This window comes from Hyperoodon ampullatus (assembly GCF_949752795.1).
Source record: "Hyperoodon ampullatus genome assembly, chromosome: 2".
NCBI lineage: Eukaryota > Metazoa > Chordata > Mammalia > Artiodactyla > Ziphiidae > Hyperoodon > Hyperoodon ampullatus.
In genome coordinates, this window is record NC_136915.1 from 88,989,791 (window position 1) to 89,061,879 (window position 72,089).

The 72,089-nt window shown below is 36.8% G+C and overlaps 1 protein-coding gene across 2 annotated transcripts; it reads left to right on the plus strand.

Annotated features, from left to right (window-relative positions):
- Positions 1–5,129: 5,129 nt before the first annotated feature.
- On the plus strand, positions 5,130–42,087 carry PLPPR4 (phospholipid phosphatase related 4; the record flags this gene model as incomplete). Of its 2 annotated transcripts, XM_079698232.1 has the most annotated exons (7): positions 5,130–5,339; positions 26,266–26,451; positions 32,315–32,444; positions 34,580–34,775; positions 36,417–36,474; positions 37,214–37,387; positions 40,762–42,087. In XM_079698232.1, the coding sequence occupies 7 exons, from the start codon at positions 5,262–5,264 to the stop codon at positions 42,085–42,087; spliced, it is 2,148 nt and encodes a 715-aa protein (XP_079554358.1). The 2 variants fall into 2 exon arrangements, with proteins under 2 accessions (XP_079554358.1, XP_079554357.1); XM_079698231.1 differs by lacking the exon at positions 37,214–37,387 and having other exon boundaries at positions 5,262–5,339.
- Positions 42,088–72,089: the final 30,002 nt, after the last annotated feature.

The window sequence follows — 72,089 nt, forward strand, 5'->3', positions numbered from 1 at the left end:
GTTCCTGGGAATAGAGTCTAGGAACTCCAGAGAGGGCTGAATACCTTCATTACAGGCAGAGCCCTGACTGTGGGCAGTGGGATGGTCCATCAGGAAAATTCAAGAAATTGACTCAAGAAGAAGGAACAATGGGTCTTGGACAAACAGAAACAACAGGTGTCCGCTTCACCATTTTAACTCCATTTTTCGGTGAGAAAACTGAGTCCCTGAGGTAAAATGTTCTTCTCCACATCCTCACAGTTAGCCAAGGATGAGGCCAGAACTGTAACATCATTTTACCATCTTCTGGAACTTTTCTCATTCCAGTACTTTTCCTCCTTCACACATCTGCATATTCAGTTCTTTTAAATCTCTCTCTCTTAGAAAAGTGAAATAAAAGCTTACATTGTCTTCTTGAAATGCTATGAAGTGAGCTGATTTCTGGGAAACACATTACTAAATTAAATACACCTTTTTATGATCTTAAATATAAATGTCAGACAAAAATCCTGAGGATCAATATTTGCCGGGAAGCTGAACAAGAGCTTGTATTTGGCTGTGGGCAACCAAAGCCAATACATAGGAAAATTACTTCTTTCTTATCTCAGGAGTTTGACAGTGTTAATGATGATGTCAAATGCATTTTCAGGCATATTTTTTCCAGGTTATTTGTGCTGTGAAGTACACTGTCTTGTGAAATGTCAGAGTGCTGTTTTTTCAGTGGGTGCCATTTTTCATTTGAATGCACTGGAACAGGATTTCCACGGAAAATATTCAAGTTCTGTGAGACACATTAAATTGTTTTTAATGCCACTATTATTATGAGGACCTGCAGCTAGCATACCTGAAGCAACATTCCACATTCCACATTCCACATACAAGTTCTGTCTTTGGCCTAAAGGTGGATTTACATGGTGAAGGTGGGATGGAGCATATTTTTTACTTCAGGAATGTCCTCTAGGAGCCTCGATGCCATAAGTGGCTTGAATGTCAATTCCTCCCAAGGTCTTCCTTGGTCACCATACTTAAGTTTCTCATGGTAATTACAACTGCATCCTAATGGTTTCTTCAGCAGTATATATCACAAGGTGTAATTATATGTTTTTTAAGAGAGGCAGTATGTGCAGCCTTTAAGATCACAAAGCTGTAGCAACCCACTGGGTTCAAAATCTCAGCTCCAATGATTATAGTAATTATACTTGTTGCACTTGCATAATCATAACTAAACTCTCCAACTCCCAGTTTCTTTTACTGAAGTCATATGACACAGTGGTACCCATTTTTAAGGATGTTGTGAGAATTAAATGAGGTAACATGTGGAAAGCATTTTTAACATTGCCTTGTCAGCAGTGAGCATCATGTGTTTTCTATTGCTATGACTAGTGTATTATTTGTGTCTCTCCCCTCTCCACCTGTATTCGACTGTGAGCTCTCTGAAGGCAGGTACCATATCTATTTTCTCCTGTGAGTATCCAGAAAGAAAAATGCCACTGGCATAGTGGGGAAATCAATCAATATTTGTAGGCTGAATGGATGAATGTATGAATGGATGGACCAATTTGACAACTTACCAACTGCTTTCACATATATTGTCACATTTGAGCTACGGAACATTGCTGTTATTTGGTACCAATACTTTTCTCATTTTATAGATTAGGAAACCGAAGCTGAGAGCTATTAAGTGACTTGCTCAAGAGAAGATTTCAAACATAACAAATAAGGTTTTCTGACTCCAAATCTCATTCTCCTTTGGTTCAACTATTTATTTATTTATTTATTTTCCATCTCTGAATCTTGTCTAGAAGATTTTTCTATAAAATAAGGAAACAATTTGCCCTGTTTACTGCATCGTTTTGAGCATCAAAAGTTTAAGTAGGTAAAACATATCAACCATTACCCCAATGTAAGGCATTATTACTGTGTTTAGCATTTAAGTTATTGCATAAAGTAGCTTGATTGTTTTTTGAAATGATTTTAGATGGGAAAGAGAATGTTTTAAAAGAAGGAAAGAAGAAAGAAAGAGAATCTGGGCAAGGGAGGGATAAAGAATTTGCAATAGCAATTGGTTTTGAATTCGGAAGCATTTCCTGATCCCTGACCATGTGGTCAGGTCAAGCTGGTCAAACTACCTAGAGAGGAAAGGAGAGTACCTTTCTTATGTCTCAATACTTTCTTGAAGTTTGAGGTGTGGTCAGCATGCATCTCTGATATTTTATCACATATTTTCAGCTCCTGGCCAATGAAATTAAGGAGCTATAGTTTTTGCCTTATGTTTCACTTTCCCTTCATATATAAATGCTGAGTTTCCAGGATGATAAATTCAGGAATGTTCTAACTTGTTTTTTACATCTACCAAGAACTGTAAATTCTGTTTGGATACTAAGAAAATGGAAAAAACAATACTCACACACAGTAACTTTGGTAGTAGTGAGAAGTATAGCTGATCGATAACACGATAATAAACAGAATCAGCTAACAATTCTTGAACATTTAGCATGTGGAAGAAGCTATGTTACATGATTTTATATGCATCATGTAATTTAACTGAGTTATTCATTTCTTTAACAAATATTTACTGAACATCTGTAATTTGCCAGGAACAGTTCCAGTAGCCAGACACATAATGATAATGAAATGCTTGACCTTATAGAGTTTACATTCTAGTGGGAGAGGAAAGCAATGAAAAAATTGGCCAATAAATACTTTATAAACTAGTTATAGATAGATAAACTAGATAGTTTAGATAAAATAGATAGCTATAAGTTCTATGAAAAAAAGGGATATAATGTGTAAGAGTAGAGTAACGGAGGCCTGGGGTGATTAATGCTGCTTAGGTGGAGCAAGTGGTCAAACAAACCTTCCCTGAGGAGTTTAAACTTGAGCAAAGGTATGAATGGATCCAGAGCTTAAACCATGTGATGTTGGCAGAACAGCGTTCCTGGGCAAAGGAACTGTAAGTTTAAAGTCCCTGAGGCAGTACAAAGCTAGAGTGGGACTGCCAGACAAATAAGGCAAAAAGCAATATGAATGAAGTCCATGAATCAGGCAGGGTCCTTGGATAGGGCTTTGAGGAAGAGGTGGGGAGTTTGGTTTTCTCCTGAATGTAATGGAAAGCTCTTGGAGGGTTTGGGCAGAATGACACAATTAGATTTACTTGTCAAAAGATCATTCCGGCTGCTGTATAGGGAGTGGTTTGTAGGTTATAGGGGTAGCAAGAGTGGAAGCTGGTAGAACACTTACGAGCCTATTGTGCCAGTCCAGGACAGAGATGATGGTAGGTGTGGAAAGTGGAGGTTGGAGGCCAGTAGTCAGCTTTGGAAGATGGCATAATTCTCTCCTGATTACCTACATTCTCTGAGTGAAATAAAAGTGGAAGTCATTAGCTGAAAATGTCAAGATTTGAAGAGACTGGAGAAGGTATGAGTTAGTTCTCAGAGAGTGAGAACATGAACAGACTATGGAAAAATTACTAGGATTGTGAGGTAGTGGGGACTATTTGAAGTTTGTGGTCATGAGTCCAATGTGACACAAGATGACATGGTCGTGTGTTCTTCTCCATCCACCTTCAGTTATTCTGGTAAAGGCAGAGAACTGGGCTTAACTGGGGCTGGGATTTTGCCAGGTGAGTGTGGTGAACAAGGAGTGGGAACTGAGAGATTATACTGTTGGACTCTGAAACCTAAGCCTGGTAGAAGGTGAGGGCATGAGGTGGTAGTGGCAGTGGTAGATCAGAAATGTGCATATTGGTAGATCAGATTGTCCCGATGCTGCCAAAGATCTACTGGAGTATGCAATGGACTGAGTATTTGTTTCCCTTCAAAATTCGTATGTTGAAACCCTAACCTCCAAAGTGATGGTATTTGGAGGTGGGGGTCTTTGAGAGGTAATTAGATTTAGATGAGGTCATGAGTGTGGTGCCGTCATGATGGGATTAGTGCCCTCATAAGAAGAGACCAGAAAAGTAACTCTCTTTTTCCTCCATGTGAGCATATAGCCAAAAAGAGAGTCTTCACCACAACCTGATCACACTGGCACCCTGAACTGGGACTTCCAGCTTCCAGAATGGTGAGGAAAAAATGTCTGTTTCTTTTGCTACCCAGTCTATGTGTTTGTTTATTTGTTTGTTGGATAGAAGGCCAAGCTAAGGCTGGCAATTGAAGAAGTGAGTCGAAAAGTGAGGTAGGAATTGGCCCTCAGATGCTCGAAGTGGAGACTTTGAAGATACTGGAAATGACCAGGGGCATGTTATCATGGAAGTGGGTTATCTTAATTAGTATAATACAACGTTTTATATTTTCTGGGCTTTTTTCTCCTCTGTATCCTTGGACTCTTCTGGGTTGCCAAAATAATGACAAAGTTGAGACAAGCCAAGAACATCACCAAAAAGTGAAGGACTTAATTTGTATTCTTAATGTCTGAGAAGTGCCTACTTTTACGGTTATGGCTGTAGTACTGACGTGGTTCCGGGGGTGTGATGATGAGGTAACAGCACACCCTGGCTTTTGGGCTCAGTGAGGATGCGCACACATCCGCCTTCATTAATGTCTCACCATTCCCAGATAGGCAATAGTGAATGTTTATCAGTAGGTGAGTCGGCATATCCTAGGGAGCCAGGGAGTCTCCTAGGCAGAGAGTCCTCAGTCGGGGAAGTCATTCCTGGATAGCAGCCAGCTCTCAAAGAGTTCCCACCACGGCCTACTTTTCAGTATGCGATCCAAGTTTTAATTTCGCGCAGATAGAGGTCGGTTTTCGCGCTGTGGGTCAGTGCGCAAGATCCTGGCTTCTGCTCTCCAGCAATCCTGAAGTTAGAGTTCCTGGAGGGATCCAGGAGGCTTCCCAGGGGGGCGTGGGTGCCTTATCTCCTCGGCCTCGCTGCTGCAGAATCCAGGGGTGCGTCCCTCTTTTCCGATTCTTGACGTCAAGCCCCGACCGCCGCGAAGCCTCGCCAGGGAGGTGGAGAACAGAGGGAGGGTGGCGGGGAGGGGAAGCCATTGCAGCAACAGCTTGGAGGAAGGAGCTGGACGTCTCCGCCGAGAAAAACCGGGGGTGGGAACCAGAGTAGGGGAGGCAGAGGACCTGCTGTCTCTAGGAGCCGCTGGGTTGCTGCAAAGAGGGGCGGGGAGAGGCGGGGGCTCTGCCTGCACCGCGCTGGCTCCAGCGGTACCCGCGGGGAATGTGACATCAGCGGCGCCGGGCGCTTGCGGCTGGAGGAGGCATCTCGCCTCGGCTGCGCTGTGCACACCTCGCCCCGGGGAAAACGCAGACCCGGGCAGGCGGCAGGCATGTCGGCGAAGGAGAGGCCAAAGGGCAAAGTGATCAAGGACAGCGTGACCCTCCTGCCCTGCTTTTATTTCGTGGAGGTGAGTTGGCTCAGCGCCTTGGCATAATGCAGATCCTCCGGGTGGCTCCGGAGCCAGTTCGGGTCCCGGACGGTGTTGGAGGCGCGGAACCCGTGCCTGGGTGCGCGTTGCTGCCCCTAAATGCCCCACGCTCCCCCTTCCCCCAGGTTTCTCGGGAGCTTCCCCGAGTGTGCCTGTGAGTGCCCGCCAGCCAGGGGTGATTAGCACTAGCGATGCCACTGCTAGGTGGCCTGCAGCCGGGAGATACCTGTGTGAGTGAGTGTGGGGCTAGTTCCCTGGCCCTCCTGGACCGCCTGGGTGCACAGCGTCGTCAGTGGCCCAGAGGGGCCATGATACCGATATTTCGGGATTTGTGTCCTCAACCTGCGACTACGTATCTAGAACTCTGTGAGCTTTCTATAAGAATTCAAATACACACAGCCATGCCCGGGGTGTATGGGGGCTGGGGATGTTTACATAGGATTAGGAATATTGATTGCTTTATTACACAAAAAACAAAACCAAAATCCCTATCCCTATTAAAATTACTATGGTGCTCACATCAGCTTCTAAAATTGGGTCCACATCTCTAGGCATCAATTGGTTGGCCCTTTTCCATGGTTAACAAAAATTATCTGCATATACACAAATATATGTATATGTATGCATATGTATATGTATGTATGTGTAATATTTTTAAAATAAGTGACATCATCTGATTTTACATGATTTGTACGTGTGCATTTTTCTATGCTGAGCAGTATTACAGATAAGCAGTTAACATGCAGATGTATTCATAAATGAACCGCTAACTTACCAAAATGCAGCATTTAAGAAGGAAAAAATTATGGGAGGGTTATAAAGATTGACAGGTACAGTGATTCCATGCACTGTGGTCCGTTGCATTAGGAAGGCATTTTTAAGCAAGAGGTTTATTAAATCATAGGTAGAGAAGAGATGTATTGGATAGGTTTAGTGAAATTATATGGTTTTAAGCATAAAACTATTCTGTACAATTAGAGCCTGGATTGCATAGAGAATTATAAGACTGATGGTGATTTATAAATATCCTTCTTTGGCTGTCTTTTCAGCCAAATATGGAGGTTTAGCACTTCCAGGTACAGATAGTAGATTCTGTATTTGATGATTTGAGGCTTATCTGTGTTGAGGGATAGTCACTGTCTTGAAACTTGGGAGAATAGACATTGTCAGATTGTTTTTATAGATAGCAGTATACGTGTAAGTTTCTCTTAGGTCTTGCAAATTTTAAAAATGGTTTCAGTGTTAAGAAAGATGTACGTGATTTGCATAAGTCTCAGAGAAATGATGGGTGACTCCTTCATCCATGACCCATAGAAAAGAAGGAAAAAATTTGACCTGTTTATTTAAAGTAATTAATTGATTCATTTATTTTTGCCCTTCCTCTTTTCACAAGGGATTTTGAAGCCATGGTTTAGATAATTTTGTTGAAAGCTAATGAAGAGTTTTATCGAGAAAAAAAATGTGGGCACAGAAGATTCCATGGTGAAAGGGGTAAAGGAATAGAGAGATAGGATCCCTGCCTTGAAGTTAAATCCTGTCAGGCCACTTGTCGCATTGCTAATCCACTGTGGTTTTGTCCAAAAGCACTTTCATTCACGTCTGGATCTATTACATCTGTCTAGGAGACATCAGTTAATTGCTGGCTTCTGCCTCCAGGACGGAGCACCTGAGGTCAGCTAGAAGCTGACCACATTTGGATTGCAGCTGTATGGCTTCGAGGAAAATACTTTCATGAAAGAGGACGCAAACCAGAGAATTAAGGATGTGCCTTAAAAGAATCTATGTGTGCACTTTTGAGGTACCTTTAACAGGAGTACATTATCTTTTAATCTAAAATTTTAAAAGTAAAAATGCCTCATAATGCATTTGAAATGTGTCTGTAGGAACAAACATCTCACAAATGTTAATTCTTTTCCATGAGTGGAAATAGCCCAAAATCATTACCTTCACTTTGACCCATTCAGATACCCGCTACAAATTCCTTAGCAGGGCAAGTTATAGAACAATTACTTGAGGACAGTTCATGGAGTTTCAACGCGCATTTATGACATTGTGTCTTGAGGGTAACAGATTTCAAAGGGAGAGCCACGAAATTGGATTGCAAATGCTCTCTCTGAAATTTAAATGCATGATGAACCTCTAAAGAGCCTCCAGAAAATGGGGGAAGACATTAGTACACCAATTATTTAAGGGATTGACAGAATGCACTACTGAACTCCTTTGGAATGACTCATTTTGAGGCCAGTGAGAATGAGCTTTGTAGCTGCTTTGGAGGATGAATAAATATAGCATGAATTAACATGTCAGTAAAGTGCTCTAGAGTAATGGCACTTTGCTTCCAACATAGTTTCCCCAGACCTTTGTAATTAAAATGGAAAAGTGAAACATGAGTGAATCTTTCATCACATATCAGCCCAAAGAACATATTTCAATAATTTAAGGAACAAAAAGAGGCAAAAAGGACCAGAATTTGAGGAGAAAATAGGACCTAAGAATTAAGTTAGGTTCCTACCATATACCATACAAAAATAAATTCTGGACAGACCAATGATTTAGATTTTTAAGAAACAGTTAAAAAACTAAATAATAATAATAACACAGAAGTATATTTTTAGATTTTACAGTGAGAAAGGCCTTTCTTAACATATTACCAAAGTCAGAAATAATACAGGAAAAGCCTAACACATCTTTCTACCATCCCAAATAAAGTTTCTCTGTAACAGAAGATGCTCTAAAGAAAGTTTAGAAAAGAAAACAGTCTGTGGGTCTCAAGTCAGTGACACCATGGACAGTTTAAACTTTGCCTTTCTTCAAGCAGTTCAGGCTGTTTCAAATTGCTATTCATGATAGACATGAAATATGAAGAAACTAACTAGGAAACTGAGGAGCAACTTTCATTCCAACCAGAGGAGGCTAAAATCAAGTTAGACTGAATTAAGGCAGAAAAACCTGGGCCTTACAGACAGATTGACCTGGTTCATATATCCCCTATGCCACATACTACTTGGATAATTCTGGCCAAGTTACTTCTCTCATCCTCAGTTTCTACATATGTAATAGAAATTATATGAAGTAATATAAATATATGTATTCATATATAATAGAAATTATAATAACCATATATCTCAGACTATATTATGAGGTTAAAGCATGAAAGATACCATATATCATACCTGAGCTAGAGTAGGCACTCAGGATGTATCAGTTTCTTTTGCATGGTGTCAGTGTATAGAGATTATATCCTATATATAGGCCAAGGTGTTCAGTCACTAAAATCAAGTAATCATGTCCCAGCTGACCACCAAACTTGATGTTAAACAAACATTAAGTTAATGGATAGAGCTAATTTTTTCTTACATCTTTGGTTTATGCTGCCAATTGTTTATGCTGATAAAGGGGTTTATGGTTGATAGTAATTAAAAATATCAATATTACATGGTGATTTGAAAACACACTGTGATTTCCAAGATGGTACCTCACTTTATGAACAAGTTTGACAATTCAGTTTTGCATTGTTCGATGTGGGAAAAGAAAAGTCAGATTATGAAAGGAACTCTCAAACAAGCATATCCAAAGCTTTATCAGGTTGAACAGAAAACAAGTTAAAAGGAACATTCCACTGAAGAAAAGGTTTCTCTTGCCTTTAAAGTTCCAAAGCACTCTCCAAGTGATGGCTGTATCACTTACAGTGCAATTGCACCCGGCAGCACACCTAGAAATAGTAAAAGGTCTTTCAGCTTACTAACCCAATATTATACGTGAGAAGGCTGGTTGTCTGTGTGCCTAATGCATTTCCTTTACGCCAAGCGTTACAATGGTCCCACCTGTGCTCAAACTCACGATTTCATTCTCATTAGTCATCCTGTTTCAAGATATGGGTTCACATTAACTCAGTATGTAATACAAACAAATGATAAATTACCCTTTAAACCAAAAAGATACAAGTTCTTAATAAATAAATAGGAAAAAGATTCTTCTCATTTAAACATTCTGCTTTATGGCATACATTTTTATTACTAATCTAATGTTTACTTTATGGAGGTAAAAGAGCAGTGTTTGACCTATATGCAAAGTATTTTTATAAAGCTATAGATGCAGATAGTTTGAAATTTCTTGTTTTTCATACACATACACGCACACGCAAACACACACACACACACAGGCATGCACAAACCCAGAGGGAGTAGGAATAGCCTCTCTCCACTGAGTGTAAAATAACCGTACCTGAAGTATTACAGATTCAAAATATTTTAAACACGACAGACTTGAAATTATACAGAAAGTTTTCACTAATTTGAATATTGTACTTAACAATGGATATGTTTCAGGATTTTGTTCATGCAGGTTAATTACTACAGTTTAGGGTCAGTAAACTAGACATTGTGTTCAGGAGTAAAAGCCATCATTTCTCTGTTACCATCCTGCCTGAAGAAGTTCAAAAAGCCTTTGTTTGAGCAAAGATAACCTAGTTAGTTCAGTCTGAACGTCATGCCTAGACATTATGGTGTCTTGACACACCTTAATATGTTTTTTACTTTTTTCCCACTGGAAAGTGTCCACTGTATCTTAATTGTAGCAAACATTAATTCACAAGATTTCTGTTTTAGCTCAAGATCTATGTGAAAATTATATAACTCTCATGATCTTGCTGGGAAATATAGCTAGCTGATTTCCTTTTACATAAACTTTAGCATCAGTAGGAAGCACAAAATGACAACATTTCTGCATTGCACATACCAAAATAGTAGCTGTAGGTTTTTTCCCTTTTCTAGATGACATAGATAGTCCACTCAAAGAAGTAGTCCAAACCCACCAACAGAGATGAGCTGACAAATCTTTCCTCCTCTTTTAGGGTCACGATGTGCAAAGTCCTTTGGTGAAAAACAAAAATGAAGTGCAGATGATAATAGAGTCCTAAGTTTCACAGAGACTAAATGAGGACATTTCCACAAATACCGAGACCAAGTATTGAACATAGAACCCCCCGTTAGGGAATTCTATACTATTCCTAGGCTCCCCCACTACCTTACTGTGTCTTCATGGACAAATCACTCATAGTAATCTTTGTCCTACTTTCCTCTAGTAGGAAAAAATGGGTGGCTTCTACCAATCTCAAAGGGATATTAATAATAATGATAACAGTAAAAACAAGGAATAGTCAATTTCAAGCTTCCTTTATATGACAGACCCTGTATACATTATCTTTAATCCTGAGAACTGGATTATTTGTATTAAGGTAATATCGAGAAGGCATTATTATCCTTATATTTTTATTTTTATTTATTTATTTTTTTCCTTGCGGTATGTGGGCCTCTCACTGCTGTGGCCTCTCCCATTGCGGAGCACAGGCTCCGGACGCGCAGGCTCAGCGGCCATGGCTCACGGGCCCAGCTGCTCCGCAGCATGTGGGATCTTCTCAGACCGGGGCACGAACCTGTGTCCCCTGCATCGGCAGGCGGACTCTCAACCACTGCGCCCCAGGGAAGCCCTACCCTTATTTTTTTTTAAATCAGCAAATTGTAACTCAAAGAGCTAAATATCTTTCTGGGGATACAGCAATTAAGTGAAGGAGCCACGATTTGGGTGCTTGTCCATCTCCATCTCCTCCTGCATTAGCATTACCCCCACTCCACCTCACACATGACTCTAATGATAATGCTAAACTTAATGAGGGAGTGGGATGAGGAGACCTGTCTCTGCTGTGACTTGGCTAGCTTTGTGGTATCTGAAGGCATGTATGTGGAAGATGCCTGTTGAGGTTCTTTCTGTCTGAGTTGTGGAATATTTTCTCTTCATTCAGCTACTGAACTTGGCTTTGTTAATGCTATCTCTCACCTAGAGTAACTGAATTAATTCTAATATAGCTGTGTAGATGGCACAATGACTGTCTACCTAAAAAGCTGCTTCTGGGCTTCCCTGGTGGCGCAGTGGTTGAGAGTCTGCCTGCCGATTCAGGGGACACAGGTTCGTGCCCCGGTCCGGGAAGATCCCACATGCTGTGGAGCAGCCGGGCCCATGAGCCATGGCCACTGAGCCTGGGCGTCCGGAGCCTGTGCTCCACAACGGGAGAGGCCACAACAGTGAGAGGCCCGTGTACCACAAAAAAAATAAAAAATAAAAAAAATAAAAATAAAAAGCTGCTTCCTTTGGGAAAACACAAATGGTACCCATGAGGCTTCCGCAGAGGAAGATTGAACACGGAGCTCTGGGTAGAGTGAGAGTGAAGAGTTGGAACTGAAAGAAAATTTAGAAAAGTAGACTGTGTATGTCTATGAGAATGACAGAGCATGGAGGAAAGAATTCCTAAGAGAAGAGAAACAGAGAGAGGCCAGGCCAAGGAGGATTAAGAGAAAAAGCATGAGAAAAATAGAAGATAGGAGTGAAGGGCATGCGAGGGTAATGGGCATCTGTGAGCAAGCCATGGAGATTCCTTTAGGCATTTGAGTTGTCTTAAGTTAGCTTGTTAAATAAAAAGCATTTAGGGCACAGTTGTTACTGTTTACTTTAGGAATGTGTTACAAATATTATCACAAGGATTTTCTCCCAGTATGTGTATACTTCACAGGCTATTTCTCATGCAAGCGCTCAACAACAACAACAAAAAGTGAGGAAATGTCTTATTACAGAATTGTCTAATAAAATCATGTACTCCTAGGACATTTGGTTTGATTCTCCTATCACAACATTGGTTTGATTCTCCTATCACAAATGAGAAAACTGTGGCTTGAAAAGGTTAACTGAGTTACCTAAAAACACACTATGGTTAATATCAGACAAGAGAAGAGCCTGTCTCCCAACTTCTAGTGCTCGTTTCTAATTATACTATTTGTAGAATTCCTTACATTAGAGGGTTTTCCCCTGGATTATAACACAATACAGGTCATTCTAATCCTACACGTGAACAAATTGTGCCGGCTGTTTGAACGTTCCATCTAAGTACTTTTATGTATTTCATACTACCACATTGCATTAAGCACGTTAAAGCAATTATGAATGGATCTTCTGCTTTTCTAAATTTTTAGGCTCTTTGAAAAACATGGTTATGGCTAAAAATCATAAAATTGGAAGTGATATTTTTCTTTCTCACTGCCCGACTGTCTACCTATAATTTCATAATTACTTCTCTGGACATGAGGTCTCTGACAGACAGTAAAGGAAAGTGGAAATGTTGGAAGGAGTGTAGGTACAATTTACAACATCAGTAACAAAATAACTGAATTTTCTTTTACAGTTTAATGTAATTTCTTCATATACATTGATTCATTTGATCCTTTAAAGACAACTGAGGAGTAGATATTAACTCTGTTTTACAAATTAAGTAACAGACTCATGAAGGTCCAAGAACTTCCCTAAAACCCAAGCAGTGCTCTTCTCCCCTGTCCACAAGGAGAAAAATGTTTGTATTTAAACTGTGAAATGTCTAATTATGAATCTCTCAGCTTTCTTTGGTTTCTTCTAGAATTAATTAGCTGAGACATGTACTTCCAGATTACTATGGAATAGAGTCATTTCCTCAGAGTGAAGTGGATTTTGGAATGTGAAAGCCTAGGACAGAAATGCTAATTTTGACACAATTAGTGTTGAGTTGTTTTTCCTTTCAGTAATTAGGCACTGAATCAATTGCCTCTTAGGTCCATCACTGTTTGGTTGTTTTTAATCACAAAACATTTACATTAATCAACATAAAGGAGGATAATTGCTTTCTTATTTGCTATCATAAGATGGCTTCCATACATTCTTCTAAAACTGACATTAGACCATTGAGGTATAAATTAAAGAGAAGGGGAAATACAGGTATTTAAAATCAATGTGTGTTCAGGAAAAGGAAAACAAGGTATCAGTACATTTAGTGGACTGTGGTTGGGGAGTGAGAATCATGGAAATATGTGTGGATATGTTGTCTACAACTTAATGTCCTCACCAAAGCCTGTGCTGTAGGATTGCCTTAGTGGTAACATCGCCATTTAATAAAGTTCTAATCATGCTTCAGAAACTGGGCCTTCATGGATAGTCTAAAAGAGAAGAATCTTATATTAAATACACTCCAAAAAGGGGTGCCAAAGTAAAATACCAGGGTGTATTCTGATTGTACTTCCATGAAAATTCATTTAGTCATTGAATAAATATTTATTTATTTCTTATTATGTACCTTTTGGTTAAATTAATGGAAATAATATGGAATCATTACTGGCAAACTTCCTAATCTATAGTAGGATTTCAGTAAAGTTTGTCTGAATGGATGGAGTAAAACAAGACTGATAGTTATAAATTTTTCCTTAACTTTTCTTAAATAGTGGAGACATTTTTATCTATATAATAAGTGGTGATGAAGGTTAAATCAATCTCCGAGGTCTGTGAGCCTCATTTCTTAATAATACTTATGCTCATTTTATGATCTAGAGCATACCTATGGATTAGTTGAGATTTGAGGCATCATTCAAAGGATTTTGACATGCCTTTTCAAAGAGAGGCGTCATTTAAACAAAGGACTTCTAGTTTTAATTTTCATAGAAAATTATCTTAGTTATATAATGTATACATGCCAGCAAAGACCATTTTTTTTTTGTGGTTATGTGGAACAAATGATAACTTTTTTTTTTTTAGTAAAAAATGTGCTTCTTTGTCAGATATAGTTGTGTCCCATATTATATTGTATTTGTTTTATATATTTGTTTATGACTTTTTGATGCATCTCACAATGAAACATAGTACAATTATACTTAATTTAATCACAGCTTTAAGATGTTGGAAAATAAAAGTTCTTAATGTCCCACATTAAGAGCCCCTCTCAATATCTCTTATATTCATCAATCCCTTTCACAGATACATTCAAGTAAATAAGGTCTTAAGCAGCCTTGGAAAAGCATTAATCTTGAAGGTGGGCTCATAATTGCATTTAAGTATGATCTAAGTATGTAGGAGACAAGCTTGGAAAAAGAGAGTGATTCATGATACATTGTTAAATTCTCATCTCTGAAAGTAGATTAGAAATCCTTCTCTGGATAATTTATGGATCAAATGAAATATATCAGGCACATAGTACACACTCAATAAATGTTTGTTAGATAAATTAATTATTACATAAGAGAAAATATAAACTTTTACACTGCTTAAATAAAATGGTTTAAGGATAAACTTGATACCTGAATTTATTAAACAACTCAAAAAAAGTAATTTAAAAATATTTATGTCTTTAATTGACTAATTTATGTGCATATAAGATTATCACATTAGATCTAAAAATCATAAATTTGTTTATCTTATTCCATATCTCAAATACAGAATTTTTGGTTAATTTCATTTCTCTGACATTATTACAATGACAATATTTTTTTTTCCTTAACTCTTATTTCGTTTGGTATTAAGAAATATATGTTGGACCCCAGAGGTACTATGTATTCTTTTATAAGACTGTTCAGGTCAAAATATATTTGCTTTTTCAATATAAATAAAGTAATCCCACTAATAGTGAAAATAGTGAAAGTTGTCAGGTGACATTCACAGTATATAAAGAAAATGTACATTATACTATTTTCTGCTATTTCTCAATGTCTTTGGGAAGGTAAGGTCAGTGTTAAAAATTTTCAGCAAGAGGTAGTAGGTATAATGACTACAAACGTGAACTCAGCTCTTAGATTTCTTGAGTTTATAATCTAGCTAATAAACTGTATGTTCTTTCACAAACCATGTAATTTTTCCATGTTTCAGTTGCTTCTTTTGTAAGATGGGGATAATAAGAGTACCTTTATCGAAGGGGTATTGTGGAGATTGGATGAGTTCAGAAATGTAAAAGTATGAACTTTAAATGGTACCTGGCAAATATTAGTGGCATTAAATTGTGATTCATACCCATGTTCTTAAAAGACAGGTATATGTTCTAAGGGTAAAGAAATTACAGCTGTAAGGAAAGATTTCAAAGCAATTACTTTTTGTGTGTGTGTGTGTGATACGCGGGCCTCTCACTGTTGTGGCCTCTCCTGTTGCGGAGCACAGGCTCCGGACGCGCAGGCTCAGCAGCCATGGCTCACGGGCCCAGCCGCTCCGCAGCATGTGGGATCCTCCCGGACCAGGGCACGAACCCGCGTCCCCTGCATCAGCAGGCGGACTCCCAACCACTGCGCCACCAGGGAAGCCCAAAGCAATTACTTTTAAGAATTGAAATATAAGTCCCCAACCTCAGGTCTTAGTCTCTAATTAGGTGTAAAGAACAAGATGCTTTCCAAGGCAATACACATAGTACTTGTGTCTAATTATGCAAATCAAGACCTGAGGTTAAAGCTGGTGACGGCAGAGCTTACTACTCCAAGCCTAATAATAGATCAATATTCAGGTAATAAAACAGCCACATACCATTATTTTAAACTTTACTGTTAGATCATTGAGTGATTGTAATTAGTCTTTTTAGAGCTGTAAAGATGTAATTTATATTTGGGCATAAAGACATAGAACACATTTTTCCCATATATGTTAGATCTGTTCTCTCTTCCCTATTAATTACCATTGCTATTTGGAGGACTCAATTTGAGCTTTTTGTGTTCTTTAATGTTAAAAAAAAATTATTAGAATTCTAGAAATTCACAGTAGGAGCATTTTCTATGGTGGAAGTAAGCAAGGATCTTTTAACTTGGGGATTTTTCTTTCATCATGTTAACTACACTATGAGAACTGTGTAAAGAGTTCTGTTCAAATCATCATCCATACATGCATTAATCTGGTACATTGAGGGTACCCAGTATGTCAGGTCCTGCCTAATATAAAGCCCTGGGGATAGAGAAGTGAAAGAGACAATTTCCCTGTTCCCAGGGGTCTTTTCATTGAATAAGAGAGAAAGGTGAAGGAGCAACTGTCATTCCATATGACAGTTGCTAAGACAGAGGCATTCATCGGGCCATCTCTGTGCAGTTAGAGAAAGTGATCCAGAGGAAACACGACAGGAAAGCATCTGGAGCTTGAAATGTGCCCAATTCCTGATATTTTATATTAGAAGTCATTCACTAGGGAAAACAGAAGTGAAGATGAAAGCAGACCACATCCAAGATATAATTAAAGTTTCTTGAGATATTACCCCAAAAATTAAAGTGACATTGGAGAAAACTGCACAGGAAAGAACATTCAAGACCTTGGAATACCATAAAATTAAGAACATGGTTTGAGAGTGCCTGCCACCCCTTCGCTCTTGGTGCCATCAAACCCCTTGTACACATGGCTATCTCTCACTTCTGTCCTTTAAATTGGCATTTCCATTGAAGCCTGGGGCTACTTTTTCCTGAAAAGCACCAGACTAGTGCCAGATGACAATGGTGAAATGTACCAAAGTGGCAGCAGGGTGTAGTGGGACTCATGCTTCCAGGAATTTAACAGATCAGGTTCCAATTGCTGTAAGCCAGGCATGCTGTTTACCTTATATGGAGCAGGGTCTTCATGTTAAAATGTATCTTAAAATTCCCAGGGAGGTTGTGAGTATTAAATTAGATAATTTATGGGGAAATGTCTAAATAAAAAGTCAATAAATGTTCTTTTCTTTTTATGTAAGAGATGTTCAATAAATTCTTTCAGTAACAAAGTGAAACGACCTCTAGAAAGGATAGATATTAGATTTGCACAAAAGAAGCAATTTTCACGTTTGAGTGATAGGAAGTCCTCAGAGAAACTGTTTAATAAGAGTATTTAAGAGTTAAGAGCAAGGGAGACTTTTTTCAAACCATGCGCACCCTCTGCAAGCCCTCTTCCCATTTGGGAATTGCAACCATTGTGGCAATGTCGAGAGGGAAACCGTTTTGAGACCCGTGAGCAAAGCAGTTTAGAACATGTTTCCTGGACTTAGGCACCTGGTTAGGAATCTGGGTGCTCTCACTCACCAGCTTTGTGACCACTGGGCCAATTTATGTGACCTATCTCTGTCTCAGTTTTCTCATGTGTAAATTATGGATAGCAATAGACGGTTTATAAGGTGTAGATTGAATGCAGCAATCTATTATATAACTTAGCACTGTCTCTGGCACCTAAGTCCTCAACACTTTCTATGTATTATTAAGAAATTGTCCATGTTTTCTGTTTATTTAATAGTAATGTCCTGATTTCTTTCAATTAAATTCAGCAAATATTTTCTGGACACCCCAAATTTTCAAAGCACTGTGTGAATTACAAAGGCCTCACTTTGCAGTATCAGATCTTAAGGGAAGGGCTGATAATATACAGATAACTACAATTCAAGGCAGACTAACAGGTCTTACAATAAAGATATATATGGAGTCCATGAGGCAGAATCTTCAGTTCTGAGTGGAGAGCATGGGGAAGGTTTCAGGGAGAAAAAATTATGTGATCTTACCTTTTATGAGGACAGTTTTTATGGGAAACAAATGTGAAAATGTAATGTAGAGCAGAGACTAGAACATGTCTGTTTGGAACATCAATGTAATGGGAACATAGGTGTTCATGGGTTGAAAGAGTGGAGAGTAGGTAAAGAGCAAAATTAAACAAGAAAGGCAGATTGAGGCTATAATACAAAAGATCATGCAGAATACAAAAGGTCATTCTAGGAAATTTGTACTTTATTTTGTAATTAGTGGGGCACTATTAAAGGCATGATTAGATGTGAATTCTAGAAAAACTAGCCTGGAAGCATTGTGGAAGATGAAACAAATTGTAAAGAGAACAGTGGTAAAAAATCTAATACATTATATATGGTAGTGAGACTGTCAAAGAAATGTGAGGAATGTTTTTTACATCATGACAGCACATGGAGAATTCTAGAACTAAATGGCAATGTAAAAAGCCCCTCATTTCACTGATGACAAGTAAGACCCAGGAAGGTTAAGTGAATTGCTCCAAATCCCAGAAGCTAGTGGAATAAATGAAGGGAGAAACTGGGTTTTGCTGGTTTTGAGGCCAGCATTGATTTTCCTCAATTACACTGCCCTGTTTTACTTGGTATCTATGCATGTCATATAAGCCACATCCATTCTATTTGTGAAAACTAGATTTTTAGACCTTGAATAATGTAATAGACTCATTCTGACCTACTCTTAATGACCCTACAAGTGTTAGTGTGCTTTTTATAATCTATATAGTTAACCTAAATATGCTACAATTATGCTGAAGTAGTTTTATAAACCACAAAGCCCTATATTATTAATTATTATTTTTGTCCATGTTTAAAGGAAACATTGATCTGTATTAGCTACAAGGCACAAATGCTAAGGAATGTCATTAAAGATTGTACTGTAGGAAATGGAAAATTCTATCATCACTGTGTGTGTTGACCTATGACAACATGCTTATCAGCCACCAGCTTTAATAAAATTACTTTGATCTGCTAATATTTCTTCCTGTTTTAATTTCATTTGAATATAATGTATTTATGTTTTAAAGTTCACATTTTATATGACTTGGGTATACTTATCAGAATTGATTCCAAGCCTCCCATTTAAAATTACTTATTAATAAAAAAACATTCTTTTTCTCTTAGGTTATCTCTTGCATATGAGTAGTATGAAGATACACAATTATATTCTTTGGTTCTTGTGACATTAGTCATATCAAAACCAAGTTAATTTAACTTTGAAGTTTCCTGTGCAAGTGTTGTTCTTCAAAAGTAAAGATGATATTATTTAAATCATCATACATCAATGATGTTATTTAAGTCATCATGTATCAATGACTCTCAACCTGCAGCCTTGGACTCTCTTTAGCCCAAGATTGGTATCTTACTCTCTTTTTGACATTTTGGTAACTAAGAGGCATCTCAGTTTTCCTATTTCCAAAACAAAACCTTAGATTCCTCCTACTTAAGCTTCTCCCAGCCTTCCCCATCCCAGTAAATGACACCCCCAGCCCAAATGCTCAAGCCCCAAATCCTTGAAATCAACCTTTACTGGTTTTTCTTCAATATCCAACTCATCAAGAAGTCTGGTCTTTTTCTCTCCAAAGTTATATCCAGAATCTGGAAATTTCTCTACATCCTAGTAAAACCTGCCATCATCTCTTGCCTGGATTACTGCAATTGCCAAGCATCCACTAGCAGGTAAAGTGCAGGGAGCTTTCTTTTGTTTACCATTATATTCCTCACCCTTAGGGCAGCGCCTAGCACATACCAGGCACTAGATAAGTATTTGTTGGGTTTTGAAGAGGCTTCTAATTTTTACCCTGCTTCTATCTTTGACCCATCACAATCATTCTCAACCCAACTGCCAGAGTGATCTTTGTAAAATATATTTCAAGTCTTACTGCACCTCTGCTTCAACTCTCCAAAGTTACTTCCAAATGTACTTTGAATGAATAAAACACTAATTCTGCCATAGCCTTCAATCCTCTGCCATGGCCTTCAATTCTCTGCAAAGTCTGGTCCCAAATCCATCTCTCTGACTTCATCTTATATCACTGCTCCCCTTTTTTTTTTTTATGACATGTCACTTTAAAATTTTTATTTATTAATTTATTTTTGGCTGTGTTGGGTCTTTGTTTCTGTGCGTGGGCTTTCTCTAGCTGCGGCGAGCAGGGGCCACTCTTCATCGCGGTGTGCGGGCCTGTCACTGTCGCGGCCTCTCTTGTTGCGGAGCACAAGCTCCAGACGCGCAGGCTCAGTAGTTGTGGCTCACGGGCCCAGTTGCTCTGCGGCATGTGGGATCTTCCTCGACCAGGGCTCGAACCCGTGTCCCCTGCATTGGCAGGTACATTCTCAACCACTGCACCACCAGGGAAGCCCAATCACTGCTCCCTTTTGACTATGCCTCTTACCTGGTTTTTATATGGCTAGTTCATTCTTGCGCACTCAAGTCTTTGTTTAAATGATTCCTGTTAAGTAGGCCTTCCTTGATCGAAAATAGCAATCCATGCACTCAATTACCACAGCCCCCTGTTTTATCATCTTTATAATATATGTTCTTTCTAGTATTACAATTTTTAATTTTTTATCTGCCTTCTTCAGCAAGAATGAAATCTTCCTCAGAATAAGGACTTGGAGTTTTATCATAGCTGTATTCCCAGGATGTAGAACAACTCCTAGAACTAGTAGGTTTCAATAGATATTTGTTGATTGAATAAGTAAATGAGCCATAGATATCATATATGGTAATTGACCCTCTGTGACTATGATCCCACCAGTTTATGAGTATCTCAGAGCACTCTGAATTTACCATGGTTATGAAAAAGGAAAAGAATGAAATTGACATGTCTATAGGCTAAGAGCAAGTGAACTACCTGAACGAGAAGTAAAAGTTTGTTATTATCAAGATGCTAAAAGCAAGTAAGCTATATGACTTAGATAAAATGTCATGATAGAGTCCATAAAATGTTTCACTAACATTGATATATACCTTATATGTCTTTTTCAAACTGGCATCAGAAAAATCAATATTATCTAGCAAATGTCATCTTTTGAAACACATTTCATTTGTCCTGTTCTCTAAAATGGTTATACTTTTCTCTTTAAAAATTGCTCTATTATTTTTACTCACAAGTTCCTTAGCAGAAGACAATTATAAGAGTAAATCTTTTCTTTTTGAAACCTGTTTTCCTAATCTTCAGATAATTTCCCTTCTCTGTATTGCTGCATAAAAGTAGCATCGTTCACACTTTTTTCTTGGCTACAACATAACTAGAGAATAAAATTCCTAATGCCTGATTATATAGACCTTTTAAAATCTCTTTTTAAATCTCATTTTAAATGCAATCAAAAGATGATTTTATTACATATATATCAATTCTATATCTATGCCAAAGCTAGCACACACCGTCTGTTAAATTTCTTACATTCAAAAGAAGGTTGTTGGGCTTCCCTGGTGGCACAGTGGTGGAGAGTCCACCTGCCGATGCAGGGGACGTGGGTTCGTGCCCCGGTCCGGGAGGATCCCACGTGCCGCGGAGTGGCTGGGCCCGTGGGCCATGGCCGCTGGGCCTGCGCGTCCGGAGCCTGTGCTCCACAACGGGAGAGGCCGTGGCAGTGAGAGGCCCGCGTACCACAAAAAAAAAAAAAAAAAAGAAGGTTGTTGTGGAGTACCTCAAAAGGTAAAAGATACCTTTGAAAGACAAGGATGTTCGAAGCAAACATTGTCATTTAATCTATCACACTGACCAGTAGTAAAATACAGTATAGGAAAACAATGTCTAAAATTACTTTTTCCTCAAATATTATAAACATTTTGTTCAAATCCCTCTTTCTTAAACACCAAAATTGATGTAAAAGACAAAGAATAAAAGATACTTTTTAAAAAAAAGTCAGAGAAACAAATGTCAAAAGGGAAGAAAAATATGATTCTTATTTTGAAGACAGAAGAAGGTCTTGAAACATGTTTCAATAGAACTATAAAAAATATTAATATATGGATAGAAAAATACATGGATAAAAAACTGGAAAAATTGGCAGTTTCAAGAAGTCTGATGTCTGAAAGGACTAAAATACATAATATTAATGAAGAACATATTTTCTTTCATATGTTAATTTATTATATGTATGCATATATATTTGAAAGACACTATGATATATATTACTAGTTTAAATATTAAAACGAGTAAGCTTAGGTCTCTATCTTAAGGAGATTTTCGTTTGTGAAGCAGGACAAAAGCTATAACTAATCTATACCAGATAACTATAATAAAGAAGAGTGTATAGAAATTTCGTAAAAAGAAGTACTGGGGAATTAAGAAAGAGGAAATTACTCTCAGAAAGGATCACCAAGTAAGGCAAGTGAACAAGGTGACATTTGATGAGTATATTATTGTTAATAGTTATAACAGCAACAATAAAACTAACATTTACAAACTAGTCTTCACTCCAGGTATTGTTGAATATGACTTGTAATACTTCATTTAATCCTTTAAACTGCCTGTGATGATGGGTACTAGCAATGTACCTGTTTCATAGATAAGAAAACAGGTTTAAGAAAACCATTTCCAAGGTCACACTGGTAGTGAACAGAAGAGCTTATTTTCAAAGAACCTCTTAGGTGACTTGAAAACCATATGGCCCCACTGGATTCACTACAGTATGTAGAATTCTGAGTGTCTCTCCCCACTTACACACACACACACACACACACACACACACACACACAGAATAGCACATTAATTCCATGGCTATGTAATAACTTCACTGGCACATTTGAGCAGATTCTGAAGTAATCGACAAAATTCAATGGTGAAGAATGTCCTTAATAGGGAAGATTTACTTAATTTTTAGATTTACCAAATTGATAAAGTTTTGTTCACCTTTCTATAGAAGACATCAAACTCACTTTACTAGGGCATGAACATTTAAAAATGAGGTTATCATTTGTTATCTGGGTGATGTCTTATGTAGAAGACCTAAAATATGAACTAATGGCATCAAGGAAAGAAGGTAGATCATCAAATCTGGTTAAATATTTAACATTCAAATTAAGGGAGAGAAATTTAATCTAAGCTTATTGAAACCATATTTTCAAGATAAAGTTTATGCTAAGTGATACATATTTTTAACTACAGATTTGCAGATAGAAACTCTTCATCAAACAGAACTGTAGGCTACACTGTACCCCCATTCTTTGATGCTAATTGTATTTCATTACCCTAAAACTCTACTCCCATTTTTGGAAGGGTAGAGGTTACAATTCATGGCTTCAAAATCCAACTTCTGCCACTTGCTAGAGGAGACTGGGCTTATCTACCTGCAAAGTGTGGTTAATAGTAGCATTTATGTTGTAATAGAAAGTTTTTAGTTAAATGAGTTAATATCAATGAATAAAATTAATTGAAATTTCTAAAACAGAAAATTGTCTGGCACATTAAGTGCTATTTCAAGTATTTGTTAAATTAAAACTAAAATATATTTAAGTGGATTTAAATGGAAAATATGAATTGTTCACATGAACCATGAAGTATTGACTTATTGGTCAAGACTGGAAGCTACCATTCCTTACAGGAGAGGGAAGTGGTGAGGAGGAATGACCAGATATTCAGAGTGGTCAAATGATAATGGATTCTAATAAGAAAAATGTAAGTGTTTTGACATGCTTTTTGCTCTCTTTATTGGAAAGCATCCATCTGAAAAACAGAAAGTGCCAGATTAACCTTCATACATTATTAATTTTTCCAATAAACCTAATTCTCACCTCAAAAAAAACCTCTTGGGAATAGAAGACATAATGCTGCCTTGTAAATTTGTTTATTTTTTAAACCAAATGAACAGAAATCATGGATGGTCAATAATATTTTTATCAAAATTTGCTCTGTTTTGTTAAATAAATATTGTATCCTCCACAAGCAACAAAGTCTTAAACTAGATAATTTTTTCAGTGTTACAGAAATCTGCATCTTCAGATTCTGGAAGGACTTGCATCAACAATATATTTGCAGTATTTTTTCTCTAGCCAAGAACAGGTGTCTCACTAAGCTTACGATCCTTGATGACCAAGCCCATGTCTTGTTTGCCATATTATAGTAAGGGCCCACATAGTACCTGGCACACTGTAGGTTGAAGGAATGAATAACTGAATCCATAAAACAAAGTCTAAAAAGTAAATTGTGCCTAGTTTAGGTTTAGCAGACAAACTAGAGGATGTCCTGTGAAATTAGAATTTCAGATTAACAACAAATAATTTTTAGCATAAGTATCTCCCAAATATTGCATGGGGCACACCAACACTAAAAATGATTTATTACTTACCTGAAATTCTAATCTTATTGAGTGACCTGTATTTTCATTTGCTAAATCCGGTAAATCTTGTCTAGCTATGGTAATGAATTAATATTTACTTGTTTATTCAGTCAGTCATTTATCAACAAGTATTATTGCTTCATTAAATTGTTAAATGATGTATTGCATGCCTGCCATGTTCCAGGAACAATGCTATGCCTTGGGGACCCAACAATATATAACACTGGCAGACTCTTACTTCATGGAGCATGTATTTCAGTGAGAGACGGGGGGAGAAGAAAAATAAATAAGTGAAGTATTCAATTGACAAGACAATTTCAGTTATGAAGAAATCAAGCAAGATGATAAGGGTTTAGAGGGAAAGATGGATCAATGACTACCTTGGATAGTACAGGAAGTCATCATTAAAGGATGAGGAGAGGCCAGTCAGACACAGAGCTGGGGGAGAGCACAAAAGGAAGAAGAAACAGCAAATGCAAAAACACCTAGGTAGAAATGAATTTGACTGTTACAGAAAAAGAGTGAAGACCATAGGACTATATCAAACTAAAAAGCTTCTGCACAGCAAAGGAAACCATCAAAAAATGAAAAGGTAGCCTACCAAATGGGACAAAATGCTATAAATCATATACCTTATAAGGGGTTAATGTCCAAAGTATTTATAAGGAACTCATACAACTTAATAGCAAAACAAACAACCAAAACCCAAAAAAACAAAAAACTAACAAAACAAGCAATTTGATTATAAAATGGGCAGATGCTCTTAATAGACAATTTTCCAAAGAACACATATGGATGGCCAATAGGTATATGAAAAGGTGCCCAACATCACTAATCATGAAGAAATGTAAATTAAAACCACAATGAGATACCACCTCACACCTGTTAGAAGGGCTATCATCAAAAAGACAAGAAATAACAAGTGTTGACAAGGATGTGGTGAAAAGAGAACCACTGTGCACTGTTTGGTAATGTCAACTGCTGCAACCATTATGGAAAACAGTATGAAGGTTCCTAAAAATATTAGAAATAGGACTACCATATGATCCAGCAATTCCACTTCTGGGTATTTATCTGAAGAAAACTAAAACACCAACTGGGAAAGATGTATGCCCCCACTATGTTCTCTATAGTATTGTTTACAGTAGCCAAGACATGGATGCAACCTAAATGTCCATCAATGGATGAATAGGTAAGGAAAGTATGGTACATATATACAATGGAATATTATCCAGCCCTCAAAAAGAAGGAAATATTGCCATTTAGGACAACATGGATGGACTTTTAGAGCATTATGCTAAGTGAAATAAGGCAGCCAGAGAAAGACAAATACTGGATGTTCTCATTTATATGTGGAATCTAAAACAACAACAACAGTAAAAAACCGAATTCATAGCTACAGAGAACAGACTGGTGGTTGCCAGAGGTGGGGAATGGGCAGTGGGGAAAATGGGTAAAGGGGGTCAAAAGTTACAGACGTTTAGTTATAAAACAAATCAGTCCTGGGGATGTAATGTACAGTATGGGGACTATAGGTAATAATATTGTACTTATATTTGAAAGTTGCTAAGAGAGTGATCTTAAAAGTATTCATCATAAGAAAAAAAATTGTAACTATGTGTAGTGATGGATGTTGACTAAACTAATTGTGGCGATCATTTTGCAATATATATAAATATTGAATCATTATGTTGTACACCTGAAACTAATATAATGTTTTAGGTTGGTATATGTCAATTATTTCTCAATTAAAACAAAAGTGAAGTCCCATTGGGTTGTAGTGAGTAGGGACCTGGAGAATAGTATAAATATGGCATAAAAAGATGTAAGAAACTGAAGCAAGAGCCAGATCATGCAGAAACTTGCATTTCATGGTGTGACATTTGGATTTTATTCAAGTAGAACGGGAACCACTGGAGTAGTTAAAATGGGGAGTGTTATGACCTAAAACATTTTCAGAATATTTGGAATGCTGGGTAGAAAATGGATAGTTGGGGTGGGGCGGGTAAGCGTGAAAATGAAACAGCATTTAAGAGGTGATCCAAGAGCAAAGGGGAGGCATGACATGGGTTCAGAGCAGGCTGGTGACAGAGGTGGATGAATTGGAGCTTTATTTTGAAGGCAGAAGCAATAGTAAGTATGAACAATTTTAATTCTGAGATCAGAGAGGAGCGGTGAAAGGTAGAAATACATGTTTCTTATTTCAAGATGTACTGATTCTATGTATGACCTGTGTATAAGAATAAATTGATCTCCTATGTCCTTCATTCTCAGTTGCCTATATTGGCATCATCGGTGGTTAGTCTGTATTTCCTGGAACTCACGGATGTCTTCAAACCTGTGCACTCTGGATTCAGCTGCTATGACCGGAGTCTTAGCATGCCATACATTGAACCCACACAGGAGGCAATTCCATTCCTCATGCTGCTTAGCTTGGCTTTCGCCGGACCTGCAATTACGGTAAGAATTGCCCCCAAATTGTGTTTGTCAGCCCCAGAAGATGAAGAATGAACACATTTATGTAATAATTGGGTTAAAAGTAAACCAAAAAAATTCTGATATGTTTCCTCATTAACGTATTTTTCATGTGTTCATGTCATATCTGAAGTCTGGGAAACTGGGGAAGAAACAATTCTATAGAAAACAGACTTTCTTCTCAAAAGTGCATGTTGCTCTCACTTTTTACCAAGTTAGCACTTTTTATTGATTCTGAGCACTGGGCATCCACAACTGTACAGTGAAGAGGGCACAACTCACATTCCTGCCCCCTGCCCCCCACACAAAATAAAATACTTTAGATTCAGAACAAGTACTTGTATTTTAAAATATATGACATAAAGAAATGCCTTAACCTACTGAAATTGAATTAGAAACATAATTGTTTTTAGTTTGCTAACATACACATTGTGAATAACACACTTTTCAATAAATTCATTAATAAATAACACTGGCCTAGCTTTTACACCATCTCTTATACCCCCAGAATCTACCTAAAGGACAAGAAACATGTTTCAGCATTAACATTTATTCCTAACAGTAGGAAATCTTACTTTACTTTTATCATGCTTATGAATGACAGAGGAAGTGGTTCTTAAATAAAGAGCTGTATATGAATGGAGTTTTTATAAGATTCCCTAATGAATTGGTCTATTCTGGTTCAGTACAGCAGCAGTTTTAGAAAAGTCTCTGCACAGACCTATACTTTTATATAGCTATGGAGAAGCCACCACAATGAGAAGCCGGCACACCACAGAGAAGAGTAGTCCCCACTCTCAGCAACTAGAGAAAGCTAGTGAGGAGCAATGAAGATCTAACACAGCCAAAAATAAATAAATAAATTTATTTATTTATTTAAAAAATTTCCCTATATTAAATAATCATAACATGCTATCTATACTATAAATAAATTATATAAAATATTCTCAGAAGATAAAACTGGAACTTAATTTTCCCTAGAACTTTATCATACTTAAAAGATCTCAAAATACTTCATAAATAAATGAGTTATTTGAGCTTCAATAACTCTGGGGTGATTGGAACATTAATGATGTACTTGGAAGTAGCTGAGACTCAAACAAATAAAAACATATTTAAAGTGCATTATCTCAGAATAACAGCATTTGCTGGTCATTCCTCTAAATGACTTATAAGAAATCTACATCATCCAGTCATTTGACAAGAGCAGAAAGAATATATGCTTTAAATCTAGTAGACCAGAAAGCATTTCTCCTAGTTAGAATGTAATACAGAAATTTATTGTAATTGATATAGTATTTGAAATAAAATACATAAGATACTGTACAAATGCTCATGATTCTGCTGAAAAGGCTACTGATGTTTAATCATTTAAATAATTTGCTTTTTATATACCCAGAAGTCTTTCTTCCCTAGGGTGTTTTACTAAGTGGCTAGGAAAGCAAGTCTAACTGTGGCTCTCCCTGCCAGCATTGCTGATCTCACATTGATCCCTTTGCTGACACTGTTACATGTCGTGGAGACAATGACCTTGGCCTCATCATTGTGTTCCTTCTTCTCTGACTCCCTCATTTCCAGTAATAAATTCTCAGTATGCAATTAAGGATGCTTTCTGGGGGATTCTGGGTCAACGCTTTCTTTCTTGAGGCTTGAGAAGTGAAAGAAACGAATGCCAACTCCTTCCACAAAGACTGCCTGAAGTCCTGGGTCTCTACAGGGCCTCCATAGCTGCTGCAATGCCTCTCAATGGCACAGGAAGCAAACAAGGGAAATATTTACAGCACAGCATCCCTAATTTTCCCCATATCATTCAGGATATTCCAGGATGCAGTCATTCTTTTCTTCCACACTGGCTTCATGGATTTTGAGTAAACAACTTGATGGTAAAACAAATCCTGACTTTATGGGCATCGGATACTTCCACACCTTTCTCTCTAAACATATATGATATCTTTTCTAAATTTCTTTCTAATTTCATTTTCCTCTATTTTTAAGGCCTTTCCCCAAAACACTGGTCCCATTGTGTCTGTAGTCATTCTGTTCTAGAACCATAATTCTGTCTCTAATCTTACTACATACGTTTCTGCTCCAACTCCTTTCCCCCCTCTTCCTGAAAGTGGAAATAACAGACTCTAATCCCTGACTTTCAAAGATGCCACTTTCTTTTTATCTTTATGGCAGAGTATTAATCTGCTCCAAAATGGAGTGGTGGGGGAAGCAGAGAGGCAGGCTGAATTCTTCCTTTGGAAATGGCTTTCAGAGCCCATTTGCATGAGGAGAGGCACTTCCTATTTTCACTCATTCACATGAAGAGAAGACAAAGCAAAACAAAAGACCACACATGGGTAATATTCTTTAAAAGGACGTTTATATGAACAAAAGGGAGATCAACTGATTTTTTATACAGGCATTTACATATAAATCATTTAATGTTTGCTTCTCAGGTTTTTTTTTCTTTTATGCTTTGAAGGGTGTTTTAAAAATACCTTGTCTTCGTGATGTTGTACAAGAAACTGAAAAACTTTCTTGGTGTCTGTGAAATGCATATTCTTATTTCTCTGAAATAGTACTTAAATTGGAAAATTTCATCCTTAATATTAACTTTTCATTTACTTTTAAGTGATAATGAAACAAGCATTTTGTTTAGTCCTTTGGAGACTGTTTCTCAGGGAAAATAGCACAGAATATCTAAGCTTATCATAAATCTTCATGAAGTCTACATGAATAGAAAACACGTATATGTTCTCTTCCTTGGAAGTAAAATTTTATTGCATATGATTAAAGGATAAGTATATCTAATTTTATAGAAGAATTGTATAAAGTTTGATTATAGTTTCTAGAAGGTAACCTAAGCTTTAGGAGACTATACAATCTTCTTTAGGTGGCTATTCCAAGGGCAGTATCCATGTAATAATAAGCAATATATTTCCTCTCTACATCTCCCCTGAAGCTGAGTCGCTTCAGAATCTCTTCCAAAAATCTGTCCATGATATATTTGACATGCAAAAAAAAATGGTATTGTTTCTTTTCAGGCTTGTATACAGCATAAATAGAATATTGTGAGAAGATGCTTGTCATAGACTGTTTTATATTTACAAATGACAAGATCAACAAATAATTTTCTTGTCAACACCTAATCCCTGAAGCTAAATTGCATCACAACAGTGTGCCATTCAGAACTGGGAAGCAAGCAGGAGCATTTGGAAATACATCAGGAAGCAGCTCCCCTTTCCCTGGAGAGAATTCTGTCTTTAAAGCAAATTAAGGGACTTCCCTGGTGGTCCAGTGGTTGGGACTCTGTGCTTCCAATGCAAGGGGTGCTGGTTCAATCCCTGGTCAGGGAACTAGGATCCCACATGCCATGAGGCACAGACAAAAGATTTTAAAAAGTAACTGCAAATTAAATCATTTTGAAAATTCATACAATGACATGTAGGTCAAGGTTAAATGAATAGTAGTGTGAGGAGAAAATTAATGTGCTCCATAGAGAGAGGGAGAGTTGGGTGAAGTAAAAATACTGACAAGAAACCTCTATCCATAATCAAGCCAAAGAATATGAAAGCGCTCTCCTGACATATGAGTTTTGAGCATATTAAACGACTAAATTAAAACTCATGAAGTCTCAAGATCCCTTGAGATAATAACTGTGGTGTTGTATAAGAAAAGTTTCCCTAATGGCACTGAACAAATAAATTCTTCTATAATTTAGCATTCATGGATAAGATGTGAATCACTATTTACATATATGATCACAAAGAAAGAAACAAAATTATTCACAGAATTATCATTGAAGAAGTGAAGATGAAATCAATCCCTTAATGCATTTCAGAACACATTTCAGAAATGAGTGGTTACTTTTTTTGAAATGATGAATTTGAGATAACCATGATATTATTCTACATGCATGGTGGGTCATGTCACGTCTTTCTGTGCAGAATAACCTGTTGTGTTTCTATGTCTAACTTAAAGTGATAATGCAGTATGATATTTTTTAAGATGTATAAATAATTAACTTAGTATTCAGTGATTTGAAAAAAATTCCTCTTGATTATTTCTATTTGATTGTTCATAAAGGAGTTTATCATGTATGCCACAAGATTTTCACACATGTATGGTGATTGGTAGAGTTTCATTAGGAAAATTATTTTTATACAAATAAATGTTCTTTATAATTGTACACATACCATATTGCCTATGGTACTAAATATAGCAGATTGAACATTTGAAGCATAAGGTCATAGACTTACAGTCATTAGTTTAAAATAAGATAATTTTAAGTATTTTATAAAATAAGTGTTAAGTTGGTATTGAGAACTGGGAAGTTTCCCCTGGAAAATATGTTTCAGCTCATAATCATAGTGATAATCTTTAAAATGATATGATCACATATCTAAGGCACTGCCATTCCCTACTTTTCTCAGTTCCACATTTTTACTCATATCAACTTTAATTTCACAATAATCTCTTTGGCACAGTAACCCCAAATATTTGAGATTTTTTTCATAAATAAAACTCATAATCTCAAATCTTGCTTTTCTTATACAGAAGAGCTACCAGCTCAAATGCCCAAGGTAATTAGCCAACGAGAATCCCACAGCAAAGGTAACAAAAGCAAATCCCACAATGCCAGGCACTTTGCTAGATAGTGAGGATAAAAGGTAAAAAAGAAATAAATGGTCTTCTTTCAGAGGGTCATAGCCAAGTGAGAAATAATCAAATGAATAATCAAAGGGCACTAATCAAGCTATGGTAGAGGGAAGGGCAAGATACTAAGGGAGCCACATAGAAGGGGACATAATTCAATTTAGGGTATAGTAAAGAATTTCAGGGAAAAGTTCCTGAAGGAAATGATGACTAAATATATTGAGTTTCTTCACTGATGTCCTATGTCCTAGAATCCTACAGCAAGTGCCCTGTTCCTTATCTTAAGTATGGTCCTCTGTTCACTGTAAACACATTTTCTAAATATTTCATACCTAAGTCATATTACTCAGTATGAGTGGATAACTCTTCAGAAATTAGCCACATCAATTCCATTTCAATTGTCCTGGAGGGTTTTCACCCAGAAGTTCCTGCTTACCTAGATTCTCTTATAATCTACATTCTCCAATAAGATAGTTACTAGCCACATGTGGTTATTTCATTTTAAATCTAATTGATTTACATTTTAAATAATTAACTAAGTACAATGAAATGAAATTAAAAATTCAGCTCCTCAATTGCAGTAGCTAAATTTCAAGTGCTCAATAGTGGTTACCATATCGGACAATGCAGAAAATATGTCCATCATCACAGAAAATTTTACTGGACAGCTCTGCTTTAGGAAGCACCTTTCTTCCCTCATGTTTGCTTCTCATGGGTTGGTCCTTCTGCTCAATCCCAAATTATTTTATTGAAACAATATGCTAATAAAATGTTCCTGATTTTAACTCTGGTACTTATTTTATTCTCCCCTCAGACACCTTGTTTTCATGGTTTTAAGAATGAAATGTCAAGATTCTAAGAGTTACAGCAGAATCAGTCACTACGTGATTAATCAGTTAGGTGTCACTGGGTATTGCTAGGCATAGGGTCACAGTCTGAGTGCTGCAACTGTGTTAAAATGCCAGGATGCTGTCACACCCTTGACCAGTATGTAGGAGCACAGAAGATCCAGCAGTGCTCTTTACAGTGCCCAGATTGCTTACTTCTCACTGCTTCCTCAAATACTCAGGAGACATTGCTCACATCTCTAAAGATCTTACAAAAAATACATCTTGACTTTATTGAAAATATGGCATGTTAAGAGATAACTTATATTTCATTTGTACCCGTTAAATCCATTTTGAACAACCTCTTGTCTTTGCAGATTATGGTAGGGGAAGGAATTCTCTACTGTTGCCTGTCCAAAAGAAGGAATGGAATTGGCCTGGAGCCCAATATTAATGCCGGAGGCTGCAACTTCAACTCTTTCCTTAGAAGAGCTGTCAGATTCGTTGGTGGGTGTGGGAAACCACAAAGAAAGGAAATGGTTTTCAAATAGAAATGTTATATTTAATTACAGATATTAAGTCCTTAAAGCTATAATTTAGATGTATAATGTCAAATACATGATGAATTTTACATTATTTTTAAAAATCCCATTAAAACACCCAAATTTGAGTTTTGTATCTAAAATGTGTTATTTACAGTTATAATCTCTGTTTGAGAGCCAACATGCCATGCATTTCAGTATATTTTTGTCTTAGCTCTGGTAGAAGCATGAATTTACTTTAAAATAGTTCCTTGGATCTGTGTTCATTTTTTAAAATGGAGAATAAATGTCAGCAGGCCAGTATGAATGGATAACCCTTCAGAAACTACTTTAGCCACATCAGTGATTCCATTTCAATTGTCCTGGAGTGTTTTCATCGAGAAGTTACCGCCCATGAAAATGTCACCATAGAGTACGGCATCAAGGCTATTTTTCCTTGGTTATATCGTCTAACTTTACCTCCTATTTTTTGAGACCTGCAGGAAATCAGTGGGCCTGCATCAGAATCAAGCCAGATCTAAGCCTTCATCTCTTCTGATTAGCATGTGACTATCTTAATATTGTTTGAGTCACAGACCTTTTTTTTTAACTGAGTTGAAAAGTCAAGCCAAAGTACATCACCCCAATGTAAATGCTTTAATTGATTCCCCGTAAATCAGTAAAAAGTTATTTCTACCTTTAATGTCTCAGCTGAAAGGAATAGGTAGCTTCATTTAATACCTAGTAGATAATTAAATACAAGCACCTCTCCTGCTAGAGGAAAAAATCTGGTCTAAATCATGCCCTAGACTCTGTCCCACTATGAAAGGCACATCTTTGCCACACAAGGACTATACGGCAAGAATAATCCCTTTACCGGGGTCATGAACTAAGACAAAGAAGTAAAACTTCAGGACATATAGCTGATCTCAGGAAAAGTTTTCGTACTGTAACAAAATGCTGTGGCAAAGGGGCACATAACCTCTCTGAAAAGCCTCATGATGGTGAGGATGGGCCATACTTTCCTAGAGAAGCGTGCCCCAGAGTCAGCAATGCCCATCCCCTGAGGGGCCTAGAGATTCTCATTCTCCAAAGGTAAAAATGAGTGGGTTTCCTCACTTATCCATACTCCTCTCCAAGATCTTACATGCTGCTAGGAATTAGAATGTATAAATAAAAGGCCAGTGTCATGAATCCAGGTGAGTGGGTGGAGAAATAATTGGGAGAGTGGTTTTTAGGTGACAATAAGCAGAGAAGGAAAGTGCAAAAAGAGGTAACATACAGGCCAACCATCTTGGTCTAGAGGAATCCACTGATGAGTTACCCAGGTGCCTGTCACAGTGATTTCTATGAGTAAATCATAAATCAGAATCCAGGCTATCAAGTTAGAGTGACTCCAGGGTGTCTAGACAATGTAGAGGGAGAAGGTGAGTTCAAATCATGTGTATGTGAGCAGAGCTAGATTCCCAAGGATAAAGCCAGGCAAGGAACTTGAAGCAGGAATGGAGTTTGAGTGTACAAGCCTGCATCAGGGTTTGTGAGTTTATGGTTTCATACTGGGCCCAGGAGATAAAAGAAAGATAGAATTTCAACTGGGATATTTAAGAATATCATCTCCGAATTTCAAACATGAAGGAAGCCTCTCTACAGCTCTGTACTTGTATGATTATTGTTTCCATGACAAGGTTGGTCTGCCCTTTTCTCTGTTTTAATTAGAATTCCTGGTATGATTAACATTTTTGGCAACTGTGGCTGCAGATAGGGACTACTGGGGAGAGAGAGCCCTGGAAGCTCAAACATGCTAAGCAATTTACAACGATTTTGAATTTTGCTTCATTCCCCATATTTAATTCTTCTCAAATCACACAGTTGTCACCTTAACATTAAGCACTAACTTGGTAACAGTTTCTTTCCTAGCATTAAGCACTAGCTTGGTAACAGTTTTAAGCATTAAGCACTAGCTTAAGCATTAAGCACTAGCTTGGTAGTGCTTAAGCACTACCAGCATTAAGTACTAGCTTAATGCTAGTGCTTAAGCACTAGCATTAAGCACTAGCTTGGTAACAGTTTCTTTAACATTAAGCACTAGCTTGGTAACAGTTTCTTTCCTTTTGCTTATAGGTGTTCATGTGTTTGGACTCTGCTCTACAGCTCTCATCACAGATATCATCCAGCTGTCCACAGGCTACCAGGCACCGTACTTTCTGACTGTGTGCAAGCCAAACTATACCTCTCTGAATGTATCTTGCAAAGAGAATTCCTACATTGTAGAAGATATTTGCTCAGGATCTGATCTTACAGTTATCAACAGTGGCAGGTTAGAAATGGAGATTATGAAAATTTCCATGTCAGTGTTTTCATTGTTCATTAATAGCTTGGGGTATCATCGCAGGCATATATTTTTCAATCATAATGATTTTGGTTTTATTTTTCTTTTCAATTCAGTGATCTCTTTAGGGATAATACCATAGAAACCCACTGGTGGTTCATTCTGAATCCTTCTGTCTGTCTCCAAATTTCAGCCTCACATTCATGCCACTCATCTTCATATCACCAAACCCCAATCATGTTCTGTGATTTACCCTATACTACTTATGATTTTAGGTTATCACAATTGGTTTATTTTAGATATTTATAGTTAGTCATGGCTTATAGTCAGTATGTGTCATGTAGTGACTTAAGTGGAAGGCTAAATATCTATGATATTTCCAGCTTCATTATAAATTTTATTAAAAAAAGAAATCATGAATTTTCCTTTTGGTAGAGTTTTAAAAGAAATAGCATCTAGGACTGCATATGTCTCCTTTGAGTAAACTCAGAAAATCTGTACAGCTTCTGACCTTGCATTTCAGAAAATAAAAACTGAAAAACCCAAGAAACTACCAAGACATTAAATTGTTTTCAATCAATAAAGTAAAAAAAAAAAACTTATATGGAAAGAGAAGTTCAAAAGAAATAAATTACAGAAGGATGAAGGGCAACAAAAAAAGATATAAGAATTGTATTTTTCACTCACTGAGTTCCCAAAGATTGAGTCAAAAATAAGTTAAGTACACTTGAAGAATCAGAGCCTTATATTACATAATTATATACATTCACATTCTTACGATTCATTCAATTCAATAATTTTGAACCTACATTTAAGACCTATGCTCTCTATTCTTTCTCAATTCTCTTACATTTTCTTGTCTGAATGGTGTTTCTTGTGTTGAATGGTAGTCCTTTTTATTGGGTACCAAATAATTAGGAGGACATTAATAAAATGGAATTTTATTTTTTCCATTTTTTATCCATTAAAAGAAATCTCTATTCTCCATCTGTCTGTCCTTTACAGTGTCTCTCTCACTATCCTCTGTTCTACCTCTCCCACCTTGCTTCTTATTTCACTAAATAATATACTCTGTGATTTTGGAGATAATGATTATTTTAAAGTGGGATAGATAGAGAAACATTTTATTAAAATTAGACTTTTTCAATGCTCTCTAGAGTGTAAAAAAACACATCTAGACCTGCCACTGTGAGAAAATAATTTTGTCTTTTAAAGTTGTATGTAAATGAAACCATATATTTAAGAGCATAGAAAAAGTTTAAAAGCTTTAAAATCTTAGGTTTTATAAACCTTTAAGCTGACATAATTATAATACCAATAAACAATTATAATGTTTTCCATTCCATTTCTACTTTCAACCATCATTCCAATGGTATAAAGAAGTGATCCCTAACAAAGCTAACACTTTACATTGGAAAGTGCATCACTACTCTACTTTAATACTAATGGTGATTAGCAGTGTTTTTTTATCACTCAGATCTTTCTCCAGAAAACTAAACAGAAATTAAAGTTATTGCTTATTATCTTGAGGCTTTTAAGTTGAACACTGTAACCACCCAGTGCTCTTGAGATGATTGTTAGCAGTGTATCAGAAACAGAAGGCATAATTTGACTCTTTTTCTTTGGCAGAAAATCATTCCCTTCACAACATGCGACCCTTGCTGCCTTTGCAGCTGTGTACATTTCGGTAAGTAACTGGGTCTTTTTTGTCAAACTGCGTCCTAGAGAAAATCAGAGAAATGAGTGTTGTCTCCAATGACTAATTAGATTATATAGCTGTGTAATAGCAGAACAGTAAACTTTAGCACAGCAGTCCTTCAATATAATGGCATCAGAAATAGAAATTGGATGCTACTATAAACAGTAAGATAATTTTTTGACACAGTCATAATGTTTATTTAGCCTAATACCTCTTTAATGTAATCTTATACTTCACGGGAGGGTATTGTAAAGTACATGAATGTTATAAATTCTAAAATTGAAAGAATTGCCTTAAGTACACACACACACCACCACATTTTTGTTTCAGTTTTTATGTAACAGTGAGTTCTAAGTCAGTGTTGATAAATGTTATACAATGAATTGTCACCATATCTGATTAATAGTCCACTAGATCTTATGTGAAAAAAATGGATTGAAATTATGTGACAAGTAACGTGGAGACTAACCAGTTATCTGGCTAATTCTATGGCTTCAATTTTTTCCCAGACTTTTGTGTAATTATATGAGAGGTCTGTTATTTATTTGATGAATTTTGTCATGTATTTCCTTTTTTTCAGGTATAGAATATAGCCATAGCAGGGGGAATGGAACAGTAAAATTGATGTCACGTGTATCAGACTTTTGAGTTTACCTTTTTATTTGATTATAATTGAATAGTAAAATGACCTTTCTTACATACTTAACCCAGTTCTTTCATTTTAAAGATGTACTTCAATTCCACACTAACGGATTCCTCTAAGCTTCTGAAACCTCTCTTGGTCTTCTCCTTTATCATCTGTGGAATCATCTGTGGGCTAACACGGATAACTCAATATAAGAACCACCCAGTTGATGTCTATTGTGGCTTTTTAATAGGAGGAGGAATTGCTCTGTACTTGGTAAATAATTTATTACTATTCAATAAAGCACAGTTTAAAATGGAATACATGCAGAAAATTTGTTTTGCACTGTAATAATTTACTTGCAATATAGTTTCTATCTATGAGAAAATCTCTGACTGCATCTCCATTCTAAGCCAAAACATATATCTCACTTTCAGTAAAATAATTTACTAAACTCTTACCACTGGCCAGAAACTGTGATTTTAGAAAGATTATTGCATTTTACCCTTACCCCTCCCACAAAAAAAAAAGTCAGGGACTACTATTACTAGTATAATTTTATAGATAAGGAAAGTAAGGTTAGTGAAAGTTTAATGGAAAATTATATACTTTGCCCAACAACACAAATGTAGCATCTGGATATAACTATGATCCAACTAATATTGAATTCTTTAGCAGTACTCTATTTTCAAGCCCGATCTTCCTTCAAGAATATCCTCAACATTAGGAAACTGAGATTGTCCATTTCATTCATTCATTCATGCATTCATTCATTCATTTTACATTTATTCAATATCTGATCCATGCCAGGTACTATACTGAGCATCAGAACACTAATAAATAAGGTACATCTTTTATGAGTTTCAGTGCAAAGATTAATAAAAGTATAAATGATTACAACATGTTAAATTATGTATTAGGGTATGAACAAACAGCTCTGAGGATAGCAAACTGCCCAAGGAAGTTAGGGAAGTCTTCATAGAAGTGATACGGTTTTTTAAAAAAATGAGAGTTTCTTAGGATAAAGAAAGGAGGGCATCCAAGCTGAAGAAACTGCATATGCAAAAAGATGGACATGTGAATGAGCAAGTCTAAGTGGAGGGTGAGGGAACAGAAAGAATGAGAGATAATGGCCAGGTTTCTAGCTTGGAAGACTGGCAGATGGTGACTTCATTAGCCGACCTGGTAAATGATAGAGGAAGCAAATTGGTGGAGGGAAAGGAGGTGAACAAACTCAATTTAAGGATCAACAGGCAGTTGAATAGTTGGGTCTGGAGCTTAAAGTAGCAATGCATGGTGGAGAATAGATTTGGGAATCATGGACATTATCGGTGGAATTACCATTATAGTTATGGCAGTATATAAAATTGCCAGGTCCTAAGAACAAAAGGAGCCAGGGAAGCACCAATATGCAAGCCATATGCAGAAGAAAAAAGGCAATAATGAAAGAAACTAAGAGGATTTACAGAGAAATAAAAATTAACTGTCTATTGGAGCCATTCTAAATCTTGTGGTCTTGGTGTACTTGTGAAAGGCATTACGAGAAAATGCTTACAAAAAATAGTAAACGTACTGAAGTGAGCATTGATTTTTTTTTTCATTTTTATATACTAGCATAGTCAGGATCGTCACTTCAAATCTCATACTGCCTCATATACTTTCTTCAGTGGAGGAGAAAGCCATCAAATGAAAGTTAGTGTGTCAGGAATTGTGCATAAGCCTGTGTTGCTCATGAGAGTGTTCATTGGCAGCAGGTGTTACACAGTATGACTGAGAACTGTTTCTCTCCATTTCATGCATTGCTTTTGTACATGTCTGATTTTCATGGTTTCCTGGAGTCCCAAGGGTTTGGGCTTGAATCTCAATTCTCATGCTATTTGGCCAAGTTTTCTTCACCTATAAAATGAGGATAATAACTCTCTGCCTCATATCATAAGAAGGATTAAACAACTATATTTATTAAGCCCAGTGCTGGGCACTGAATTTTGAACAATATAAGCAGAGGTTATGTACAGTCTAGTGGAGGATGGTCCTAGACTTACGAATTTAAATACAATCATTTTTTAAACTAATTTTTATTGGAGTATAGTTGCTTTACAACATTGTGTTAGTTTCTTGCTGTACAGCAAAGTGAATCAGTCATACGTATACATATATCCACTCTTTTTTTAGATTTCCTTCCCATTTAGGTCATCACAGAGCACTGAGTAGAGCTCCCTGTGCTATACAGTAATTATTAATGGAACATTAGGGAAGGACTGTTCATCCTGGAAACTCTGGCAGTGAGAGCGTAGATTGGCATTATTTAGAAGATTTTAAACAGGAATTAAAGTACTTGGAGAGGCAGAAGCTTGACTTTATTCCATTCCTGTTTACATTCTGCCCTGAAATTGTAAATTTATCAGTTCTAAGCCAATGCTGTTGTTCATTTTTAGGCACTCTATAAAATGTCAAACCCATGAAATTCCTTCCATTTGATTTGAAAAGCAGACAGTGGCTACCTTCTATTGAAATTAGCTTGCAAATAGGTATTTGCTGCTGGCTCTTATCTCTAAACTAAACATCTCAAAAACTGAAAATCCAGCAGGGATTAGAGCGTCTATGTGTCAAAAGCCTAGAATTTCTGAAGCTGAACTTTAGCCTTTTTCAGATTTTTATCCCCCAAATCTGAAACAAACAAAAAATTGATGACCTGCGTATGAAGACAAGATTAAATAAAGTTTGGTTCAAATTTACTGTAATAGTACTGAGTTGATCAAATATTGCTTTCAAAATTTAAGACCAGGTTTAAATCAGGAAAGAACATCAATGCCCCAATCTAGTGACAGTTTCTGCCCTCTCTTCCCAGAACATTCTGGAAAATGCTGAACAGAGGTCTGTGCTCCATGTGAGTTGTGAAAATATGTGTCTCTGGCCCCACTACAAAACTGATATCATGTTTTATGAATGATTCATTGTTCTGTATTTCCACATCTCTTCTGCTTTCCATCATGAGGTATGATTGAAAATGGCAGACAAAATAAATCAGTTAAGCCATTTGAGGTGTCACTCAACAAGTGGTTCATAAATCCAGAAAAATGAATTCCTTTGAAAAGGGGAAGAATGCCCTGATTTCTCTCATTGTCTGACTTCTCTTCTCAAAACAGAGGACAAGATTGTTAAAAAACATTCCAGTGGGATGGAGAAAGGAGAGAAAATCCAACTAATAATAAAAAGTAATGGGGCTTCCCTGGTGGCACAGTGGTTGAGTGTCCGCCTGCCGATGCAGGGGACACGGGTTCGTGCCCCGGTCTGGGAAGATCCCACGTGCCATGGAGCAGCTGGGCCTGTGAGCCATGGCCGCTGAGCCTGTGTGTCTGGAGCCTGTGCTCCACACTGGGAGAGGCCACAGCAGTGAGAGGCCCACGTACTGCAAAAAAAAAAAAAAAAAGTAATGGACTCCATAGTTCTGAACAGTTAGTTAAGTGATTTATGATATAACTTACAAACTATTTCCTGAGTAATTGTACCTTTAGGTTTTGGTTATTTGTATTAGTCAATGGTTTATAGAGAACACACACTGATTCATGTGCCTCAGTACATCCTCCAAGGCAAACTCCCAGTAACCATGTCTTCTAATGCATGATATTTACTGTTTCTTCCAACATTAGGGTCTGTATGCTGTGGGGAATTTTCTGCCTAGCGAAGAGAGTGTGTTTCAGCACAGAGAAGCCCTCAGGTCTCTGACAGACCTCAATCAAGACCCCAGCCGAGTTTTATCTGCTAAAAATGGTAGCAGTAGTGACGGAATTGCTCACACAGAAGGCATCCTCAACCGAAACCATAGAGATGCTAGCTCATTGACAAACCTCAAAAGGGCAAATGCTGATGTAGAAATCATCACTCCACGGAGCCCCATGGGGAAGGAAAACATGGTTACCTTCAGCAATACCTTGCCTAGAGCCAACACCCCATCCGTGGAAGACCCTGTGAGAAGAAATGCCACCATTCATGCCTCTATGGATTCTGCTAGATCCAAGCAGCTCCTCACCCAGTGGAAGAATAAGAATGAAAGTCGGAAGTTGTCCTTGCAGGTTATAGAGCCCGAGCCTGGACAGTCACCACCCAGATCCATTGAAATGAGGTCAAGCTCGGAGCCGTCGAGGGTGGGGGTCAATGGAGACCACCATGGTCCCGGCAATCAGTACCTCAAGATCCAGCCTGGCACCGTCCCCGGGTGTAACAACAGCATGCCTGGGGGACCAAGAGTATCCATTCAGTCCCGGCCCGGGTCCTCACAGTTAGTGCACATCCCTGAGGAGACGCAGGAAAACATAAGCACCTCCCCCAAAAGCAGCTCCGCTCGGGCCAAGTGGCTGAAAGCTGCGGAGAAGACCGTGGCCTGTAATAGAAGCAACAGCCAGCCTCGAATCATGCAAGTCATAGCCATGTCCAAGCAGCAGGGCGTCCTCCAAAGTAGCCCCAAGAACACTGAAGGCAGTACGGTCTCCTGCACTGGCTCCATCCGCTACAAAACCTTGCCAGACCACGAACCCAGTGGGATCGTGAGGGTTGAGGCTCACCCAGAGAACAACAGGCCCGTCATACAGATCCCGTCCACCGAAGGCGAAGGCAGTGGCTCCTGGAAATGGAAAGCCCCTGAAAAGGGCAGCCTTCGCCAAACTTATGAACTCAATGATCTCAACAGGGACTCCGAAAGCTGTGAGTCCCTGAAAGACAGTTTTGGTTCTGGAGATCGAAAGAGAAGCAACATTGATAACCATGAGCATCACCACCATGGAATCACCACCATCCGTGTCACCCCAGTAGAGGGCAGCGAAATTGGTTCAGAGACCCTGTCCATTTCTTCTTCCCGCGACTCCACCCTGCGGAGAAAGGGCAACATCATCTTAATTCCTGAAAGAAGCAACAGCCCCGAAAACACTAGGAATATCTTCTACAAAGGAACCTCCCCAACACGGGCTTATAAGGATTGAGGGATGGCCATTCAATCATTTGGGCCACCCCCAAAAGACCACGCGTAGATTCTACCAGTGCTCTGTTGCAGCGAATCGAGAACCTTCTCACCAAACTAGATTATACACCATCAGCCCGGAACTCAGTGACTCTTGAGAACTACTCTACCCAAGCTTGTAGACTTCACATCAAGGGGAGGGAAAAGCACAATGCAAGAACCTAACTAATGTGATAATGTGAAGACTCTTCTTAAGACCTAACTTCAAACTCAAATGGTATGCAGAGGGTAGTATCAAAAGAAAGTGGTTTCCTTCAATGTATACTATTGTACTTCCTGAATGTGCCAACTTTAGGGATCTTTCTTTATAATTAGCTGTGGGAATCCAGAACACATGTTTTCCCTATAGCAGAGGCCATGCAGTATTATATATTCATTTTTCAGAATCTGCACCAAAAGCTCAACACGGGTGGTGCTGATTATTATAGTACGTATACCATGTAAACTCTCAAATTCTATTTAGCTGTGAAATAGTGGTGTGCAACTCCTTGTCAAAGAAATGCTACTGTATTAAGAAGTTGTTGGCTTCTTTGTGTTAGAATAGGACACCCTGCAGCTTTTCTGTAGTGGCTCTGTCACAGTCAAAAAAAATGAAAAGGTTTTGTGCATTTCTTCAAAATTATGCTTTCTTCAACAACAAAAATTGATAGGGATATTTTCAGTGAAAGAGAATACTTTTCTGCATAGCTTTTTGCTGCTTACTTTTTATTTAAATATAGTTACTGCTAATGAAAAATCTGTTTTTATTGAGTAAATTTGCATAATTTAAAAAATACTGTTTTAGAGAGTCTTTTGAAATTGTGATCATATTTTGCATTTTATGCTTTCTCCTTTATTTATTGATTTAAATTTTTTATGTTATAGATATGTTGTTCTATTTTTAAAGCAAAAATAACAGTTGACATTCTTTGAGCAAAATATACTGCTGTGAATTTATAAACAAGAAATATGAACCAAAACTCGACATTGTGGGTTACATTGACAGCAGTGTTGGTCATGTCTAACTTTAGATGTTTCCAGCCAACTGGCTTAAGTTGATATATATATATATATATATATATATATATATATATTTTTTTTTTTTTTTTTTTTTTTTGCGGTACGTGGGCCTCTCACTGTTGTGGCCTCTCCCGTTGTGGAGCAAGGCTCTGGACGCGCAGGCTCAGTGGCCATGGCTCACGGGCCCAGCCGCTCCGCGGCATGTGGGATCTTCCCGGACCAGGGCACGAACCCATGTCCCCTGCATCGGCAGGCGGACTCTCAACCACTGCGCCACCAGGGAAGCCCAAGTTGCTATCTTAAGTAATCCAAAAATTTCTTTTTGTTCCAGATTATTAACTTTTTTTATATCCTAATAACCAGTAAATTAGAGCCACAGTAGTTGGGTTTTACCGTCTTCTCTAAAGTATTTTTGTTAATTGGATAACAGGGAGAATCTGAGAAAGATGTAAACTGTTAAGAAGAAAATCACAGTATACATTAAGAATGTATTTCTTCAAAATATCTAGATAGACACAGTTTTTGTGCTCAACATACAAATGACAGTTTTTGCTACCTATCCTGAATGAAGCTTTCAACTTAAATCAAAGAAAACCAATATTATCAATAAGAAGAAGATAAAAACAAAACATTTTGAGGTGTTTTCCACGTTAAAATTTTAAGTATGAAGAAATATTTTGTTCCTGTAATTTAGTATTAAACCTTTTTACACTATTTCTGAAGAATTCTAATGTGCATTTGATGATTGCCAAGGGGACAAAAGGTAACAACAGTGCTGGCTGATCTGATCTCAGTTTAGTTTTCAGTGAGAACAGAAGTAGTTGTTTAGAGATGAGTAGTACCACATTCTTATCAACTTCTACTGGAAAAGGGCAGAGATTTGTAGAGTAACCAACCTCCTAAAGCATTAGGGATTTAGCTGAAACCAGCAGAATTGAAAACTCTGGCAATAAATTACAGATTCTACTATACCCCTTCTGGCAATTTCCATCTCAGAGAGGGGAGTGGGAGTACAATGTTGCCTTCCTCACTTCTTAACCACTACCACCACCGTTATGACACTCCTACTGGGTTTTGCCAATTTATAGAGAGGAAGGAGGACTGGTTTTAGTGCTCTGAAGGAAAAAAAAAAGCTGCAGCATTTCAGGTGCAGTATGATATTTCCTAATCTTTCCTATTTCTTAACAGAAGATTTTAAAGTACTTCTCTAGTCATCGAAGTTTTTTTTTCTTTACATAAATATTGATATATTCATTTTCTACTCAAAGTGCCAAAGGCTACAGTTTTTAATGACTTAAATTGTACCACACTGTTAAGGAAATATAATGATAGTCGCTAGAACTCAGACCTCTGCATGTATATTTGATAACACATCTTTTGTAAAAAAAAAAATTACAAAAAAATTGTTTACATTCCACTGGTACCTTAATTTAAAATAAATGAGACTAACAGGTATTATCTCTTCTTAGTGTTCTATTTATCTTATTTGCTAATGAGAGCACTTCTTCCTTTGTTAGGCTGTGCTTTATTGATAAAATCAAGTATTGAATAAAGAGAGTTAATTATCTTTTTAAAGTAAATAAAATTATGAAAATATATATGATATATATAAAAAGTATTGTGTTTAATAAAATGTTATGCAATGTTTTCCAAACTGATAAAGTTTGTAAAGTGCTATAATGTATTTTGTTAAGTACAGATCAGAGCTATTGTGTGAGTATATTGTACTAACATCATAGAAATAAAGATTAGATTTCTTCATCAAAATTGGAGCATTTTGGTCTTTTGCTTCAGATGGAGTATGAATGGATAATAACTTGACTTATAGGAAAATAGCTGAAGAAATAAGAATGACTCAGAACCGATTATATTCATAATTATTTAGAAGAAAGAGTATTGCACTAAGAAGGAAAAGCTTCTCAAACTATGATATAATGTTTCCTTATCTTTTAGAATTTTGATTTTATGCTTATAAAGAAGTTCTTTTAGATTTTTTAGACATAGATTTTTCACATATCAATGTTATAGAGTATTGAAAAAGAAAATATGAAAGAGTCAGGGTCAATTGTTCTCAATCAATTTTTTACTAAGAGTAGTTGATGTGCATTATTACCCTCTGAGTCAGCTTCTCTTAAAAAGAATGCTTTATTATTAACTCCAGGATTGTTTTCCAAGCCATTAACACCTGTTATATGAGTTGTACTGCTAATACTTTGTCCATCTCCCTAGAAGGTATTAACACACAAGTTTTTAGACCACAGCCAGGACTTATGATTTAATCAAATTATCCTTAAGTGGCTGGTTCACTAAAACATGAAGTTACAGTTGTCCAGTGATGCCACAAAGTTCATGCAAGTGCCAACAGCAACCAAATTCATGCATACCATGCAACTACACCATGATAGTCACCTGGCCAAGAGTCATTTTAATATGTTACTGATTATAGAAAACATACTTGTTTTAGAAACATTAACATGTGAAAAATTGATGTGTACCTTATAACGGTTGAAATATAATATTAAGCCTCTCTGGATTTTGAATTTTTCATCTCTGGAATGGGGACATTCAGCTATATTATCTTTTCTAAAGGATATCCTAATGTTCTTTCTATGTATTACTATTATGTATTTTATCCAGAGAGCAAAAACTGACAAGAAAATAGGAAATAACTTGCTGGTCTAAAATGACTAACGAGTATTATCATCTTTGACCACAAAGTTTATATAAGCAAGTCAATGGGGTTGCTAAAAGCCTACATCAACCATTTTACTGCATAATATATCAAAATAGGTGATTTATATACAGGTACCCCTGATCCTAGTACCTTTCTCATGATGTATCAGGTAAGTGGATTCTGGGTTATATACATAAGAAACTATCATTAGAGCAATATCTTTTCTGCCTTTTACAGGTCAAGTCTTTACTTGATATCTATGGGTCATTTCATATTACAGTTCAAATGGAATATGGAAATTTATGCATGATTCAGAGAGTAATTTAGTTAAAATAATTGAAGGAAACCAAAAGGAATTGAAATGGTTTAATCTAAAAGGAAAATGTGGCCTGAAAAATAGGTAATGGTCTGTTTGTGACTGGATATTTCATTTCCCCTGCTTATTAAATGTATCTCCTGTCTTTATTCTGTAGAAAGCTTCTAAAACACTCTAGGATCAAATGCTACAGTTTGAAGGAAATATAGATTTCAGTAATAATATATGATATTACAGTTAAGACCCAATTATAGGAAATTCCCAGTGACCATGCTTCCTAATTGCAATATATATATATATATATATATATATATATATATATATATATATATATATATGAGTCCTCTGATACAGAAATGACTTCCATTTCACTGACCATACAATGGTCAATGAAAGTCCCTGATTGCTAGTGTTTGTGCACTATTGTCAATGATAAAGAGGGGCAAACTGAACAAAACTATAGCTCTGCCACCAATTCTATTTAACAAACTTGTTGAGTGTCCATCTTATCTCCTTTATTCCCCCCTACCTTAAGATTCTCAGCCATTGCCTATGAGAAAAATCCATCTAAACTCTAATGTTAGCTTTTAAAAATAGTACAATTGACAAGTAGGTGAATGAGTTTGAGGAAAAAAATATGAAAATTGTATTAATATAAATCTCCCTTTCTCTTAATCACCTCCATACACTTTGTACCTGGCTACTACCTTATAGAAAACAAGCTAGATATTCTCTATAATAGGAACTTCCCCCTCTACCCCCCATTTTGTGGTTTGTACCTTCTAGCCTGTGATAGCCTTCTGAAAAAAGATATGAAGATATGTCATCTTTGAGTATTAGGAAAACTAATTCACTCCACCCCCAGCCCAATCTTTCCTATTCTGTGTCTAAATTAAATAATCACAGATATTTCTGGAAGTATAAAAAGAGGTATTAAAAAATAAACTCAAAATGAGTCAAGGACCTAAATGTAAAATGTAGAAATATAAAATTTTTAGTGAAAAACACAGGAGAAAATCTGTAGGATATAGAACAAAGACTAGCTGCTAGTCCTTGGTTGGATACAGTGTCTGCAAATGCTTTTTTCCAGTCTGTAGTTTATCTGTTCATCCTTTTAACAGGGTCTTTGAAAGAGCAAAATTTTTAAATTTTGATGAGATCCAATTTATCTTTTCTCTTTATGTGCTGTTTTTTGAAAGTCAAGTCTAGAATAAAGTAAAAAAATCCTCAAAACTCAACAGTAAAAAATCAGTAACACAGTAAACAGTAAAGACTAAAAGAGAAAAACAGTAAAAATTAAAAAATGGGCAAAGGCATGAACAGACATTTCAAAAAGGATATGCAGATAGTAAATAAGCACACAAATAGATGTTCAACATTATTAGCCATTTGAGAAATACAAATTAAAGTCATAATGAGATATTACTACATACTTATAAGAATGACTAAAATTTAAAAAATAATGATAATACCAAGTGTTAACAAGAATGTGGAGAAACCGCATCACTTACACATTCCTGGTGGGAATGTAAAATGGTATAATCACCTGGAAAATAGTTTGGCAATTTCTTTAAAAAAAAAAAAAACTAAAAATACACTTACATTACCCAGGAATTGCACTCTTGGGCATTTATCCCACAGAAATAAAAATTTATGTCCATAAGAAAAATGGTACCTATGTATTCATCTCAGTTTTATTAATAATAGCCAAAAACTGGAAATAATCTAGATGTCCTTCCTTGGGTGAATGGTTAAACAAACTGTTATACAACCATACCATGGACCATTACTCAGCAATAAAAAGAAATGAACTATTGATACACACAACTTGAATGAATTTCCAGGGAATTATGCTGAATGAAAAAGCCGAAAGGTTACACCCTGTATGATTCCATTCCATATAATACAGATATGAGCAGCCAGTAGTTGGAGAAGTAGCTTTTCCCTCTGTAACTCATGGCTTCCAAAGTTTCTCTAGTTGTCATGATTTCCCAGCAGGATTGGCGGTGGGAAGGAGGGAGTCAAGGATAAGCAGCTTTCTCTTTAAGAAGATGACACTGAAGTTGTATCTGTCATGTATAATCTACCCAATTGGAGCAAACTAGATCATCTTGCTGCAAAAAAGGCTGGAAGGTGTAGATAGTCTCTAGCTGAAAGGTCTTATTACCAGCTAAAAGTCTGTGTCTTCTCTAACTAGATGGAAAAGGATGAGAATGTCTCCTAGATGAGAATGATCAGTCTCTGTCATACAGCTTCAAGACTCTTCACAGTACAACCTACAGACCTTTATAGGCCACTACTTCTCCATACAAACCTATTGGTGCAACAGGCTTCACTTCATTTGTGTGTGTGTTTGCCTTTGTACATGTGGTTTATTTTTAACTCTCCTTCCAGAGAGTCTTTGCACTGCTTTTTAAATCTCTTTTGCCCTTCAAGACTAAATCTCAATCTTCCCTTATACAACTTTAGAGCTAGAAGGGATTTGAGATATCACTCATCCTTTTAGGTATAATCACTATAATTATCTATGTTTTACACAAGAGAAAAGTAAAACATATGAGAAGTGATATACTCAAAGTCACACTACTGGTAGAGGTCAGGAGGGCACTGAGAGAGGGAAACAACTATCTTCTGTTCACTTTGTAATCCCTAATGTTTAGCACTTCACCTGCCACATAGGTTAGACACTCAATAAACATTTGAAATGAATGAATGAATGAAACATTATGACACCAGAGTTGGTACATTTTTCAAAAAGGCTAAGTTATCTCTCCCTTTTGAGAATATTTATAGATCTGTGTTTTGCATGGTCAATGTTTTCACAATTATATAGTTTGTACAATTAATCACCTTAATTAACAAGACATTGAATATTTACTACACACTAAACTGTAAGCTCTTTATAAGTAGCACCTAACACAATAGGTGATCAATAAATATAAGAATAATTGAATGAATACAGTATGTTCTACCTACTATGTATAAAAAATTTATGAAAATAAGTAAATAGAATATATTATACAAAGGAAAAAATATGAGGGTGTTTGGAAGAGAAAAAAATGGTTGTCCATTTAATTGTTCCCTGAAGTCCCATAGTTCTCAGATATCCCTTCACGACTTTGAAGCCAAATTTATCTATATTTTTCTTATTTGAAGCATCTTGTAAAAATGTTGACATGTTGTTTAGCCAGATTTCTTGGAACAAGCTGTCTCCTCACAATAGATATGATTTTGCAAAAGTTGTTTGTTAAAACGTTCCCACCTCCACAGTAATCTACATAGAGGCAAGTGCCAATAAAGAATACTTACTCTATCATTAAAAGAAAAATGTAGAAAGCCCTCTTTGTAGTCAGCATTCAAGGTTATTTTTCAAATTCAAAATTAGATATTAGAGTCCAAGGACTAGAGTATCAATAATTTATTTTGATCTGGCATGTCCACTGGTCTCGTATTGTCACCCAATCTGCCACTAGGATATCACAATTATTTTCAGAATTATGGAGTAGTGAAAGAGTCTTTGGGGCCAGGCTGACAAGTATTCAAATTCCAGCTCTACCTACTGTGTGCCTCAGTTTTCTTTTCTGTATAATAAGGATAATAATTTAGCATTGTTATGGAGATTAAATGAATAAATATAGGCAAAGCATTTAAAACACAGTGTGGCAGTATATTAGTTCTTAATCTTGGGCATTATTTTTTGACTTCTTTATCTCTAGTCCTCATCTCTCCCTAGAACTCTAGAACCAAATATGCAACTGCCTACTTGATTGATATCTCTACTTAAATATCTATAATTATCTCAGATTTAACATTCTCAAAATACATTTTCTGATTTATATTCCCAAATTTATTTCTCCATCTTAATAAGAGCAAACTATCCTCCCCCACTACTATGGCTAAAGAAAAAAAATATCTAAACTATGACTTAATCCATTCTTTTCCCTTACCATTCATCATGGTACTGCCATGAGTAGTGAAGAGGAAACACATTTTAGAAATGGAGAGCACTGAGTACAGTCCTGGCTCAATCACTCAACAATTCTGTGAACTTGAGCAACTCTCCCACCCTTCCTGAGAACTCTGCATTTATTATTTTTTTAATTATAAATTTATTTTAAAATGCTTTGTTGTGAGAATTAAGATTATAAATGTGTACACCAACCGTCATTTTTGTCATCCTTTTTAAGAGTCATGTCCTAGTATTTTTAGGAAATAAAGGCTGATCGTTATCTCAGATCATGTCTTGAGTTTTCCACCCACCAGTTGCTGCTCAGCCTGCTGTGCTGTTATGTTCTTACTTCTCTTCTTGTCACCACCAAAGACGATTAGACATGGTGGCTTAATACAATACTGTTCTTTTCACTTAGGTTTAATGGGAGGAAGAATGAGGAAAGGCAACATTCTTGTTACTGCTCCATTCTTTTGTTCTCCACACTACCATACATGTGAGTCTATACTGATGTAACCAAGTAATCATAGGGAATTATCAGTATAAACATAGGAGGAAAAAATATTAACAATTTGTGCTAAAAATTAGTTTCCTATAATTAAAGAAAAAAAATCTAGGAAGTTAAACTCTTCATAAAGGTCCATGATTGATTGCCTCAGTTTCTCACTCTGCCTCAATTTCTTTATTATTGAAACACCTTTTCTTTTTTCTAATCTCCTTTAGCAAATCTCTCATTTCCTACCGACAGGGGCCAGTTTCAGCCCATTCCATCTATCTTTTCTTAAGTTCTAAGTGTTAGAATGAGGTCCTAGGAAGAGAGGTTCTAGGAACAGTGTGGCAAGGACTTTGCCTAAGTTCCACCAAGAAATTTAAATTTGGACCCTTTGAGAGTCAGAATGAGTTGCAGATAGGACAATTGATTCTTTCACCAGTTAACTATTGAATCAATCTCACTCTTTCTCTCTCTGTGTGTCTCTTTATAAAGTGAATATTTTTATATTTTATAAAGTGAATATTATCCTTCCTTTCTTTCCTGAGCACTGCTATCTGTTTTCATTCTCTTATGTTTTCCTATGACTCTTTGAGTTTTTATATCTCTTCTCAGAGAATTGTTTATTTCTTGATATTCAAGAACAAGTGTTCATTAATCTTTATGACAATATTTTCCTTGGTTTAGTCTTCACTGATCTTCAGTTTATCATGTTTCTTCCTGTCCTCCTGGGTATCTAGTCCCCCTCTAAAAAACAAACAATAAAAAACAAAAACAAGAAAACCCAAACCTTTACATACGTCCCAGGCCTGTCCCTTTCTGATTAAGCCTCAAGTTAAAATCAGAGTTGTCTTTGGGAAACTACCCTTTGTTGAAAGACTGTGCAGAGACATCTTTACTGCCCTGTTATCTTAAACAAATATTCCAGGATTTTAAAAAAATTAAACTATTTTTTTTTACAGAAGTTTTAGTTTCACAGCAATATTGAGCAGAAGGTACAGGGATATTACACATACTCCCTGCCCCCCCACATATGCATAGCCTCTCTATTATCAATGACCCCCCAGTAGAGCATTACATTTGTTACAATAGATGAGCTTACACTGGTGCATCATTATCACACAGAGTCCATAGTGTACATTAGGGTTCACTCTTGGTGATGTATAGTCTATGGGTTTACACAATGTATAATGTATAATGACATGTATCCACCATTATAGAAGGGTACTCCACCTATAAATCCTGCTCTCCCCCTTCCCCAACTCCTGGAAACCACGGATCTTTTCTTGGTTTGGTTTGGTTTTGTATTTTTCATTGCAAATAATTGACATATAACATTATATTAGTTTCAAGTGTACAATATAATGATTTGATATTTCTATATATTGTGAAATGATCACCCACTGATCTTTTAACTGTCTCCATAGTTTAACCTTTTCCAGAATATCATATAATTCAAATCATACCATATGTAGCCTTTCAGATCAGCTTCTTTCACTTAGTAATGTGCATTTAAATTTCCTCCATGTCTCTTCATGCTGGATAGCTCATTTGTTCTCAAAGCTGAATGGTATTCTATTGTCTGGATTCCACAGTTGATTTATCTATTCATTGACTGAAAGATATCTGGTTGTTTCCAAGTACTGGCAATTGTGTACAAACTGCTATAAGCACCCATGTGCAGGTTTTTGTGTGGACATTAGTTTTTAAATCCTTTGAATAAATACTGAGGAGTGTGATTGCTGAATCGCAGGGTAAGAGTGGGTTTAGTTTTGTAAGGAACTGCCAAACTGTCTTTCACAGTGATTGCACCATGTTGCATCCTCCTCAGCAATGTATAAAAATTCCTGTTACTCCACATTCTAGGCAGCATTTGGTATTGCTGCTGTTCTAGATTTTGGCCATTCTAATAGGTGTGTGGTGGTGTCTCTTTGTTGTTTTAATTTGCATTTCACTGGTGGCACATGATGTGGAGCATGTTTTTATATGTTTGTTTACCACCTGTATATCTTCTCTGATGAGCTATCTGTTAAGGTCTTTGGCCTATTTTCCAATCAGTTGGTTTGTATTCTTATTGTTGAGTTTTAAGTGGTTTTTGTATAATTTGGATAATGGTTCTTTATCAGATGAGTCTTTTGCAAATATTTTCTCCCAGTCTGTGGCCTTTCTTTTCATTCTGTTATTTCTAACATTCCTGCCATGCCTGGTTTTGATGCTTGCTCTGTCTCTTCAAATTGTGTTTGTTGCATTTTGGTATGCCTTGTAATTTTTCTTGATAGTTGAATATGAATTTTGAGAATCAAATGGATGATACATGTACAATTTCTTTTGAAACCACAGACTAATAAATGACATGAATATAAATTAGAGAATAATTTAAGGTTTGTTTGTTAAGAAATTTACTTTTTTTTGAATGAGCTTAGGTTTTTATTTGGAGATACTTTGTGGGTTTTTTAACCATTTTTAAAATTGAAATATAGTTAACTTACAATGTTGTGTTAGTTTCAGCTGTACAACAAAGTGATGCAGTTTATATATATATATATATATATATATATATATATATATATATATATATATATTCTTTTTCAAATTCTTTACCATTATTGGTTAATATAATATATTAAATATAGTTCCCTGTGCTATGCAGTAGGTCCTTGTTGTTTATCTATTTTATATACAGTAGTGTGTATATGTTAATTCCACACTCCTAATTTATCTGCCCTGCTATCCCCTTTACATTTTAACTTCCTCATTATAAATAGTTGAGGTTGTAAATCCAATGAGCTGTGATATATTCAAGTAAATGGTTTCAGTGAACAGTTCAAGTATATCTGTGGCTTGACAAGGTATGTTCAATGCTTGAGTATTTCTACCTGTAAGTCAGCTGACTGCCACCAGGAGATAGGAGTGCCATTTGTGTTATGTAACTAGACTATCTCAGTATAGTAATTGAAATTACAATGAATAAGCTACTTGATATTTATTAAAATCATAATAAATCTACTGCTCAAATATTAAATAAATACATTTTTATAATAACAAAGAAAATGGCATTTACAGCAGGACTTTAAGAAATATAAGATCCAGCCATAAAGCACTGTTGGTTTATTTACACTAATATTAGTCACTGTATAAATCAACAGTTAGGGGAGAACACAGTGCCCTCCATTCTGCACCAGGAAGGAGTTGCTTTCCCAGCCCTTGAAGCCACTGCTGCCACCTCAATGTGGAACCAAAGTGGCTCCTTTCCTCTCCTCCTGTCAAAACAAAGGGACTCAGGGCCAAGCAGGTTCCAGCACAACTGCTTTAAGAGGCACTGCAAGTGTTGCTGTTGCTGTCACAAGCTGTGCTCAATGCTGTGACAAACTAGAAACCAGATAGCAGACATTCTTTGCACCTGTGCAGAACCCCAGCACCAACTCAACAGGTGCCTACCACCTGCAGTAGCAGTGTACTTGAGTCCTCAGGATAAAACCATAGAGTAGACACTGTTATTCTTTCCACTTTACAGATGAGCAAACTGAAGAACTGTAAGATTGAGAACTTGCCCAATGTCATAAGTTAGGACTCAAACCCAGGCTCTTTAGGTGCAGAGCTTGCCCCACGACCGACTGCCTGTAGATAATATATCCCTTATTATTTTATTATTATTGGCTTATTATTAATTTTAAAATGTATTAATTTAAAAAATTATTATTAATTCTAAAAATCATAAAATAGATAATGCTATTATGAAAAAATTCCACTTCAAGTCCCCAAAATTGAACTGTACTTGGTTTATACAGGACTCTGAAAATATTATGACCTGAGTCATTTAAAGGCCTTTAGCCTTGTTTCAAAAAATTTAAAAACGTTATCCAGGATCTATTCTAAACTAGGCTCTAGAGGAAAAAAAAAAAAAACCAATGTGAATAAGAGTGGATCATTGCCCTCAAGAAACTTCTTGTTTTTCCAAAACTTAGTAAAGAGTTTTGTTAAATGGCCTCTTCTGGCTACTTCTAAATTATTGTTATTACTATTTGATTTATAAACAACAGAAAATTATTTTTTACAGTTCTGGAGGCTGAAAAGTCCAAGAAAAAAAGTGCTGGCCAACTTGATGTCTGGTGAGAACCCCCTTCCTAGATGGCTATCTTTTCCCTGTAACCTCACATGGTGGAAGAGGGGAAAAGGAGTTTTCTCAGTCCTGCATTTTAAGGGTGACGGTCCCATTTATTAGGGCTCCACCCTCATGACCTAAGCACTTCCCAAAAGCCACCCTCCTGATACCATCACATTGCACATTAGGTTTCCACATGTCAATTTTAGTGGACATGAACATTTTGGTGATCATAGTAACTAAAGAGCCAATTCATAATTCCACATAATTGGAAGGTTTCTCCAAGAGAACATCTCAAACTATGAATTCTTTTTTAAACAATTTTTAAAGGTTTATTTCTAAATTATTAATTTTGTATATTTGATAAAAAGGAGATAGACTTTTACTTCCTGACTGGATTTTCAGTCTTTACTTTTATCCTTGATCATTCAATTCATCTTCTAACTCAAGGAAGAAAAATACTGAGAAAAAAAATTGTTGCACATCTCTTTACTAAGATTTTAAAGTGTGTCTTTGCAACTCACTTTTCAATCCAAACGTGGTTACTGAAGTAAAACATATTTGTAAGGGGTACCCTTATTCTCTTATCTCTTTGAGTAATCCTTCCTCCCCCAGTCTTTTTCTTCACTTTGTTTATACCAGTCAGTTTATATTAAACAAATGTCTTAAATTTTCTTGTCCTAAAATTTTAGTCCATATCTAAAACACATAATATTACTGATGAAATTTTCTTTGAAAGGAATCATTTTTTTCATTAATTCATAACATAAGGAAGATGGCATTTAAAGCAGGACTTTAAGAAATATAAAATCCAGCCATGGATCTGAAGGAAATTGCTATAAATAATTTCATACAAAACAGTGATTGTTCTATAAGGGAAAACTGTAATGTGGTTTACATCTTAATGATTCTACATTTTAATAAGTACTCAGGTGATAAACATTCACACTAGCATTTGGAAAACATTGCAGTGGGCAGCATTCACCAGGAGGACAAGGACTATGTTTTTCCATTGTATTTCTAGTGTCAACTACAGGGCACTGGTGTTGGAGAAACTCAAAATCATCCATATGAATTTATTAAATTCTTCTCACAACTCAATAGTTATTATTATTTCAACTTGAAAAATGAGAAACAAAAATTCTAAGAAGTTAGAAGACTCTGTCAAGTTCACTAACTAGCTAGTGACAAGCCAGATTTTTAAATCCAGGTTCTGTTATTGCAGCTATATCTATGATGGTGCTCCCCCCAAATCTGACTTTTTTCTTCCTTCTTGGTGAGTATCCGACTCAAAAATGTCCACTCATTCAGTCTGGAGAAGACATCCAGATTTGAAGGGAGGTGGAGCAAAGGATTTAATCCACCAAAATCCCATCAAAGGACTTTAGCTTGTAAAGTTCCTTATCAATAGCAGAAAAAGTATTGCTTCTTTTGATAATGGACTTTTGAACAGAGGCCTTGTTCTAACATGAGTTCAGTTTATAATTTACTAATTTTTTTCACTTTTAAAAAAACACTGCAGTTTATTTAGAATCCCTTAGAAGTAGTCTTAAGGGAAAAAAAATTAAGGGACTCTTCCAAAATCCAAGACTATCCAGATCAGGATTCCTATCTCTAAACTGAGCTTTTAATCAATTTCTAACTTTTTTGTTAATTGATGGATACCAGGAGCACGGCAGGAGCCTATGCCTTCATTACGGTCTCTGAAATGTTCCCAGTAGGTAACCATCACCTTTCAGCTCTGTTATCCCTGCTCTGTCCACTTCCACACATGGCTTGCAAGAAAGACCCTGGAGCATCATCATTGGGTAGTTTCATTACCAAGTCAGAGAAATTCTTTCAGTTCTTGTTGTCTAGATTGTTAGATATATATAAATGTGTGGTGTGTGGGTTTGTGCATGCCTGCGCATAGCCTTTAAGAGAAAACATACACCTCTTAGTATGTTAGTTGAAGCTTCTAAGTAGTGGGTGTATGAATATTTCATGTTTCCTCCTGGCTGTTGCTTCTGTAACCTGTTTCTAAAGTGATAAAAAGAGAGAGAGAAGAGTGCAAGAGAGGTCGGTTTCCATAGGAACGAAGGTAACCATGGAAAAAAAACCGGTTAAAGCTAGAGTATTGCCTGTAGGGAAACTGAACTCGCACAACCAGCATGTTAGGAACAATACATTTACTTAATTCAATTGTATTTTCAAGAGTCATATCTAAAAATCTTCCATAGTGAGCTACCATACAAACATGAACTATCTGGCTTCTGAACGTAAAAACATTTTAAATCAGAAAATTAACTATATTTTTATTTGGGCTAGTACAATTTGAATATGGTGTGTGTGGCGGGGAAGCCAGCTGAAGCATAAATGTTCTAGGAGAAAATTAAGGCATTACAAAATAATTACTTTTTCTTAAATAATAACTTTGTAGTACATTAACTGCAAAACACACTAGGTACTTGATAGGGAGCCTGAAGAATCAAAAATAAGAATAAAGTAATATATAACTTGTAAAGCTTTTCTAAATTTACAAGATGAATTGATAGGAAAAATTCAATTTAAAAGAAAAATTGGTAACTTACAAATAACTTCTCACAATCAATATAAGAAAACAAGTCTGATCTGTAGTATATTTTAAGGGCCCAGAGGAAAAGTTCCATTTTAGAAAAATCTCTTATTTCTCACGTAAACTTTAAAATTTCTGCTTATAGCTTTTGAAGAGGAGTTTAAGTACTAAAATAATGAAAACAGTTAAGTTCTGGAAACCTCAGAATTATCTTTCAGTTCTTCTTTCCTCTCTCTCCACGCCCAGCTCATAAAATTCTGTGTTCTGTCAATACTCATCCTTAACCCATGACCTCGCTCGAGTACCCCTTTATCCCAGTTGCTCTAGTTCCCCACCCTGCAAGCTTCCGCTCCAAGCAGAACCACAATTCTTTCTTGTACTTACTTGCCCACGCTCCCAGTCCTAATTGGCCAGTTTCTCATTTGTTTGCCAGGAGAGACTGATAAAATGATTTTACAATATAATGTAAATGACTGATTGGGCAGTCAGTGTGTTACACTTCCCACCCAGGGTGATCTGAATTTAAAGGGAGATTTATAATCCAAAAAAATTAATTTGTTGGTTCAGATCATTTAGAAATGGGAGAAACAATTTTTTATTTAAGTAAGTAAACAAATGAATATTCATAGGAAGAATAAATCAATGATGCTAGAATTTCAGCAATAACACAACTGTAGGCTGCAATAGTCTCTTAATTTGCACATTTTTGGCAACTAGCTCTTCACATACAACCTACAACTCTGCAACAAAATTTTGGAAACTTAGAAGCAACCTGATTTCTTCTTCACCACCTCTCCCAAAATGCTGAGCTTGCAGCACTGAGTACATTATTTTTTTTTCCCGGGGGGTATCTTTAAAATGGAGACAAGGTGAGGCTGAAAACAAGAGGCTGTTTAAGAATCAGCAAGAGCCACCAAATACTGTTCCTCACAGTCCCTTCCCCACCTCTGCAGAAGACTGAAAATTTGTCCTTGAGATGGTGAGACAGAGGCTTATTTGAGAATAAGAAGTCTGTCCCTTGGACACATCACAGATGGAGGCAGGAATCACGTTAAAAACTCAAAGTTAAGTGAAAGTCTGTTGGTCATATACTGAATTTTGAAAACCAACTTCTTCCCCTATTGGGATCTCAGAAGGATGGCAAGTAGACTAATAATCTCCAGGTCAAAGACTGAAAAATTCATTTTGAGGAATCTGATTGGCACAAGAAAAAAGAACTAAAGGTACTGATGTTAACCCAGCCAGATGAACCAGGCCAGAGATCAATGGATCAAGAAGATATAATAACACAAATTAACACTACTAAAAGGAGAAATTAACAAATCCCCATTCACAGGTGGTGATTTTAATATCCGTTTCTTTGTAATTGATAGAACAGGCAAAAAAAAAAAAGTAACAACATTGAAGTTTTGAATAACACTGCCAAACTTGACCTAACTGATACTTACACATTACACAAAACTACAGAATATACATTTTTCAAGTGCACCATGAAATGCTCACTAAGAGAAATCACATGCTGGGCCATAAAACAAGTCATGATAAATTTTTAAAAAACTGAAATCATGTGTTTTCATATCAAAACTGCATTTAATAAAAAAAATCAGTAAGATATCTAGAACATCTACAAATACTTAGAAATTAATTAACTTCTAAATAATTGATGGAGCAAAGAAAAAATCACAGGGAAATTAGAAAATATTTCTTATTAAATGATAATAAAAACACAACAGACCAAAACTAGCAGCATGTAGTTAAAGTAGTATTAATGCAGTACTTAGAAAGAAATGTATAGTTTAAAATGTTCATATTTAACCACAAAGCCAATTATCTGAAACAAGGCACTCTGCTGGACACCAGAATACAATGGTAACAAAAATACAGTCCCTGTCCTGATGGTGGATACAGCCTGTGAGAAGGTTGCCATATATTAGCATGAAAAATCACTACCAGGGGTATTTATTAAAATGTAGAATCATTAATATGTAAACCAAATTACAGATTTCTCTTCTGAAGCAATCACTGTTGTGGTATGCCCTTCACAGCAAGGAGATCCATGTGGCTAACATACATATGCAGAAGTATTCAATTTCATCACATATTAGGAAGGTGCTAATTAGAAACAATGAGAATTCACTACACACCCACCAGAATAGCTAGATGAAAAGGACAGGAAATGCCAAGTGTTGCAAAGATGTGGAACAACCAGTACTTTCAGCTACTGTTGGTGGGAGTTTAAATTGGTTTAAGCACTTTGAAGAGTTGTTTGGCAGTAATGGCTACAGATGAATATGTGCATAGCCCATGACTCAGCAGTTTACTTCCTTAGTGAACACCCTGCAAAAATGTTTACATATGTTGACCAAAAACTGGGTATGTACAATCATATTTGGAGTAGCGCTATTTGTGAAAGCCAAAATAAAAACCACCTAAATGTCTGGCAACAGAACAAATTTTTAAAAAAATATGACATAGCCACACAATTAGATACTATACAACAATAAACATGAAAAAAAATACAAATGTATGCAAAAGTTGGATGAATATCATAAAGGTAATGTTGAGTAAAAGGAACCCCATAGATAAAGTAGTATGGACAGAATGATTCTATTTATATAAATTTCAAAAACAGGTAAAACTATTTCATGGTGGTAGAAGTCAGAGTAATATTAGTAATGTTTAGCCTTGGGAGTTGTGGGTAGTAACTGGTAAGGGGCATAAAGCTATCTTTGGGATGCTGGCAATGTTCTGTTCCTCAACTTGTGCACTGTTGACATTTGAGTGTCCACTTGGTGAAAATTCATTGGTCTGTACACAGAATTTGTTCACACATACTGTCTGTTATATTTCAATTAAAATCTCAAATAAAAACAAAAGAAATATTTTCCTTTGTCTTTGATTCATAAAAGTCACCACCAAAATATCTTCATTATCAGGACTTCTTATGCTGAGAATTGCCAGCCACCATTCTTTTACTCATTACACTTAGTTAAAATGGCCTCTATTGTTCTATTAGTTCTCATACTTACCATGTACTATTTGGGTGTTCAAATGAATGGGAGACCTTTAGCATTTTCAAATAATAAGTCAAATAATAAGTTTACTATTTCAGTAAGAGAAATATTTTTGAGGTGAACAACTGGCTCTGAAATTCCCCTGTCCTCCTATGTAATCCTTTTTGAATTACAATGTAATGTAGTTTATAGCTCCCTGAGTATGGTGGTAGCTACCTGAGCTGTTTCCCTTTGGGAATGGAATGCATTGTTTCTGCAGCTGAACAAGTCTATATTGAGTCATAATCCTACTCTTGACCATTGGAGATAGTCAAGACCATTAAATATCTATTCTTGAACTCTAATCATTTTCCTTTTCCTTTAGTAGACAGATGGGAAAGCAATCACTAGTCACTGGTTTTTCCAAGTCAACTTTTGTGAAGCCTTTAAATAAACAAAAGGATAATCACAGATATATGAATTATCTTATGCTCCTTAGTAAATTATAAACTTTATTCACTATTTAGGAAAAAATCCAGGTACTCATATTGGTTTATGTGAGATTCAATTACAAGTTGCCTTGGAGTTTAGGGTAACTGATATTGACTTACTGAATAAAGAATCTTGACTCTCTGACATTCCCTTAATACAACTCCATGTTAAAACACTGAATACCCACAAGTGAGAAAAATCCATTCGTTTAAATATTTATGAATGGAATATTTGCTTTCTTTTCTTTTACCTTTTATAAATTAAAAAATATTTTTAAAAGGGAAAATAAATGCCATTCCTATCAGAATTAGCTGTAATTCTTATTGCAGTCTTATCAGTGAGTCTCAGTCATGAATTCAGGAATGATTGCATTAGTGCACCAAAAGTGCCCACTGAAAATACAAATGCAGTTAATCTTTATGGGATTTTATCACTTTGATGGTGGTATATTATGCTTCCTGACCTCTTCTTCAGTTTCAACCAGTGGATTTAACACAAAGTCTGTGTAATGGTAGTTGCAAGTGTGAGTTTGAGTGAAGATATCTCTCTGTCAAATCAAAATGATTTGGAAATTGCACTTGAGATAAGTCCAATATTGGAAATTAAGAGAGAAGAATAATAGTGGTTTGTCTTAAAATTTAGGCCTCTCAAAGTACAGTAGAGTTTTATATTTATCCAGTTTCTTAAAATAATTGATTTCTTGACAGCATCTTAAAATGAGAGTTTGCCAAACTTCGCTGCAGTTGCACGAATTTATACTAGTGGATAAACCATAATTGTAAACTGTTTTACCTTCTGTTATCATCCTTTGAAAAAAAATTCTATTTTGCATTTTTTCTAATAATTATGAGGGATTTTGTGTTTTATTGCTTTCTATTCATAATACTCACATCTTTACTTACACTTTCATGGTTTCTGAATTGATTGCTGTTTTAGTTTCTATGGTAACTCTGCCAGTTGCATTTATCTATAAATAGATATTTTATAATAGCAGACTTATGAAAGTTCATTTCTTGAATACCCTTCTGCAATAAGAAGAATTGCTAGAAAAATAACATATGAGTCAAGGTTTAAGGAAACAGATATCTTATACCTGTCAGTGTGTAAAAATAGAAAACTAAAATTAAAAATTCATGTAGATGCAGGCTGGCAAGTTACATGGTGAAAAGAGAGAATACATTGAATATTTAAAAAGAAAAATGTAGAGTTGGGATATACTTTTTATTTTAGCCCCCACTACAAATTTCACAATACCTTTAAAAAAACATTTATTAACCCCTTATAAACTATCTAGACTCCATTTCTTTCACTGGCATCTTAATACGATTTTGTAGAAACTCTCTCATATGAATATTACCCTTTGAACATATATATATAATCTCCCAATCTATTCTTTATCTTTTAACTTTCTTTGTGTTATGGTTTTATTTGCCATATAGTTATCCTAATTTATGTAGTCAAAATATGTCAGTTTTCTTCTGTGCCCTCTGAGTTTATGTCTCACTTAGGAAGTCTTTCCTACTGCAAGATTATAAAAAAAATCACCCTATATTTCATTTTTTCTTAAATAGTCTTTAAATTATATTATGCTTTTAATTGACCTGGCATTTTTTGTGTGTTTAGTGTGAGGTAGGAATTTTTTTTATAGAAAGTCAGCTGGATTTCAGCACTTATCCTTTTCCTGATAATTTTAAGTATCTTATTTATCATGAATTAAATTTCAAAGGTACATGGATCTATTTTTGGACCCTGTACTATGGTTTCTTCATTTGTTTTTCTGTTCCTACACTGACAGTCCTTAAATAGCATGTTTTAATATAAATGTTTCGGATGTGTATTAGATCCTGTTTATTTGCTCATCTATATGAGCTTTAGAAACAGCTTGAAGTCCCATAAAATCCCCATTACTGTTTGCATTTAGTCTATTATTTAATTAAGGAAAACTTACATCTATAAAACCTTTTGTCTTCCCATTCAGAGACACAGGAAGTATCTACATTTACTCTGCTCAGTTTTATGTTCAACAGTACAGTAACAAGTTATTCAGATAGAATTATGTAGTTCAGATAGAATTGTGTAGTTTTTGTGTTATTGTACATGAAATATAATAATGTTAACATGCTTATCTTACATTACATCGTTCAACTGTACTCTGTTATTTCTTCTGTTGGCTTTTCAGTTTTATATATAAATATTTAAAGGCATGTTAAGATATGCTTTCCTTTGCTACCCATATAAGTCATGTAAACAATTTTTATAGTCCTCAAGTTTTTTGTAAACTTTTAAGAATAATCAAAAGTACCAAAATCTTGAGGAAAAATAAGGTTGTACATGTACGTAGATGTATATGAGTCTGTATGTACCTGTCCCAATGAATATGTGTGTATCTAGACAGAGTGGGAAATGTAATTCTATAAAATACGTAACATTATCACTCTTTCTTATAAAAATTATTAACTTCAACTTTTTCCTAGATTTAAAATGCATTATAAATTTTCACATGATATAATCACTAATGGATTGCGAACTAAAGTTCTGTGGATCCACCTAATCTTGTTAGCATCCCCAAGCACACCCAGTGATCTCATTCAATGTTGTTGGAAAAATCGACCAGTCCTTACTACCCTAACTACTTTTGGTCAGCAAAGAAAGCCACAGTTTGATCGAAGCCTATGCTTATGAAATTTTTCTCTGTTTTGAAAGAATTGTATTTTTGTACCACATTTGGTCTTATTCCTAAATGCTTTTTACATAACAGATAATTGTGCATTCAACTGAAGAAGGGGCTTTTTCACCTTAATCAGCATCGGAGGGCTATCTGTAGGTGTCTCACACGTAAGAGAACAGAAAGATCAAAAATGACTATGCTCGGACTTCCCTGGTGGTGCAGTGGTTGAGAGTCTGCCTGCCAATGCAGGGGACACGGGTTTGTGCCCCGGTCCGGGAAGATCCCACATGCCGCGGAGCGGCTGAGCCCGTGAGCCATGGCCGCTGAACCTGCCCATCCGGAGCCTGTGCTCCGCAACGGGAGAGGCCACAGCAATGAGAGGACCACGTACCGCAAAAAAAAAAAAAAGACTATGCTCAATCAAATATGTCTAATTTTCTAGAAAAAAAAAGTTTTGAAACAAAACCTCAATATCCTTTGAATACTGGTCGTTTTCCTTTTCTTCTGAATTTGGACTGTAACCATCATTAACACTATACTTTCTGGGTAGATTCATGACACAAATCAATAAATTGTATTTCCTGTGCCCTTTTAATATAAGGAATGCATGTTAGTGTAGACAAATATAAATACTTCTAACAGCTAAAATTCACATTAATCACTCCTTTTTAGGTTTCTTCAAGAGCGATTGTAATAACATGAAGAAGTTGCAAGACAGTAACTTGATTTTATTGTATTCAGTACAATGTTCCATTAATGGATGCATTTTTGCATTCCTTTCAGGGGAGACTGTGTATTGAAATGTATGCCAGACGGTTAATCTCTGTTAGACATTTAAGCTGCTTTGTATTTAAAAGCGTAAGTTGACCTTATTAGATGCCTAATAAGTGAAGTAATTGTATCTTGTACTAATCAAAATATCTTCTATTATAATGGAAATGAGATTCAATTACTTCATGAAATTATTATTTCTGAGGTTCAGTAGCTTATAATTAAATACATATTTCCGGTGCTAAAGAAACTCAGCCGTTTCTTCAAACAGTTATATTTGATATGCATACAACAAACAATACTTTTAAAACATATAATTGTTATAAGTATGGGAAGGAAAACATAGCATAAAAAATCAAATATCAGCAATGCCTTCCATTTTCTGATCTGTTCAAACAAGTGGTATGTATCCAAAGTAGAACTTATTCCATCTAAATCCCTGTCAATGGTATTTTGTTTGAATAAATTATCAGAAAAACAGTGATTTTAAAAACAGGTTGTGATACTAAGAAACAGACCTTAATATCTGTGAGGAAATGGCTAGTTCTAGAAACTAGAAATTATAAGACATGTCACTACTGTAAATTAGATTCTCTAGTGCTCTAGTTATGTAAATGTTATCTCTGATGCCATATTTGCAAAGTTGTCAAGTTCTAGCTTGATCAAAAGCCTCCCATTTGTTCTGTCTCCAATTCACTTTCTGATTGACTCTGCACTGCTCCTGGTCTGTATATACCTGTAAGAACAGCCTTTCCATAACTCTGTGAATTTCTTACAATTCTTTTAAAGTTAGACATACTCTCTTTTGTATATGGTCCAATCCTTTAACTCTCTGAGGGCTTTAAAATATGGAAATATTAAATTCTAAATGAAAAAAACAGTATTCTCATTGGTACAAAAGTGTATTAATTATGGGAATTCTCTTTAAAAATATGTCCTATGAGGTCTTATCTAATGTTAAATGATTTACCTCTGATAAGGCTTAGAGGTCTTAGAAAGCTTACAGCATTTTTCTTAAATAGCTTTAATATACCTTATCCTATTTGTCTTTGTCCTAAGGCCAAACTTCAGTTCCAGGATTTGTATTCCAGACTCAGCCTCAGTTCTCTCAACCCCACCCTGTCATTCTTAATTACAGGACAGCTTTTGCATTTTGACCATCCTACAATACAGGTGACTTTTGACCTTTTTGATATCCAAGTAGGAAGTACAGAAGAGAGGCTACCAGGTCAGTCTCCACCCTTCACCCTGACATGTACAATTTGCCATTATGTTTCCTCCTGCTCTGCATTATTTATTCCTATCACAATATTCAGACGGGTTCTCACTCACCCACTATCTTTGTAGTTAGGATCCTCTGACTGCTCCCTTCTCTCAAGATGTTCCCCAGCCTTCTCTAAAAGAGAGATCTTTTAACTTTGGTTGAGAACCCTGGATTCTGCTTCTGCCAACATGTAGACTCAGCTAGCTTTGCTGAACACATCTTTCAGACCCCAGTTTCCCCATGGAATACAGCATTGGTTACATCGTATGAACTCTGACTCATTCTAAGTTCTATTTTGGACTTCTTCTTATGGCTCATACACCTCTGGTTTTTAAGACTTACTTTCCAACCTGTGCATTTCTTTTATTTCTGGTATGCTCTCCTACCCCCAACTCCAGAGTCTTTTCCATTCTTTCTATTCACTTTAAATCAACAAGTGTTCACTGAGCAACTTACTATGTACCTGGAATGTGCTTAATACAAAGACATGGTCCCTGGTCCAAGAAGCAGACTTTTCAAAACTTGTGTTCCCTCCAAAGCATTCCAAAATCCAGTTTATGCATGTTTGAAGGATCGGTGTAACAGAAGGGAATGGAGAGATGTGAACCAATAATTTTCTTTTTTTTAAAGTATGTCTATCATGTACTCAAGTACTGAAGCTTGAGATTGGTGAACCATTCATGGTCATCCAAACTATTTTTAGATTGTATGGAAGAGGCAGAACTTAAATGAAAACTTTGTCTATAAATGTATAATCTAAAATTGTATCTGATTTTACTTAATTCTGAGCTACTGTTTAATCTGAATCTGCATATTGTGCAAGCCTCTAGGAGCACTGAAGTGAATTACACATAAGGGAAAATCAGAACTTGCCTGCATCAGAAAGCTCCAGTAATGATAATAATCTGTAAACGCAACAGGAGAGTCTAAAAACAATACAAATGACAATCCAAAGAAAAGACAGAAAACCTACTGGGCAAGAGGTTCACAAAAAAGCAAACAAAATAAGATAAATCTGCTTCCAACCCTCATCAAGTAGGAGGTGTGAGACAGTCCTAAATTACTGTACAGCTGTTTTTTGAGTGTGGGTGTTCAAGGGTTTTTCACCTGCACAAATGAGAGACTTTGAAACAAAGAATAATAATATCCGTTTCCATGTCTGAAGCACTTTTTTTTTTTTTTTTTTTTTTTTTGCAGTACGCGGGTCTGTCACCGTTGTGGTCTCTCCCGTTGCAGAGCACAGGCTCCGGACACACAGGCCCAGCAGCCATGGTTCATGGGCCCAGCCGCTCCGTGGCATGTGGGATCCTCCCGGACCGGGGCACGAACCTGCATCCCCTGCATCGGCAGGCGGACTCTCAACCACTGCACCACCAGGGAAGCCCTGAAGCACTTGTTAAAAGGAGTTTCATATTTCTCATGACATCCTTACAAGAATTTTCACAGGAAGTCCTATGTCCTATGTTCATCCTGTAGGATCTGAAAAGGAAAAATGGACAGGAAAATGGTTTGACGAAGAATGGAGACAACTTTCTCTGACATCACAATTGTAACTGGAGGTTGCCTAGCTGTAATATAATTGCAGGAAAGCCTTTGGTAGGACCCAACACAGAAGCAAGTGAAATATTGGTATAGATCAGAGGATGCTTAGAACTAAGCGAACTTCTACATGGACTCTATAAGCACTTGTGCATAAGGAATGCGTATTATTTGCTTAACTAGTTAAATATACACTTCCCTAGATTACTGTGTGCTTTTATGCACAGACCTATTTGTTCTCTCAACAGGTCTGTGAGGAAGGAAACATTTGCCACTTTTTAAGCAAGAGAAAACATAACTCAGACAGGCTCTGTGTCTTGACCACAGCCACTCTGGTACTAAGTAGCAGGTAAATCCAGGGATCTGAACTTCAAAGTCATGCTTTTTGCTACTTTGCCGGGGACTGGAAGGAAAACACAGAAAATGCTGTGTTAGGTATATAGCCCTGTGAATACATGATTTATTGAATTTTTTTCTTAAGTCAAATAACCATGAGATTAATTTTCTTAGTGTCACAATAATGAAGTTAATTGAGTCTATATTTTGCATCTTTCTTTCCTTGTGACTAAATTGTTATTTTGTTATTTAAGCAGCAGTGCTAAAGCAAAGTTAATATATTTAGAATTGACTAAAAATGTCCAATTAATTTGCTAATGATGCTCTCATTTTGGTCTCTCTTCATTGTTTGATTATATATTGTCTTTGCCTGGTTTAAAATATAGCCTTTCACTTTCTCCTCTAGAGAGTTCAGCAATTTTTTGTTCCAAAATAGAATAATGAGGGCCTCCCTGGTGGCGCAGTGGTTGAGAGTCCGCCTGCCGATGCAGGGGATACGGGTTCGTGCCCCGGTCTGGGAGGTTCCCACATGCCACAGAGCGGCTAGGCCCGTGAGCCATGGCCGCTGAGCCTGCACGTCCAGAGCCTGTGCTCCGCAACGGGAAAGGCCACAACAGTGAGAGGCCCGCGTACCGCAAAAAAAAAAAAAAAAAAAAATAGAATAATGAGGGAACTATGTACATAATCTCTGTCCTGGTCCACGCTAAGCTAAGTGACTCCACACTAAGCTAAGTGACCCTCATTCCTCTTTAGGAGAACTACTCAGCAGTCAGTAGAAACACCTATTTGGGTCTTTTATCACCTTCCTCCTTATCTTAACAGCCAGTGAGAAAACCTGAGCTTTAAACAACTCATTTAAAGGTGATCGAGAACTAACACAAGCCAAATTAAGTGACTAACTGATAAACTACAATTATAAATTATAACTTACAATAGAGAACTTCTACTACATGTGTACCGGGTTTAGTATTCTTTCTGATGAATGGATTTCAGGGATGAGTCTAAATCCACCCAATTACCCCAAGATTGCAAAAGCCAATGTGCTTAGGTCAAATCCAGAGTTATGTATTTATGGGGTGTTTTTCAAAGTCAAACAGTTATATTTATTTATTTATTTATTTATTTATTTATTTATTTATTTATTTATTGGCTGTGTTGGGTCTTTGTTGCTACACGTGGGCTTTCTCTAGGTGCAGCGAGCGGGGGCTACTCTTTGTTATGGTGTGCAGGGTTCTCATTGCGGTGGCTTCTCTTGTTGCGGAGCACGGGCTCTAGGCATGTGGGCTTCAGTAGTTGTGGCATGTGGACTCAGTAGTTGTGGCTCTTGGGCTCTAGAGCACAGGCTCAGTAGTTGTGGCTCACTCGCTTAGTTGCTCTGCAGCAAGTGGGATCTTCCCCGACCAGGGCTCGGACCCATGTTCCCTGCAACCCCTGCATTGGCAGGTGGATTCTTAACCTCTGTGCCACCAGGGAAGTCCTTCAAACAGCTTTTTATATTTAAGAATCTACCTCCAGTGCTGTTCCTTCAGTTATGCAATTAGTTCATAGCCAGCCAGAGCTTGTCACCCAAGTGACCTTTTTCTGAAACACACTCAGAAAATTGTTTCTTCTCTTTGGAAATGTGGATTCCTCCCCTGGGTAAATGAATACCAAAAATATTGTATTTGAACTTGAACATATTTGAGTAATTGTGTTCATGGAGGGAACTTATTCCCTATATTTGGAACTTAATCCTACACATACTTAGACTAATGTATAAACAACCACATTTCATATTCATTTATTCATTTGAAATGAGGGAATGTGGTTACATTAAGCACAATCAACAAATATCCCCCAATGAATTATTTTATTAAGTGGTTAAAGGCATCAAAGTACTAAGGTGGTAAAATTTCTAATAAATTTGTCACTTGGGTAGGAATTTCTAATAATGTACAGAACTGTAGGACATTTATCCATATTTTTTTACATTTCTCTTTACAGCTGTGTTTGAAAGTTGTTTAGGCTGTAACTGAAGTATTAATATGAGTCTAAGCTACCAGATAAGGAAAATCAAGGGGTTTCTCAGACCGGTTATTATTTATAAGATGAAAGAGGTTATCTATCCACTATTTCTTCCTGTACTCGTCTCTGTTTAATTCCAATTAATTGATAATATGTTTGATTCCCTAGCAAGTTTAATGTTTCAAATCTACAAATATTTCTCACCTTTAATTTCTTGGAAAGGCTTTGATGCATCATTAATTTTGCCAAATCTATATAAAAACTCAGACAAGAAAAAGTGTTTGTAACTAGGACTAAGAGGTATACCCTTGTCATAATTTACCTTTAATTAATATTTGAAATGAGTTGTTTTTATATGTTGGATATTAATCCCTTATCAGTCATACCATTTGAAATATTTTCTCCCATTCATTAGGTTGCCTTTGCATTTTATCGATGGTTTCCTTTGCTGTGCAAAAGCTTTTAAGTTTAATTAGGTCATATTTGTTTATTTTTGCTTTTATTTCCTTTATTTTAGGAAATCTTATAATGAACTTTTAAAAGCTTCAATAGTAGCTAATAGCAATGCAAAGCACTATGGGATTAAAATTATTTAAATGGCAGTAGCATACACCAACATATGAAAATAAAAAATAAGATTTTTCACCCTACCCCTAAACACTAAATAGGATCAATTTAAGATATGAACATATTTTGAAACAATTTGATTTCCAAGAAGTAATTTTTATCATAGGAACTAAATTTCAATTAAATGTCTTATCATTATTTTTTTAAATATCTAACAATAGCTAGATATCTTATAGAATATGAGTGAAAGTCTAGCAAGACCAAAGAAAATGTGGTTTATCAGTGCCACACAGAGTCACACTTAGATTCCCAACTGCTGCAAAGTGCTTTTCTTCTTAGGCCTGGCACATGATTAAGAATCAAAAACCTAAAGACTTTAGCAAAAGAAAGACCTTGGAGGAACTCTGGTCTGAAGGGCCGGAGGGGAGTACGCTGTGAGCCGGTAAAACCAGATGAAGCACAAAGGAAAAAAAAGGAAAGAGATCTTCACATAAACAGATTCTTACTGGCTGGTGTGAAGAGTCATTCCAAGAGCCCCGGAGGAAGATGGCGGAAGAGTAAGATGCGGAGATCACCTTCCTCCCCACAGATACATCAGAAATTCATCTACACGTGGAACAACTCCTACAGAACACCTACTGAACGCTGACAGAAGACCTCAGACCCCCAAAAGGCAAGAAACTCCCCACATACCTGGGTAGGACAAAATAAAAAAGAATAAACAGAGACAAAAGGATAGGGACGGGACCTGCACCAGTGGGAGGGAGCCGTGAAGGAGGAAAGGTTTCCACACACTAGAAGCCCCTTCGCGGGCGGAGACTGCAGGTGGCGGAGGGGGAAAGCTTCGGAGTAGCGGAGGAGAGCACAGCAACAGGGGTGTGGAGGGCAAAGTGGAGAGATTCCGGCACAGAGGATCGGTGCCCTCAGGCACACACCAGCCCGAGAGGCTTGTCTGCTCGGCCGCCGGGGCGGGCGGGGCTGGGAGCTGAGGCTCGGTTATCGGGTTTCAGTCGGAGCGCAGGGAGAGGACTGGGGCTGGCGGCAGGAAGAGACCCTGAAGGGGTTAGTGCACCACGGCTAGCCCGGAGGGAGTCCGGGGAAAAAGTCTGGAGCTGCCGAAGAGGCAAGAGACTTTTTCTTCCCTTTTGTTTCCTGGTGCGCGAGGAGAGGGCATTAAGAGGGCTGCTTGGGGAAGCGCCGGAGACGGGCGCGAGCCGCGGCTAAAGGCGCGGACTCCGGAGACGGGCGTGGGACGCTGGGGCTGCTGCTGCCGCCGCCGCGGGGCCTGGGTGCGAGTGCGGGTCACTGTCCGCCCCGCCTTCCGGGGGGCCTGTGCACCCCGCCACTGCCGGGGTCCCGGGACCCGGAGACGGCTTTCCCGGGAAAGCGCACGGAGCGCCTCGGGCTGGTGCAACGTCACGGCGGCCTCTGCCGCTGCAGGCCCGCCCCACACTGCGCGCCCCTCCCTCCCCTCTGCCTGAGTGAGCCAGAGCCCCCGAATCAGCGGCTCCTTTAAACCCGTCCTGTCCGAGCGAAGAACGGACGCCCTCCGGCGACCTACGCGCAGAGGTGGGGCCAGGTCCAAGGCTGAGACCCGGGAGCTGTGAGAGCAGAGAAGAGACAGGGAAATCTCTCTGTGCAGCCCCGGAGGCAGCGGATTAAAGCTCCACGGTCCACTTGATGTGCCCTGCGTCTGTGGAGTGCATGAATGGACAGCGAATCATCCCAAATTGAGGAAGTGGACTTTGAGGACAAGATTTAAGACTTTCCCCCCTTTTCCTCTGTTTACAACGAACTATCCCAAATTAAGGAGGTGGACTTAGAGAGCAAGATTTCAGACTTCTCGCCCTTTTCCTCTTTTTACAATGAATTATCCCAAATTGAGGAGGTGGACTCGGAGAGCAAGATTTTTGATTTTTCCCCCTGCTCTCTTTTTGTAAATGTGTATGTGTATTCTTCTGTGTAAGATTCTCTCTGTATAGCTTTGCTTCCACCATATGTCCCAGGGTTCTATCTGTCCGTTTTTTTTTCAATAATTACTTTTTAATTTTAATAACGCTACTATATTTCAAAATTTATTCTATTTTACTTTACCAGCTCTTTCTTTTTTTCCTACCTTCCCTTCCTCCCTCCCTCCCTCCGCCCCTCCTTTCCTTCTCTCTTTCTTTCCTTCCTCCCTCCCTTCTTCCTTTCACTCTTTCTTTTTCTTTCCTTCCTCCCTCCTTTCTTTCTTTCTTTCTTCCTTC